Here is a 72,089-nt window from a genome sequence, read left to right on the forward strand (position 1 = left end):
TTTGGGATCCGATCAACGGCAGCGATATTCCAGAGAAACATGGAAAGTTTACTGAAGTCGGTCCTGCACGGTCTAGCAGGACGACATCTTGGTCACAGGTCGGAACACAGTTGAGCACCTGCAGAATCTGGAGGAGGTTCTTAGTCAGCTCAACCGCGTGGGGCACAGGTCAAAACGCTCGAAGTGTGTTTTCCTGGCCCCTGAAGTGGAGTTGCTGGGAAGGAGGATTGCGGCAGACGGCATCAGAACGCACTGAGGCCACAGAACATGACGGAGCTGCGGTTGTTTCTGGGACTCTTGAACTACTTTGGTAACTTCTTACTAGGTCTCAGCACCCTGCTAGAACCACTACATGTCTTACTGTGAAAAGGGGGCGAATGGGTTTGGGGCAAAAGCCAAGAAAATGCCTTTGTAAAAGCGAGAAAATTATTATGCTCAAACAAATTGCTTGTGTTGTATGATCCATGTAAGCGTTTGGTACTAGCATGTGATGCATCGTTATATGGCGTCGGGTGTGTATTGCAACAAGCTAATGATTTTGGGAAACTGCAACTGGTTGCTTATGCATCCAGGAGTCTGTCTAAGGCCAAGAGGGCCAACAGCATAATTGAAAAAGAAGCGTTAGCGTGTGTCTATGGTGTAAAGAAAATGTACCAATACCTGTTTGGGTTAAAATTCGAATTGGAAACTGACCATAAGCCACTTATATCCCTATTTTCCGAGAATAAAGGTATAAATATCAACGCATCGGCCCACATCCAGAGATGGGCGCTCACATTGTCCGCATATAACTACGTCATCCGCCACAGGCCAGGCACAGAAAACTGCGCTGATGCTCTCAGTAGGCTGCCCTTGCCCACCACGGGGGTGGAAATGGCGCAGCCCGCAGATCTACCTATGGTTATGGAAGCATTTGAGAGTGAGCAATCACCTGTCACTGCCCGGCAGATCAAAACCTGGACAAGCCAGGACCCCTTATTATCTCTAGCTGTGTGCTTCACGGGAGCTGGTCCAGTGTCCAAGTGGAAATGCAGGAAGATATAAAGCCATTCCTGCGGTGCAAAGATGAAATGTCTGTACAGGCAGACTGCCTGCCATGGGGCAATCATGTAGTGGTTCCCAAGAAGGGCAGAGACACCTTCATCAATGACCTCCACAGTACCCACCCAGGCATCGTAATGATGAAAGCGATAGCCAGATCCCACGTGTGGTGGCCCGGTATCAATGCGGACTTAGAGTCCTGTGTTCACAGATGTAATACATGCTCGCAGTTAAGCAATGTACCCAGGGAGGCGCCGCTAAGTTTATGGTCTTGGCCCTCCAAACCGTGATCTAGGGTACACGTCAACTATGCAGGCCCGTTCTTGGGTAAAATATTCCTTGTGGTTGTAGATGCGTACTCCAAGTGGATTGAATGTGAGATAATGTTGACTAGCACGTCCGCTGCCGCTACTGAAAGCCTGCGGGCCGCACACGGCTTACCCGATGTCCTGGTGAGCGACAACGGGCCTTGTTTTACCAGTGCTGAGTTCAAAGAATTCATGACCCATAACGGGATCAAACATGTCACATCTGCCCCGTTTAAACCAGCGTCCAATGGTCAGGCAGAGAGAGCAGTGCAAACCATCAAGCAAGGCTTGACGAGGGTAACTGAAGGCTCACTGCAGACTCGCTTAACCCAAGGCCTGCTTAGCTACCGCACGAGACCACGCTCACTCACTGGGATCCCACCTGCTGAATTGCTCACGAACAAAGCACTTAAGTCAAGGCTGTTCGTTCACCCTGATCGACATGAACAGGTAGAGGGCAGGCGGCTTCAACAAAGTGCATACCATGATAGCACAAATGTGTCACGCGAGGTTGAAGTCAATGATCCGGTATTTGTATTAAATTATGGACAAGGTCCCAAGTGGCTTCCCAGCACTGTCATGGCCAAAGAGGGGAGCAGGGTGTTTCCGGTCAAACTTTCAAATGGACTCATTCACCGGAAACACTTGGACCAAATGAAACTCCGATTCATGGACTACCCTGAGCAACCCACCTTGGACCCTACCTTTTTTGCTCCCCCAACACACACACCAGTGGCAACCGACACCACGGTTGACCACGAAGCAGAACCCATCATCCACAGCAGCCCTGCAGGGCCCAACACACCAGGCAGCCCAGCAAGGCCAGCTGCACAGCAGCCCAGTGAGGGCCCAACAAATGATTCAACAACACCAGCTTTCACATCAAGACGATCAACCAGGGCAAGAAGGGCCCCAGATTGACTCACATTGTGAATAGTTCCCCTATTGACTTTGTGGGGGAATGTTGTTATATATGTGGACTTGTATTTAGTCTGTACAGCTACCAGAGGGCTCATTCCCCGGAGTCCCAAGGGATCCCACAATCCCTTCGAAGTACAGGTATTTAAGAAGGCTTCACAGTTTGGAGAGGCACTCTGGAGACCTGCAATAAAAGACTAAGGTCACACTTTACTTTGAGCTCACACTGTTCAGTCTGACTCTTTCTCCATACACAACAGTTACCAGTTTGAATGGTTCGATGATGCAGTGGAGGTTCCACTGCATTCTGGGTGTGATCCGTGTGTGTCCATGGCTACATACATCCATTTCCCCCCCCCCCCCCCCACAGCGAGATCATGCAGCAGGCCTGCTACATTAACATACAGGATCAGACACAGTGCAAATACAAAGAAAGGAAGTTACAGTTTGTTTCGTGACACCTTAGTTCAGTGACTTACATTCGTTACGTTTTGTGGTCGTGTGCCAGGATTGGGTAGATTGCATTCATGGTGCAGTCATGGTAAGTACTGAGGTAGCAGTACATGTATGCGAGGACACAGGTTCCAGAGCAACCAGACGGGGTCCTAGTCATCTGATAGCGGCGCTGCGCCCCCTGCTAGCGGGGTGGGCTTGGTTTGTTCACCTAGCCAGGACTCAGGGCCTTTGCCGTTGCCTAGTGGTGGATAGAGCCACAGATGTGTGTGGCCTCCATGTCCTCCTTTGCGGGCTGCAGAATCTTCTGCCTGCTCTCTAACGGTGTTAGGAACCTGGCTGTTCCAGGTCCCGTTTTGGGAATGCGTTGGTTCTGACCTTTCGTTCCCGGACATGGCCGAGGTAGCGACTGGGTCTGGGGGCCGCACCGTCTCCACCCGGGCGGTGGGCAACGGCGGCCGGCTGCGTGTATTGACACCGCTTTCGTTTCCAGTTCCGTGGTGAATAGTGCCATCGGGTGCCTGCAGCGTGAGATAGACCTGGGGCAGGGTATCAGGATCAGTTCCTTCACCCTCCCGAGGTCGCAGGCCAATAACTTGTGGGGACACTTGGGGCAGGGCATCAGGATCTGCGCTTTTACCCTCCCAAATTCATTCGCTTGCTACTTTTGGGGGCACTCTATTTCCGACATCTCGCTACAACATTTTGTTCACAATCTTAATTGGTTCATTTTATTGATTGCCACGCATACAATGTCTCTTTATGTTCAGTTGGTTGCACGTCTCCTTTAAGAGAACCCTGCTGGTTTTACCCCAATCAAATCCTCTGTTCGACACCACGTGTTGGTCCCTCGGTGTTGCACCTCGTGATATTGCCACAGCCATCCTTTTTTTCAGCCACACTGCACCTCGCTGCAGCAGGGACGCCATCTTGCCTCTGTCCTCGAGGTTGACTGCCTTGATCCTTTTCTCCTGCGATTCTGCCACAAAAGCTGGAAGAGTGCCTCTGAATTCGATCTTCCTCCCCAGGAGTCTTGCCATTGGAGCCGGGAAGGTACTTTTAGGTCGTTCCGGTTGGATCATTGCCGTGCAGTCGTGATGGACGTTCTGTGCCTCAGGTGCTGCGCTGGTCTGTTCTCTGGTGCCTGGCCCAAGCGAAGGTGAGGTTTTGCTCTGCCTCTGAGCACGGGGGACATCGATTGCTGGAGTGAAGAGGTCTTCCTACTTCCACGGGATGTTCCCCATCCACCTTCTTCCAAGTAGCTATGGACCATCACCTGCAACAATCCACAGAGGTAACTTGTGCACCGCGCCATTATGGATTATACTTACATCCGCACTACCAAGGACTGGGATCAGCTCCTTGGTGTAGGGGCACAACTGTTCCTGCTCTGGAACCAGCTCGAGTTGTTTTTTGTTCCATAGCCTCTCAAAGGCATTTTGACTTATCACTGACTGGCTCGCTCCCGTGTACACTTCCATGAAGACTGGAATGCCATTTATCTCAACTTCCATCTTCACTGGAGGATAATCGGTGGTGCAGGTATACACTCCATACACTTCTTCTTGGGGCTGAGCTGCCACTCTGGACAATTCATCATACTCCCCGCTGGATTCAAAGTCATCTACCGACTCCGCTGCTAGACAGTGAGTCGTATTTCTTCTACACATTCGCTAGAGGTGGCCGTTCGTGTTACAGACTTTGCATACGTACTCAGCAAACCAACACTGGTGAGCCCTATGGTTTCCTCTGCAACGCCAGCATGGTGCTACTCGATTAGCATCCCTCGGCGGACTCTGAGTTCTGGAACCCTGAGGTCTGTGTTCTCTGCCCTGGGCAGAGCCACATTCTACAGTCTGGCCTGTGAAAGGCACCATTCTGTGTACAGTACTTGCCGTGTTTGAGTCCACAGGATGAATAATTTGCTTGGTGCTGCAGGTCGAGTTCATGAATGCCTGACTGATGCTAATGGCCTTCTGGTGTCGGCAGATAATAGCTTGTGAAGGAGGCCCTCGTGGCCAATTCCCATAACGAAGATGTCTCGCAATGCTTCATTGAGGTACGTACCGAAAATATGGTGCCGCAAGTCTCCTGAGGTTGGCAGCATATTTCGCAATCTCTTGGCTCTCAGGTCTGCGGTGAGTGTAGAATCTGTGCCTGGCTGTGCGAATGCTCTGTTTGGGTTTTAGTTGGTCGCGAATTAGTTCAATCAGCTCATCGTATATCTTATCCTTGGCCTTCATGGGTGCCAGCGAGTCCCTGATGAGGCGGTAGACCTCGGGCCCACAACTGGTCAGCAGTATAGCCTTGCGCTTCTCCACCAATGTGTCCATTTCCCCTGCCAGGTCGTTTGTCATGAAATATCGCTCGAACCGTTCTGTGAAGACATCCCAATCATCATCCTCTGCATCGTCTTTTAGTGTGCCAAAGGTAGCCATAGTCGTGTGAAAGTCCATATTCTCATCGCCAGTTGTTATGTCTGTAATGTACTTATGAATGGTTGTACTCAAACTATAGTGACCTTGTGTAAGGAGGGGGGGGGGCAGTGTGTGTGGTCTCTATAAGGGGGTCAGGTTCCCTTCTGACCAACTTGAGCAGTTTCGAATCACTCCCCCTCCCTTGGGTTCTGTGCTCTGGATTTATTTGGGGGGTGTGACAAAAGTGCAGAGGACACTGGTTTGATGCAAAGAACTTTGTTTTTATTACAGTCAAGGTAATACAGGCTGATTACTCTTGTAAGAAAATACACGGCCAAACTTACAATCACTCTAATAAAGAACAATACAAGGAAAGGTACAAGGTCAAACTTATAATCACTCTAATAAAGTACCATACACTATACATTCAAAGGGGGTTGCAGTAAAATTATACCTCCCACCTCCCAATACCTAATTTTAGCTAGGTTAGACTCCAGGGCGGTAGGGACTTATGCTTATCAATCCTTTTGATAGTTACTGGTAGATGGTGATGTTCTTCCTTCCTTCAGGACTTCAAGACTTTGAGGCTGGAGAAGTTAGTTTTACAACTGTCACGTTGGTTTCTCTCCTTGTCTTGATGAGGTAGTAGCGACCACCTCTTTCCCCCACTCTAACCTCTGTTGAAAACAAGGGCAATTATATGATTTCAGTGTTCTAATCTTGCCGCCCAATCTGTTCACAATCATTTGTATAATTTTGGCAGGCTTGGTTCTTCTTTGTAATATTTTGTCGGGCTCGTTAAAGTTGATATGTCTTGGGTGGGTTGATGTTCGAAAACTGTTTCCTGATGGAAAAATTAGTTTGGTAATTGCAATGTCCTTTTGTGCTTAAACTTTCGCATAGAGGCTGAATTGGGCCTCTTTGTGATGTACATGCTGAAAAGGTTTTCCCAGACCCATGTTGATGGGGAGCTATCACTGAGTGATACTGTGATGGTCATGTCTCTTATGGAGGAAGATTTTCAAATACTCATTCTTCCAGACACGTTAACTCAGTTCTCACACCCAGGTAGCTTTACTTAATTAGCTTTACTGTCTTTTGCTAGTTCCGTGGGTCCGCCCACAGCCTTGAGTTTGTCTTTTAAAATCCAAAATTCTATTAAAGTTCGTAGTTTCTTCCATAAGCACTTTAGAGTTCCAAACTTTTCGGTAGATAGTCCCAAATTAAATTTCCTTTTGAATGAGCCCAAACACAGGCGGGGGCGGCGGGTGGGGGTGTTTCTTGTGAATTTTGCATTCCTTGACCTTGGTCCTTTACTCGTAACTCCAGAGTGAGGCACAAGCATGGTGGGCAGCCTTTTATACTGGGTCCTGCACACTTATGCAGATGACCCTCATGTGTCCCACCGCAGTGCCCTCTGGTGGACAGCCTCTGCCACAGGGGCAGGAAACCCCGGTCTCCACCAGTTGTATCCTCTAGTGGTGCCAGCATAGTATATACACAGTGTAGATCTTATTTATAGTACATCAGGTAACAAGTCTCCATCTTATGCAACTATACAGTGACTACACAGAGAGTATATCTATAGTCTGTATATATAACAATTGTATTACAGCCTATCCAAATCGCACAAGCATGACCCACCGACGTTTGCTCACATTGAAGAAAAATTGCCCCTTTCTTTCATTGCCTCCTTTTGCTGCTGACACACGCTCTTTCCATAACAATTTACCATGTTTTCCTCTCACCGTTGAAACTGGGCTTGATTGCACATGTGCCATTGGTCCTGACCTTACCGAGATCTGCTCTTGCATGCTCACATACAACAACTACTTGCATTTAGATAGCACCTTTAATATAGCAAGACATCCCGAGATGCTTCACAGGAGCGATTAACAAGCACAAATTGACACCGAGCCACATAAGGAGATATTGGGATAGCTGACGAAAAGCTTGGTCAAAGAGGTAATTTGTAAGGAGAGTCTTAAAGGCAGAGAGAAAGGTAGAGAGGTGGACAGGTTTAGGGAGGGAATTCTAGAGCTTAGGGCCTAGTCAGCTCCAGGCACAGCCGCAAATGGTGGAGCCTTCTTTTAACCCCTGTGCAACAACAGGTATTATCCAAAAATATGTGCAAGATAAGGCAATGCAGATAGAACATCTTTATTCAAACACCGAAAATAAAACTTCTTTTTGAAACTCTGCCATGAGAAATGATTTTCTTAAAGAGTGCGTTTAATCACAGACGCACTATTTTCAGGTTCAAACCACAGCCTAATGTGGATCTTTAATAATTATAGATTTTATTCTGGCTACGATCACACATTTGCAGCCTACTGACATGTGCGTGTGATGTTAAAGGTGAGCAAATAAAATGACGCTCATCGCATGTGATTCCAATCTGACAAAATCTGCAGTTACATTTTGCACTTCAGCCTCCGTCATTAACAGGGGTTGAAGTCTCCCGTCTGCCAGGTTTTCTCGTAACGCAGAGGGAGAGTAATTAATTATGAAAGGCAGGGTGTCCAGAACTGCACAGCATGCCATCGAATTTTGGGTTAATCCTGCTGAAGCTGTCAGTTTTTTTTTTAAACTGTCGCCAGTGGGCACCTGCTCCACAATGAAACAGCACAGTGCCACAGGCATCAACAGCTATGGAAACGGCAACTTTTTAAGACAAAGGGTGATTAGACCTTGGTATTCACCTGTCAATTGACTGATCAGATAAGGTGATCTTTACTTAAGTCTGCATTTTTCAGTGAAGGGTGGCTTTCCTGAAAGTCAGGCAATAAACAACAGTGAGCTTTCCCAACTTTATTCTGGTAATAGTCGGCCTAACGTGGAGCCTCAATGGAGAGGCCTCCACAAGACCGTTCTAAATTCCATTCATCTAGCTTTCATATCCAATGATTGATCAAATAAAGGCGGCAATTGTTGACCCATCCGAATGCCATTTTATTTTGCACAAAACGGGTTTGAAATTCGGTTACGGTCCACTTGGGGACGGTAACCGAGGAGAAGCGAGACTTCCTGCACCTGGCACGGAAGTCCCACCCGGCTGCGAAATTCCGGTTACCGCCCCTCACGGGAAGTGGAGCATAATGTTGCGTGCTCCATTTCCCTTCGGGGTGGGTTCGGGGGCTACACAGGCAGGTTCGGGGGGTGGGGGAGGCTACACAGGTGGGTTCGGGGGGGGGAGCTATACAGGCGGGTTTGGGGGCTACACAGGTGGGTTCGGGGGCCCTACACAGATGGGCTCGGGGGGCTCTACACAGGTGGGTTCAGACGGGTTCGGGGGGCTACACAGGCGGGTTCAGGGGCTACACAGGCGGGTTCGGGGGCCCTACACAGACAGGTTTTGGGGCTACACGGGCGGGTTCAGGGGCTACACAGATGGGTTCGGGGGGGGGGCTACACAGGCGGGTTCGAGGGGGCTACACAGGCGGGTTCGGGGGGGCTACACAGGCAGGTTCAGGGGGGCTACATAGGCAGGTTCGGGGGGGCTACACAGGCAGGTTCGGGGGGGCTACACAGGCAGGTTCTGGGGGCTACACAGGCAGGTTTGGGGGCTACACAGACAGGTCCGGGAGCCCTACACAGGCAGGTTTGGGGGGGCTACACAGGTGAGTTCAGGGGGGCTACATAGGCAGGTTCAGGGGGGGCTACACAGGCAGGTTCGGGGGAGCTACACAGGCAGGTTCGGGGGCTACACAGGCGGGTTCGGGAGCCGCGTAGCGCTGATGCATTTCATCACTGATCTCTTTCCGTTAAAAGGGAGGGATGCTACCAGTTCTGCGTGGCCCTTTGAAGGCCTCCACTGGGCCACTGAGACGGAGTGCCGGTCTGCACAATTGCTGGCCTGGATCCCACAAAAGAGCGGCAAAAGGCCTGACCGGTAAAGGTGGGAGCAAACATCGATGGCGGCACGCAGTGCAGCACACCTCCCCTTTAAGATTCGACCCCGCGATGGTTGACCGACCCGGTTCACGACTCGCGAGGCTGGTGCGGGCATTACCTGCAGTGGCCTTACGGGGTGTGGTCAATTCCCACTGCGGGGCGAATGTGGTCGCCGCGCACTGCGATTATGTCATTGGCAGAGTTCTCAGCGGCTTGAAGCATTACCAGCGAGGCACGGTGCTACCATTTTCGTGTGTCCGCTAACTCCAACGCAATTTCACGGGAGCTAGAAGCGCCCCCACCCCGGACAAAAATAATTTTGTGCCCCGTTAGCATCCCCGGAAGTGCGAATGAGAGGAACAGGACAGAGGAATTTTAGCCCTTACATTTATGAAGGATCACAGTTGGATCAAGATTTTTAATTAATTTCCCCTAATCTTGACAGCCACCAGATGGAGGAAAGTTATTAGTGTATGTTATTTCTTGGCCCTTACAGTAGTTTGCATTTACTTTGCTAATTTATGGACATGAGTACAGTTGATGCTTTCAGAAAGAAAACTCATCTATTCCCAAATGAACAGGAGGTTGAGGATTGTAGGTTTGGCAGCACAGTAGGATGTAGATGAAAGTTGTTTGTAAGGGTCTGAATGAGTAATAAATACGGAAGTGAGCTGAATAGGTCTCTTCTTAACCTATTATTTTCCTGATATTCTTACTTTGGACAAAAATCTCAGACAATCTCAGACAAATTTGATTGTTAACCCAAGAAGTGAAAAGAACATGTTGGAATCTTGCAATGCACCATATCCTCTCACTTTTCGATGATATGGTGCATTGCAAGATTCCAACATGTTCTTTTGGATGAGACGTTAAACCGAAGCCCCAGCTGTTCTCTCAAGTGGGTGTAAAAGATCCCATGGCAATATTTCAAAGAAGAGCTGGGGAGATCTCCCTGGTGTCCTAGCCAATATTTATCATTCAACCAACATCTAAAAACAATGAACTGGTATTTCTTCACTAAAGACTGAAGAAGATGAAGGGTTTATGCTTACTACCTGAATCAAGTTCACAATCCTAAAGGGGAACAGGAATACCTGGCATGAAAGGGTTGGTTCTTGTATTAATCCATGTGAGGGGGTCTAGGCAAGCAAATAATCCTATCCCACATGAAATCCCACTCAATGATCACTGTGTCATCATTGATGTTCACAACCTGTGCCACAACAGATTGATTTCAAAATCCTTGACTTGTTTGTCTGCTCCCTCCATAATCTCATTCAATCCTACCTCTGAATCTGTCTCCAGTGCTATATTGCCTCTTGCACCTTTAGCTCTTCTCTGTCTGGTCCGCTGTACATCCTTCCTTTTTGACCACTTCACCATTGGTGTCGGACCTTTCTGGCCATCACAGCCTGGTTCTGGTAAATTCTCCCCCAAAATTCCACCTGCCTTATTTCCTCTCTCCCTGCCTTCCGAGGGCTCCTTAAAATCTACCTCTTTAACCTTGCCTGCAACTGCTTCCCCCAACTTCTCCCACTTCCTTCTTGCATCTGAACTCCCCCGCTCTTCCTACCTTTGAAATACATGAAGATACTATACAATGTAAGTCGCTGTTCTAGTATTGGGAAATGGGAATCCTGGCTGATTCTTACCCTCAGCAAGACAGCAATCCAATAATAGTGCTGCCCTAGCTTAAGTTATGCTCTTTGAGAAAAATAGTGAGAAAGGGCATGTTCAGGTCATCGTATTATTCCTGGTAAAGATAGTCAAAGCCAATTAAAGCTTCTGGGTTAAATTTGAAGCAACATTACGTTTGACTGATATGCGGAAAGCAAAATATGACTCCTGTCTTTATTAGATGACAACATCCTGAGTTGTTTCATTAAACTACACGAGTTGCTTATTGCCAAGGGCTGTCTCAATAAATCTGTATGTGCCATCTCGATGAGCGCTGATAGCTGGTATTCCAAGGAATGTTAATCCTCGATGCAGTCTTCATAAGACCATTTTGCGGAAGAAAAATTAAGTTGTAATGTTTGTACTTCAACCTGCTCAATCACTCACACTGCACCTCCATCTAAATATTAGTCAACCCCAAAACTTGTTGGCTCCTTCAATGGCTTGGTTGGAAAAGCAACTGCCCGGCATGGAACGGAGTCATACAGATGTAGAAATAAGCCATCAAGGATCATCCCTGGACTGCGCCAAGCTAGATGATCACACCTTGTGTTTGCAGGGGATACTACAATTATTCTGGGCCAGGAATAGGGAAAGAAACATAAACCCACCAGAGCACCCACACCTGGCGGGATGGGTGCAGCGGGGAAGGGGGGGGATTTTAACCTTAAAAAATGTGGGTTTGAAGCATGGATTTAATTAAATTGTTAAAAATGAGATTCGCAACCTGATTCTGTCTCCAACCAACCCACTTCCAGTATCAATGGAGGTGGGACGGACCAGGCGACCAATCCACTTCCAGGAGGCGGAATGTCAATTTAAATATTATAATGAGGCTGGACACATTATCAACTTCCCCTGTTCGTGCCGCTTACATTTTTATATTTTATTCTTCAAATATTTACCAATTCCTTTAAAAAAAAAACTCCACCACTGGTTCTGCATTCCATGTGGCAACAACCATTTATGAAAAAAAATTATTTCTCTGACTTCTCTCTTTGTTCCTTTGGTGATGGCCTTAAATTTATAGTCTCTAGTTACCGATTCATTAACCAGTGGGAATAGATTTTCCTGATTTACCTCATCAAAACTTCAGCATTTTGAACAGATCAGTTAGCTCTCCTTTAATCCTTTCTGTGCTAAAGAAAAGAGCTCCATTTTCTTGAAAGAAAGAATGACTTGGATTTATATTGCGTCTTTCACAACCACCGGATGTCTCAAAGCGCTTTACAGCCAATGAAGTACTTTTGGCGTGTAGTCACTATTGTAATGTGCGAAACGCGGCAGCTAATTTGCACACAGCAAACTCCTACAAACAGCAATGTGATAATGACCAGATAATCTGTTTTTTGTTATGTTGCTTGAAGGATAAATATTGGCCAGGACACTGAGGATACCTTCCCTGCTCTTCTTCGAAAGAGTACCATGGGATCTTTTACGTCCACCTGAGAGAGCAGACGGGGCCTTGGTTGAACATCACATCCAAAAGACAGTGCAGCGCTTCCTCAGCACTACACTGGAATGTCAGCCTAGATTTATGTGCTCAAGTACCATCTTGGTTGTCTCCACGTTATTAAATTCTCTCATCCATGTTATCATCATTGCAATTTTATTCTGCACCCTCTCTATAGCCTTGATTGGATTGCTTTTTTCTCTGCTTTGTTCCCAGGGTGCTCCACAAAGAAAGGAAAGATAGATTACGAAAGTAAACTTGTGCAAAACATAAAAACAGATAGTAAAAGCTTTTACCGATATATAAAATGGAAAAGAGTGACTAAAATAAATGTTGGTCCCTTAGAAGACGAGAAGGGGGATTTAATAATGGGAAATGTGGAAATGGCTGAAACCTTAAACAATTATTTTGCTTCGGTCTTCACAGTGGAAGACACAAAATTCATGCCAAAAATTGCTGGTCACAGAAATATGGGAAGGGAGGACCTTGAGATAATCACTATCACTAGGTGGGTGGTGCTGGACAGGCTAATGGGACTCAAGGTAGACAAGTCCCCTTGTCCTGATGAAATGCATCCCAGGGTATTAAAAGAGATGGCGGAAGTTATAGCAGATGCATTCGTTATTATCTACCAAAATTCTCTGGACGCTGGGGAGGTACCAGCGGATTGGAAAGCAGCTAATGTAACACCTCTGTTTAAAAAAGAAGGTAACTATAGGCCGGTTAGTTTAACATCTGTAGTGGGAAAAATGCTTGAAGCTATCATTAAGGAAGAAATAGCGGGATATCTAGATAGGAATAATGCAATCAAGCAGATGCAACATGGATTCATGAAGGGGAAATCATGTTTAACTAATTTACTGGAATTCTTTGAGGATATAACGAGCATGATGGATAGAGGTGCACTGATGGATGTGGTGTATTTAAATTTCCAAAAGGCATTCGATAAAGTGCCACACAAAAGGTTACTGCAGAAGATAAAGGTACGCGGAGTCAGAGGAAATGTATTAGCATGGATAGAGAATTGGCTGGCTAACAGAAAGCAGAGAATCGGGATAAATGGGTCCTTTTTGGGTTGGAAATCGGTGGTTAGTGGTGTGCCACAGGGATCGGTGCTGGGACCACAACTGTTTACAATATACATAGATGACCTGGAAGAGGGGACAGAGTGTAGTGCAACAAAACTTGCAGATGACACAAATATTAGTGGGAAAGCGGGTTGTGTAGAGGACACAGAGAGGCTGCAAAGAGATTTAGATAGGTTAAGCGAATGGGCTAAGGTTTGGCAGATGGAATACAATGTCGGAAAATGTGAGGTCATGCACCTTGGAAAAAAAAACAGTCAAAGGGAATATTATTTGAATGGGGAGAAATTACACCATGCTGCAGTGCAGAGGGACCTGGGGGTCCTTGTGCATGAATCCCAAAAAGTTAGTTTGCAGGTGCAGCGGGTAATCAGGAAGGCGAATGGAATGTTGGCCTTCATTGCGAGAGGGATGGAGTACAAAAGCAGGGAGGTCCTGCTGCAACTGTACAGGGTATTGGTGAGGCCATACCTGGAGTACTGTGTGCAGTTTTGGTCACCTTAATTAAGGAAGGATATACTAGCTTTGGAGGGGGTACAGAGACGATTCACTAGGCTGATTCCGGAGTTGAGAGGGTTACCTTATGATGATAGATTGAGTAGACTGGGTTTTTACTCGTTGGAGTTCAGAAGGATGAGGGGTGATTTTATAGAAACATTTGAAATAATGAAAGGGATAGACAAGATAGAGGCAGAGAGGTTGTTCCCACTGGTCGGGGAGATTAGAACTAGGGAGCACAGCCTCAAAATACGGGGGAGCCAATTTAAAACCGAGTTGAGAAGGAATTTCTTCTCCCAGAGGTTGTGAATCTGTGGAATTCTCTGCCCAAGGAAGCAGTTGAGGCTAGCTCATTGAATGTGTTCAAGTCACAGATAGATAGATTTTTAACCAATAAGGGAATTAAGGGTTATGGGGAGCAGGCGGGTAAGTGGAGCTGAGTCCACGGCCAGATCAGCCATAATCTTGTTGAATGGTGAAGCAGGCTCGAGGGGCTAGATGGCCTACTCCTGTTCCTAATTCTTATGTTCTTATAAAGTGGCGGAGACCCATTATGCTGGGTTTGCATCAACGTGGCATTTTGGGCATGCTTTTGGGCAATCCTCAGAGGATCAGTGGACTTGATCCTGTGACATTTCCCTCTGTCTCCATGTCATGGCACTATTTGAAGAGAAGCAGGAGAGTTTTAACTGTCCCCACATTGGCTCCTACGTTTCCCTACATTATAACATTACTACGCCTCAAAAGTACTTCATTAAATGTGAAATGTTTTTGGGCATTCAGAAGTCGTGAAAGGCGTTCTATCAATGCAAGTTTGTTATTTCTTTATTCTGCATCATCCAAACTGAGGGTAAGTTTTGAAGTGAATTCAATTTTTAAAATGGACGAGATTATTGCCGATTTGGTAACACATAGATAGATGGATTGGAGCAACTCAATGGTGATTGTTTGGAGCCTCCTTGGATGGTATTATACATCTTGACTGGGATGACCAACGTTTGCTGCTCATTGATCTCAGAGCACTGTTGGAATGAGGTCATGAAGATTCCACAGTCGAGATTCTGCTGCCTACAGAAAGTGGTCAGTCAAGAGAAAGAAAGGGAGGAAACAGCAGTAAACATTTCAAGCCCATTGGCCCTTCCTCAAGATGAGAGTGTTCCACAACTTGAATCATTGACTGGTGTTTTTCCATGGACCCTGTCTAACCTGCTGAGTGTTGCCAGCTATTTAGTTAATTTTGATTTTCAGCATCTGCCAGATATTTGTTGTTTTCCTTTCTGGTGAGTTTGGTTCTAATCACAGTTTGCTTGAAATCCTGATTAAGGAGCTCTCAGTCTGCTCAGCAATATACAGCTCTGCCCCCTTTCCTCTCTTGAAGGGGACATGTATAAAAGGTAGAGTAGATACCAACAACAAGAATGACTCATATTTATATAGCGCCTTTAACGTAGTAAAACATCACAGGATGCTTCACAGGTGTGTAATCAGACAAAAGTTGACACCAAGCCAAAGAAGGAGATATTAGGACAAGTGACCAAATAATTGGTCAAAGAGGTCAGTTTTAAGGAGCGTCTTAAAAGAGGAGAGAGAGGTGGAGAGGCTTTGCGAAGGAATTCCAGAGCTTAGGGCTTAGACAGCTAAAAGCACGGCCGCCAATAGTGAGGTGAAGGAAATCAGGGATGCACAAGGGGCCAGAGTTGGAGGAACACTGAGATCTCAGAGGTTTGTTGGGCTAGAGGAGGTTACAGAGATGGGGAGGGGCGAGGCCATGTAGGGAGTTGACCAAAGAGAGGAGCCTCCTTTTGTTTAATCTCCAAACAGTTCAGTGGCAAAGCTATAAAGAACATGACAAATTTTTCCAAGTGACTTCAAAATCAACGGTCTCTATAAATCTACAATTGTGCAAAGTTCTGCCAGCATTTTCGCAATGTTAAACCTGGTAGATTGTTACATTACTTTTTGCCGGCTGAAATCAGAGGAAAGTGGTCCAACTGTTGTGAAAGTCATCACAGCGAAAAGCATGCTGATAAAGGGAAGCTGCAAGAAGGCAATTGGGTGACATGTGGCAAATTATAAAACCTCAGTTTTCAACTTAAATTTAATTCCACCCATGCCCCTGCACACAATGAGCGGCTTTGTTTTGCTGACAAGCACTGATGCTCTTTTTGAATTTAGTGAAGTAAATAACAGATTCTGCTTCATAGATTTTACAGGATAAACAAGCCTTCACTATATTGGAATCAAAATGATTCAATTCTTGCAAACTGTTTTGCTACAGGTCTCACTTACAAAGCTTTTTACAATCGACTTTATTTTGTATTACTGCTGCCATTAACTCCTTCAATGCTCAATTGCTTGAGTTGTTTGGCTTTGGTCGCTGTTGCATCTTATCCAATTGTTTTGCTACATATTAAAATGTGGCAGCAATAAAGTGGTATAGTGTTAAAGTCAAACTTCGCGCATTTATCACTACATTTTGCTCTCTATTGCTAAGCCAGTTGTCAATCATGCCAGTGTACTAGCCATTAATTCCATTAGTGTTTATCTTTAAATGCAACAGATGTGGAAGTTTATTAAATGCATCTAAAAATACAAGTCAGTTAGTAATTTCCACTGGGTGTACAAAATAGCCAGTCACCAATGGCGTTGTACATTGCAGCCAACACATTGCAACAAAATCCTTCCTGCCATCATCCTGGAGTATCAGCTGTTGTGAAACAGATAATTAGAGTACATGGAAAGCCACAATAATCTTAAACTACAACCAGTAGGGGCTGTTACCAGTAACAATACCCATCCCAAGATATACCCATTCCCTTAAAGAGATGTCTCGCTTCAAAGTTTCTGCTCCTGATGGGACTCTGGCTTGTGTATAAATTCAGTCTTATGCAGACCTCAGAATCTAGTGCGGGGAATTAAAGCAGATTTGCTGTTTAAATCACTGAATTTGAAATAGCTTCTTGCTCCAGAGGCAGGTTTAGTTTTTAAAATAGCATGGATGTAGAAAAGCAAAGTTGTTTTGGGCTTTGTTCTACGAGCTCTCTTGTTCCAGACTCGCCCTCATCTGAAGCCGTGTCATTGCACTATACAGTCCAGAGGTCCCTCAAACAATTTGACATCCATTCCAATTTTACACCATTATCTTTGGGGGTAAATGTGATACACGCACTTGCAATCTTACGCGCACACTCATGCACTCAATCTCATACACACACATATACCTATATATTAATGCATTTCAAGTGCAAGACATTGAAGAAACAGAATTTGATTTAATAACAAGAGAAATATAATTATGTTTTTTTTTTTGACTTGCCGTTCCTGGCAGGGAGTTTCTCCCAAAATCAGCATGTAATGATCATTCTGGTTCACACTATGATTTGCTGTTGATTAATTTTAATGGATGAATAACTGTCCACACCCATGCACAGATTTCAAACATGCACAGGTGAAGCTCCCTGCTGGGAATGTAATCTCATGAAATTATTCCCATAACATCCACGATTGAAAGACAGAGTGAATCATCACTCCCTAGAGCACATTTGGTCACACAACAAACTCTCCTAAGTCATTCTGTGGTTCCCAGGATAGGATTCATGACAGATCTATTCCTGTGACATTTTGCTTCGTTGCCGCCAGACTCCGAAATGAGACTCTGTCTTTATATCCGCGCCATCACTAAGACCACCTATTTCCATCTCCAGAACATCGCCTGACACCACCCTTGCCTCAGCACATCTGCTGCTGCAACCCTCCTCCATGCCTTTGTTATTTCTATTCCAATGCTCCTCGGGCTACCTTCCACCCTCTTTAAACTTCAGATCATTCAAAAATCTGCTGCCCGTCTCTTAACTCGCAACAAGTCCCGTTCTTACTTCACTCCTGTGCTTGCTGACCTACATTGGCTCCCGGTCCAGCAACGCCTCAAATTTAAAATTTTCATCCTTGTGTTCCAATCCCTTCACTGTCTCGCCTCTCCCTATCTGTGTAACATTCTTGAGCCATACAATCCTCCGAGAACTCTGAAATCTTCCAATTCTGGCTGCATGGGCATTTCCCACTTCCTTCGCCCCACCATTGGAGGCCATGCTTTCAACTGTCGAGGCCCTAAACTGTGAAATTCCCTTCCTTAACCTCTGTGGCTTCTTACCTCTCCTTCAAGATGCTCTTAAAGCCTACCTCTTTGACCGAGGTTTCGGTCACATGTCCCAATGTCTACTTCTTTGGCACGGTGTTAATTTTTGTCTGAATACGCTCGTGTGAAGTGCCTGGGAACATTTTCCATATTAAGGGCACTATATAAGTGCAAGTTGTTGCTGTTGTTGTTTTCTCCAGCCCCAATGTCTCTGGTTGTTAACACACACACAAACACACATAGAGCACACTCCCACTTTGCATTTCTGGGCATTTTAACTTGAGATCAACATTATCTACTGCAGCTGGAAAGGAATGGGAAGGCCGAGTAATTATATTCCAGGGAGCTGACCTCAAATAAAAGAGCCATTTCTGTTTATGTGTAGTTTTAGTTAAACAGCTCCTCACATGTTATTATCCATAAAGACTTTTCTTATACTCCTGGGGAGAAGAATTTCATACAAGCCATTGACTGCAAGGTTTCTTATTAATTTCCTATGGAATAAATTTAGTTGTCAAAAATGACTCCACATAACGCCAAGGATTTGATTTTGGGAATGTAATAGTCATGGGCTTTATTTCTGAATGGTGCAATTCTACTTTTGTTGATGTGTTTATTCGAAAGTCATATTTTTATGGTCTTGAAGACAGCAGATATTAATGTGGGCGAAATTAACGCTCTTTCACTTCTGGTGCCCAGTATCAGCACTGTGAAGTCCCATTTGAGATTTGATGTCACGCTCTCTGTTCTCCTTCAAAAATGTACTTTGACCTCACTTTCAGAAGTGCCTTCTAAGCATTTTGTGCCAACTGAGTGAGAACCTGATCATTTTCTGACATCTGCTGTGAAGCATGGTCAGTTTTGTGCTGTGAATCTCTGCACTCCAGCTTGGATCAAGTCCTTCTCAACTCACATTACTTTTGACCCTTACTGACAACAGTGAGGGTGGACGTTTGGGCTTTATTAAATTGCAGGAAGATTCTTCAGTTTAGAATAAAGAGATTACCCATCGAAGAACAGCCACAACTAAAAGAAACTGATACTTTCCATCCAGAGTTCCAATGGTTTCCATAGCGTGTGTGTTTTTTCAAATGTATATTTATATATACAAGTGCTTGTTGTACACACTCAACAACAAGTACAACTTGCACTTATATACAGTCTTTAACATAGTAAAGCATCCCAAGGCGTTTCACAGGAGTGTCATAAAACAAAAATCTGACACCGAGCCACATAAGGAGAAATTATGGCAGGTATCTTTTAAGGAGTGTCTTACAGGAGGAAAGGGAGGTAGAGAGGCAGAGAGGTTTAGGGAGGGAATTCCAGAGCTTATGTCCGAGGCAGCTGAAGGCACAGCCACCAATGGTTGAGCAATTAAAATCAGGGATGCCCAAGATTTTTTTTAATATTCACTCCTGGGATATGGCAAGGCCTGCATTTATTTCCCATCCCTAACTGCCCTTGAGAAGGTGGTGGTGAGCCATCTTCTTGAACCATTGCAGTCTTTGTAGCGATTTGTTATAACTGAGTTATAAGCCATTTCAGAGGGCAGTTAAGAATCAACCACATTGCTGTGGCTCAAGTCATATACAGGCCAGACGAGGTAGAATGGCAGATTTCCTTCCCAAAATGTCATTAAGTGAATCAGATTGTTTTTTATGACAATCTGGTAGTCACATGGTCACCATTACTGATACTAGCTTTATATTTTAGATTTATTCAATTAATGTTGGAAGATGTTGGTATGGTTCTTAATGAATATTTTGCACCTGTTTTCACAAAGAAAAGGGGGAATGCAGATACTGCTATCGAGGAGGAGTGTGAAATTCTGGATGAAATAAACATAGTGAGAGAGGAGGTATTAGGAGGTTTAGCAGCTTTGAAAGTAGATAAGTCCCCAGGCCTGGATGAAATGTATCCCAAGTTGTTGAGCGAAGCAAAAAAGGAAATAGAAGAGGCCTTGACCGTCATTTTCCAGTCCTCTTTGGATTTTGGCATGGTGCTGGAGGACTGGAAGACTGCAAATGTGGTATCCTTGTTTAAGAAGGGAGAGAGGGATAGGCCGAGTAATTACAACCCTGTCAGACTAAACTCCGTGGTGGAAAAATTATTGGAATAAATCGTGAAAGACAGGATAAGTCTACATTTAGAAAGGCAAAGATTAATTAGGGACCATCAGCATGGATTTGTTAAGGGAAGATCGTGTTTGACTAATCTGATTGAATTTTTCGAGGAGGTAACCAGGAGGGTCGATGAAGGCAGTGCGTATGATGTAGTGTATATGGACTTTAGCAAAGCTTTTGATAAGGTCCCACATGATAGACTGGTCATGAAGGTTAAAGCCCATGGGATCCAGGGCAAAGTGGCAAGTTGGATCCAAAATTAGCTTCGAGGTAGGAAGCAAAAGGTAATGGTTGATGGATGTTTCTGTGACTGGAAGGATGTTTCCAGTGGGGGTCCACAGGGCTCAGTCCTGGGTCCCTTGCTTTTTGTGATATTCGTCAATGATCGAGATTTGAATATAGGAAGTATGATTAAGAATTTTGCAGATTACATTCAAATTGGCTGTGCGGTTGATAATGAAGAGGAAAGTCATGGACTGCAGGAGGATATCAATCTACTGGTCAGCCGGGCAGAACAGTGGCAAATGGAATTTAATTCGGAGAAGTTTGAGGTAATGCACTTGGGGAGGGCTAATAAGGAAAGGGTATACACATTAAACGGTAAGCCACTTAGAAGTGTGATTGGCTTGGAGTGCTTGTCCACAGGTCCCTGAAGGTAGCAGGCCAAGTGCATAAGGTCGTTAAGAAGGCATACAGAATGCTTGCCTTTATTGGTCAAGGCATAGAATACAAGAGCAAGGAGGTTATGCTTAAATTATATCATACTCCGGTTAGGCCAAGCTGGAATACTGTGTGCAGTTCTGGTCACCATATTATAGGAAGGACGTGATTGCACTTGAGAGGGTGCAGAGGAGATTTACTAGGATGCTGCCTGGAATGGAGCATCTTAGCTATGAGGACAGATTGGATAGACTGGGTTTGGAACAGAGGAGACTGAGAGGAGACCTCTTTGAGGTGTATAAAATTCTGAGGGATCTGGAGAAAGTAGATAGCAAGGGCCCAGTTCCCTTGTTGGAGGGGTCAATTACGAGGGGGCATAGTTTTAAGGTGGTTGGTGGAAGGTTCAGAGGGGATTTGAGGGGAAGCTGCTTCATGCAGAGGGTTGTGGGGGTCTGGAACGCATTGCCTGGAAGGGTGGTGGATTCAGAAATGCTCACCACATTTAAAATGTGCTTGGTTGCACACTTGAAGTGCCGTAACCTGCAAGGTTACGGACCTAGAGCTGGTAAGTGGGATTAGACTGGATAACCTCTTGTTAGCAGAGGAGGATGCTGGTGAATTTATAATGGAGAACAAAGAAATGGCGGACCAGTTGAACAAATACTTTGGTTCTGTCTTCACGAAGGAAGACACAAATAACCTTCCGGAAATATTAGGGGGCCGAGGGTCTAGTGAAAAGGATGAACTGAAGGAAATCCTTATTAGGTGAGAAATTGTGTAAGGGTAATTGATGGGATTGAAGGCCGATAAATCCCCGGGTCCCGATAGTCTGCATCCCAGAGTACTTAAGGAAGTGGCCTAGAAATAGTGGATGCATTGATGATCATTTTCCAACAGTCTATCGACTCTGGATTAGCTCCTATGGACTGGAGGGTAGCTAATGTAACACCACTTTTTAAGAAAGGAGGGAGAGAGAAAACGGATAATTATAGACTAGTTAGCCTGACATCGGTAATGGGGAAAGTGTTGGAATCAATTATTAAAGATGAAATAGCAGCGCATTTGGAAAGCAGTGACAGTTTCGGTCCAAGTCAGCATGGATTTATGAAAGGGAAATCATGCTTGACAAATCTTCTAGAATTTTTTGAGGATGTAACTAGTAGAGCGGACAAGGGAGAACCAGTGGATGTGGTGTATTTTGTCAAAAAGGCTTTTGACAAGGTTCCACACAAGAAATTGTTGTGCAAAATTAAAGCTCATGGTATTGGGGGTAATGTACTGACCGTGGATAGAGAGCTGGTTGGCAGATAGGAAGCAGAGAGTCGGGATAAACGCGTGCTCTTCAGAATGGCAGGCAGTGACTAGTGGGGTGCCGCAGGGCTCAGTGCTGGGACCCCAGCTATTTACAATATACATTAATGATTTAGATGAAGGAATTGACTGTAATATCTCCAAGTTTGCAGATGACACTAAGCTGGGTGGCGGTGTGAGCTGTGAGGAGGAAGCTAAGAGGCTGCAGGGTGACTTGGACAGGTTAGGTGAGTGGGCAATTGGATGGCAGATGCGGTATAATGTGGATAAATGTGAGGTTATCCACTTTGGGGGCAAAAACACAAAGGCAGAATATTATCTGAATGGTGGCAAATTAGGAAAAGGGGAGGTGCAATGAGACCTGGGTGTCATGGTACATCAGTCAATGAAAGTTGGCATGCAGGTACAGCAGGTGGTGAAGAAGGCAAATTGTATGTTGGCCTTCATAGCTAGGGGATTTGAGTATAGGAGCAGGGAGGTCTTATTGCTGTTGTACAGGGCCTTGGTGAGGCCTCACCTGGAATATTGTGTTCAGTTTTGGTCTCCTAATCTGTGGAAAGACGTTCTTGCTATTGAGGGAGTGCAGCGAAGTTTCACCAGATTGATTCCCGGGATCGCAGGACTCACATATGAGGAGAGACTGGATCAACTGAGCCTGTATTCACTGGAGTTTAGAAGGATGAGATGGGATCTCATAGAAACATATCAAATTCTGATGGGACTGGACAGGTTAGATGCAGGAAGAATGTTCCCGATGTTGGGGAAGTCCAGAACCAGGGGACATACTCTAAGGATAAGAGGTAAGCCATTTAGAACTGAGATGAGGAGAAACTTCTTCGCTCAGAGAGTTGTTAGCCTGTGGAATTCCCTACCGCAGAGAGTTGTTGATGCCAGTTCATTGGATATATTCAAGAGAGAGTTAGATATGGCTCTTATGGGTAAACGGATCAAGGGATATAGAGAGAAAGCAGGAAAGGGGTACTGAGGTGAACAATCAGCCATGATCTTATTGAATGGTGGTGCAGGCTCGAAGGGTCGAATGGCCTACTCCTGCACCTATATTCTATGTTTCTATATTTCTATGTTGTTGGCTGGTGCATATATGATGGTAAGTATTGCAGGGAATCGACTATGGACAGGGTGATCTCCTGGACTGGTTTTGATCGCCCGGATGGGTCGGAGAGGAATTTTCCAAGATTTTTTTCCCTAATTGGCCTGGGTTTTTATCTTTTTTTGGCCTGTCCCAGGAGATCACATGGCTCCAGATGGGGTTGGGTGTAGAATGTTGCGTGCAAGGGGTGTCGCAGTTACGTGGGGTGGACTAGTTGGGCCGGATACTCTTTACCTTTTCGCCATTGTTCATAGGTTTATACGTAACCTTCAGGGGTGCTGACCGAGGGCCGTGTGGCTCTTTGTCGGCCGGCACGGACACAATCAGCCGAAATGGCCTCCTTCTGCACTGTAGATTTCTATGTTTCTATGTTTCTGACTGAATTTAAATTTCCCAGCTGCCTTGTGGGATTTGAACTCGCGTCTCTGGATCTTTAGTCCAGGCCTCTGTCTAGTCTAGTAACATAACCATTATGTTACCGTACCCCATGTGATGCCAGAATTAGAGGTGCCCAGGTATTTCAGTGGGTTGTGGGGCTGGAGGAAATTACAGAGAAAGAGAGAGGCGAGGCCATGGAGGGATTTGAAAACTAGGATAATAATTTTTAAAACGAGATATTTCTTAACCGGGAGCCAATGTAGATCAGCGAGCACAGGGTGATGGGTGAATGGGACTTGGTGCGAATTAGAACACGGGCAGCGAGTTTTGGATGACCTCAAGTTTACACGGGGTAGAACGTGGGAGGCCAGCCAGGAGTGCATTGGAGTAGTCAAGTTTAGAGGTAACAAAGGCATTGATGAGGGCTTCAGCAGCAGATGAGCTGAGGCAGAGGCAGAGACGGGCGATGTTACAGAGGTAGAAATAGGCCATCTTTAGTTATGGTGCAGATATGTGGTAGGATGCTCATTTCAGGGTCAATTATGACACCCAGGTTGCGAAAAGTCTGGTTCAGCCTCAGACAATTGCTAGGGAGAGGGTTGGAGTCGCTGGCTAGGGAACAGAGTTTGTGGCAGGGACTGAAGACAATGGCTTAGGTCTTCCCAAAATTGAATTGGATAAATATACACATATGCATTGATGTGTATGTGTATATGTATGCATGAGTGTGAGTGTGTATACTTGCAGTTTTTGCAGGCACCACGTGTACATTAGCTCTCATTCCATTAACTTAAGGTGAATTCAAACTCACAAATCTGAGGTAGGAGGATAGTCTTCTCCACAGTGCCATGTACTCCTCCTCAAGTCCTCATTCAGTAGAAAATCAGATAACAGTACAGCTCCATCTGTGCTGCTACTGCTGGGAAGCCATCATCAGATTACCATAACTGAACATTAAGTAAATTCTTACTGAAAATGAACATCGCAGAAAATAAATGTTAAATGCTACAGAAAATATAGAAAATAGAGATAAAATGCTCTTGTCTGCTTGATCGGTTATTGTATTATTTTATGACCAGGCATTGTACGGTGTGTTTAATCATCTTCAGAATGTTGGCATCTCAATGAATATTACACAATTTTTATTCAATTTAGTGTCTGGACAGTTACAATTAAATGATGAATAAAACAAAAGTTTCTTTCCAGCACATCATGAAATGATAACAACGATAGAGCTAGAATGAGTTTGGCACTTGTACCTGATGATTGACAGAGATAATCCCGGTTCATTATTATGACTCCAAGGCAATTCTGCTCAAAAGCCCAGTGAAAGAACGTGCACAGCATCTTTTCAACAGGTCCCTCCGTTGCAGCACCTCAATAGAATCAAGCTTTCAAAACCGAGTGCTGGAAGTGCAAACGATCCATGGCGACATCATTCTCAGAGATCTATGCCAAAACACCCAGCTCTACCTTGCATCCTCCTCTCTCCAACTCCTCTGCTGTCTCTGTATCAGACTGTTTCTCCAATGTTCAGTATTCAACGACCTGTCATATCTTCTCGCTAAATGTTTGAAAGATTGGTGCCATTGTCTCTGCCCCCACCACCTACACAAACCCCATTTCCTCATCACCAACTCCATCCCCAATCCTGGCCATTTTATCAGGCTGAGCCAGACTGTTTTCACCCTCAGGGTTCAGTTAGACCCAGAGCTGAGCTTCTGGTCCTTCATCCATTTCATCACAAAGACCATTTACCTCCATCACAAAGACCACCTACCTCTATCTCCATTACATCACCCACCTCTGCCCTGCCCCTTACTGCTGATAACCTCATATATGCCTTTGTCACCTCCAGACATAATTCCTTCAAAGCACTCCTCACGAGTCTCCAAATCTCTAGCTCATCCAAAGCACTGCTGCCTGTATCCCATCCTGCTCTCCCATCACCCCGTCCTCGCTACACAAGTGCCTGATTCTCCTCAAAGCCTCAAATTTAAAATTCTCATTCTTGTATTTAAATCCCTCTGTGATCTCGCCCCTCCCTATCTCTGTAACCTCCTTCAGCACTAATATCCTACGACCCACTCCTCCCCCATCACCTTCACCTTACAACTGTCCATTCCTCTGACTCTCACATTTCCCAATCCTCCCTGAGCGACATCCTTGTCTTTTGGGAAGTGCAGCAGTGTGTACACTGAGCAGCCATGTCATGCGAGGTGTTTTAAAAACAGAGTTATATCAAGGAGTATCAAGATCTCCTGAAAATGTCCCCTCAAAATATACTAAAAATCTTGATAGAAAATGGAAAAATATCTAATAAAATGCAGCACTAAAGCAGAATTGTAAATACTGCAAATAAGTACAGAACTTGTGGCACTGAGCACTATTTCCATTGCAAATGAGTGCATACAAAAAGTAAATCAGGGCAAATCCTGCAGAATTGTACAAGGTGTTTCATTTAAGAATTGTTTTCATCAAAACTGGGGCCTCAATGTGGTCAATGGGTTTAAGCACTCCAAGATACAAAATGCAACAGAAACAGAATTACAGCTCAACAAAAAGAACTTGTATTTATATAGCTCCTATAACGCAGAAAGATGTCCCAAAGCACTTCCCAAGACTGTAAATCGGACAAAACTTGACACAGAGCTACATAAGGAGATATTAGGATAGGTGACCAAAAGCTTGGTCAAAAAGGTAGGCATTAAGTAGCGTCTTTGTAATATAGTTCCAGCTAGGGGGCTACTGCTCCACCTAATGGACTAGTGTGGTAATGCAATGGATGTTGTGTACAATAAAGAAGTCAGGTCACCTGACAAGTTCCTGTGTAATGGAGTCACCTTGGAGTCTGTGTGTTTGTGAGGTCATAATGAATATATCACATTGGTGATGAAAGATGAGATAATTGCATTCCCGAGCTGAAATTTCTGATGGTGGATGATTCCAGCCAAACAACAGAGACTAGAGAGGTCCTTTGTTTTCAGAACAGCTAAAAATCCAAGGTAAATTACAATCACACTTGGCTGAACTGCCAGAGTCCAGATGGCCACGCCTATGGGAATAATAGGGCGCTTGGGTGAGTTTCACCGTGAACAAGCAGCTAGAAATGTTTTCATTGCAAATAGTATCATCGAAGTCCCTGATGATGAAAACCATAACCGGGTGGTGTTGGAAAGGAAACGGCTATTTTCCTGACTGAAGCAGGCCCTGAGGTGTATGAAACCCAGAAAAATGTGCTTGTTCCCGTCAAGACAAAGCATTACCTCACCCGCCTCTGCCCCATCCCTAAGGAAGTTAGAACAGCACTACAGTCTTGAGCCCCTGGAAATTGCTGGAAGTTATCATTTTGGAACACGAGATCAGTTAATTGACGAAAGTATCAGTGAGTACATTGCAGCATTAAAGAAGCTATCTATTCACTGTCATTTCAGAAACTTTCAGGACCGAGCATTGCATGACCGCTTTGTTTGTGGGATAAAAAATGAAGTGGTCAGAAGAAAGTTGTTGACAACTCCTAACTTGACTTTTTATTTAGCTTGTCAGGCAGCTATTCAATGGATATGGCCGACCAATATTCCCGGGAATTTCGTACCATTTCCAGTCGTCAGACAACCGAGGTGAATCGCCTGCAGGTTAAAAATAAAAAGCAATTTGGCACCAACGCCTCAGCAACTTGCAATGGCAACAGTACATTGAAGTTGTGCTATCGGTGTCCGTGACAACACATTGCACAAAGTTGTCCATATATGAAGGCAGAGTGTTTCTTCTGCATGAACACTGGGCATCTTGCGAAGGCATGCAGACTGAAGAGGAAACCAACTTTCAAGGCTATAAGTAGAAATTCCCAGAGAGTACATAGCATGGAAGAAAAGCAACAGGATGAAGAGATACACGTCACCAGGAGCATGATGGTATCTAACAGCGATTCAAAAAATATCATCATCCAAGTCGGTGTTGCAGGAACCATGATAGCCATGGAAATCGACTCTGGTGCATCTGTGAGTCTGGTACCAGAATCGCTAATCTTGACAAATCGTGTGATTTCCCATCAGAGAAATCCAAGATAGAGCTGTGAGGCTACTCAGGAGTGAACATTCGTATCACCGTAACGGTGAAATACAAGGATCAGTTTCAGAGCTTGCCTCTCTTAGTGGTGGCAAGAAACAAGCCTGCCTTCCTAGGTAGAAATTGGTTGGGATCACTGAAGTTGGATTGGAATGAGATTTTTCCTGTTGAAATTAGATTTTGTATCGAAGGATGATGTCATCAAAGTGTATCTGAAGGTATTCTATGAAACAGTCAGTCCGATCCAAGGCTTCAAGGCGAATGTCAGAGTACAGAAGGACGCTCGACCAGTTTACTGCAAGCCACCTCCCATACCATATGCACTCAAGGAGAAAGTTGAGCAAGAACACAAAAGACTAGAGTCTGAGAACATTATCTCTAAGATAGATCTAAATAATTGGGCTACACCCATTGTTGTTGTACCTAAATCAGATGGAAAGGTAAGGGTGAGTGGAGATTATAATGTAACCGTGAACCAGGTTCTAGAAAGTAATCTCCCCAATACATTGCCAAATGTAGAAGACTTGTTCACAACACTGACAGGTGGTCAGATCTTCTCAAAGTTGGATTTGACAAATGCCTTCTTACAACTTGAACTCGATGAGGAGTCCAAGTCATGCTTACTATAAATACTCATCTAGGCCTATATCGATTTAACAAGCTACCAATTGGAGTGTCTGCCGCCCTCGCCATATTTCATGGGATGATGAACCAGATTTTGAAAGGCATTGAAGAGATTGTATGTTATTTAGATGACATACTAATTTCAGCAAGAAACAGGCAAATCCATAATAACATATTGAATGAAGTGCTCAAACAGCTGGAGAAGCACAGAGTACGAGTGACTGCTCACACGTGTGAGTTATTTCAAAACTCAGTGGAGTGCTTACATAAGAACATAAGAAGTAGGAGCAGGAGTAAGTCACCTGGCCCCTCAAGCCTGCTCCACCATTTAATAAGATCATGACTGATCTGATCATGGATTCAGTTCCACTTCTCTGCACACTCCCCATAACCCTTTATTTCCTTATCGCTCAAAAATCTGTCTATCTCCACCTTAAATATATTAAATGACCCAGCCTCTACAGCTCTCTGGGGCAAAGAATTCCATAGATTTACAAAATGCAGCGGAAGAAATTACTCCTCATCTCAGTTTTATATGGGCGGCCCCTTATTCTGAGACTATGTACGTTAGTTTTAGTTTCCACTATGAGTGGAAATATCCTCTCCCTAATCCACCTTGTCGAGCCCCCTTATTATCTTATATGTTTCGATAAAATCACCTCTCATTCTTCTGAACTCCAATGAGTATAGGCTCAACCTATCTTCGTAAGTCAATCCCCTCATCTCCGGAATCAACCTAGTGAACCTTCTCTGAACAGCCTTCAATGCAAGTATATCCTTCCTTGGAGGGAGCAACGTGCGGTGGCATGCCACTGCAGGGAGCAGTGGGTGCTGCTGCAGAAGGGTGATGGCTTCGAAGCGAGCGACTGGATTGGACGTCACCCAAATCCAGGTCGCTGATTGCAGTGCGGGTAGGTACAGCAGCAGCGGCGATGTCAGGGCTGAGAAGTGGCAACAGTTCATAGAGGGATGTGATCGGGGCCTAGGAGAGGTGTGAGTTTGGAGCCCAGAAGAGGCGAGGGCCCAGGGGCAGCACGGGCCAGCCCACACTGCGACATGTGTGCACACTAGGTCCTTGCAGCAGAGCTGGTCTCCAGTCGTCCTGGTTAATCCTTGCCACTGGATAAAGGCCTAGCTCTGTCAAGCCCATGTGGTGTCTGGTGTGCAATGGCCACCACACGCAAAAAAAAATCCATGCACAGGCATGTTCCACCCTTCAAGATGTAGTTCGGGATCTGGAATATTAGGTCCTTCATTAAAACACCTGTGAACTCATTGCTTTTTCACATGCAAGCAAATCATCCTCGATTTGAGGGACTGCCTATGATGATAATCCTTCCTTAAATACGGAGACCAAAATTGTACGCAGTACCCAAGGTGTGGCCTCACCAATATCCTGTACAGTTGTAGCAGGACTTCTCTGCTTTTGTACTCTATCCCCCGTGTAATAAAGGCCAACATTCCATTTGCCTTCCTGATCACTTGCTGTACCTGCATATTTAATTTTTGTGTTTCATGCACAAAGACCCCCAGGTCCCTCTGTATCGCAGCACTTCGCAATTTTTCTCCATTTAAATTATAATTTGCATTTCTATTTTTTCTGCCAAAGTGGATAACATCACATTTTCCCACATTATACTCCATCTGTCAAATATTAGCTCATTCACTCAGCCTGTCTATATCCCTTTGCAGATTTTTTGTGTCCTCCTCATCATTTGCTTTCCCACCCATCTTTGTATCATCAGCAAACTTGGCTACATTGCACTTCATCCAAGTCATTAATATAGATTGTAAATAGTTGAAGCCCCAGCATCGATCTCTGCGGCACCCCACTATTTACTATTGGCTAACCGGAAAATGACCCATTTATTCCAACTCTCTGTTTTCTGTTAGTTAGCCAATCCTCTATCCATGCTAATATATTACCACGTGAATATTTATCTTGTGCAGTAATCTTTTATGTAGCACCTTGTCGAATGCCTTCTGGAAATCCAAATACATCACATCCACTGTTCCCCCCTTACCCACCCTGCTCGTCACATCATCAAAGAACTCCAGAAAATTTGTCAAACATGATTTCTATTTCATAAAACCATGCTGACTCTGCTTGATTGAATTATGCTTTTCCAAATGTCTCACTATTGCTTCCTTAATAATGGACTCTCGTATTTTCCCAACGACAGATGTTAGGCTAACTGGTCTATAGTTTCCTGATTTTTGTCTGCCTCCTTTTTTAAATAGGGGCGTTACATTTGCGGTTTTCCAATCTGCTGGGGCCGCCCCAGAATCCAGGGAATTTTGGTAGATTACAACCAATGCATCCAATATCTCTGCAGGCACTTCTTTTAAGACCCGAGGATGTAAACCATCAGGTTCAGGGGACTTGTCTGCCTTTAGTCCTATTATTTTACTGAGTACTAATTAATTAGTGATCGTGATTGTATTAAGTTCCTCCCTCCCTATGGCCTCTTGATTATCCACTATTGGGATGTTTTTAGTGTCTTATACTGTGAAATCCAATACAAAATATTTGTTCAACGTCTCTGCCATTTCTCTGCACTCCATTATTAATTCCCCGGTCTCATCCTCTAGTGGACCAACATTTACTGTAGCCACTCTTTTCCTTTTTATGTACCTGTAGAAACTCTTACTATCTGTTTTTATATGTCGTGCTAGTTTACGTTCATAATCTATCTTCCCTCTATCTTTTTTTTAGTCATTCTTTGTGGCTTTTAAAAGTTTCTCAATCCTCTGGTCTCCCACTAGTCTTGGCCACATTGTATGCCCTTGTTTTCAATTTGATACCATCCCTTATTTCCTTAGTTAGCCACGGATGGTTATCCCTTCTCTTACAGTCTTTCCTTCTCATTGAGATATATTTTTCTTGTGAGTTATGAAGTATCTCCTTAAATGTCTGCCACTGCTCATCAACTGTCCTATACGTTAATCTATTTTCCTAGTCCAATTTAGCCAAATCTTCCCTCATACCTTTGTAGTCTCCTTTATGTAAGCTTAGGACACTGGTTTGAGATCCAACTTTCTCACCCTCGAACTGAATTTGAAATTCAACTATGTTATGGTAACTTATCCCAAGAGGATCCTTTGCTATGAGATCATTTATTAATCCTGTCTCATTACACAGTACCAGATCTAAGATAGCCTGCTCCCTGGTTGGTTCCGCAACATACTGTTCAAGGAAACTATCCTGGATACACTCTATGAAATCTTCCTCAAGGCTCCCTGGTGCAAGGGTCAAGGATATCTCGGAGTGGGTGCAGGCCATTCAGAAAAGGGAGGGTGAACAGCCAGTTGTCGTGTTGCACATAGGTACCAACGATATGGGTAAAAAACGGGATGAGGTCCTACGAGACAAATTTAGGGAGCTAGGAGTTAAATTAAAAAGTAGGACCTCAAAAGTAGTAATCTCAGGATTGCTACCAGTACCATGTGCTAGTCAGAGTAGGAATCGCAGGATAGCACAGATGAATATGTGGCTTGAGGAGTGGTGCAAAAGGAAGGGATTCAAATTCGTGGGACATTGGAACCTGTTCTGGGGGAGGTGGGACTAGTACAAACCGAAAGGTCTGCACTTGGGCAGGACCAGAACCAATGTTCTGGGGGGAGTGTTTGCTAGTGCTGTTGAGGAGGAGTTAAACTAATATGGCAGGGGGATGGGAACCTATGCAGGGAGACAGAGGGAACTAAAATGGAGGCAGAAGCAAAAGATAGAAAGGAGAAGAATAGTAAAAGTGGAGGGCAGAGAAACCCAAGGCAAAAAACAAAAAGGGCCACATTACAGCAAAATTCTAAAGGGGCAAAGTGTGTTAAAAAGACAAGCCTGAAGGCTCTGTGCCTAAATGCATAGAGTATTCAGAATAAGGTGAACGAATTAACTGCGCAGATAGCAGTTAACGGATATGATGTAATTGGCAGCATGGAGACATGGCTCCAGGTTGACCAAGGCTGGGAACTCAACATCCAGGGGTATTCAACATTTAGGGAGGATAGGCAGAGAGGAAAAGGAGGTGGGGTGGCGTTGCTGGTTAAAGAGGAAATTAATGTAATAATAAGGAGGGACATTAGCCTGGATGATGTGGAATCGGTATGGGCGACTTTAATCTACATATTGATTGGGCTAACCAAACTGGTAGTAATGCGGTGGAGGAGGATTTCCTGGAGTGTATTAGGGATGGTTTTCTCGACCAATATGTATGCGGAATACCAAAGGGCAGAAAACGCTAGTGGGAGTTGTGTACAGACCAGCAAACAGTAGTAGTGAGGTTGGGGACAGCATCAAACAAGAAATAAGGGATGTGTGCAATAAAGGTGCAGCAGTTATCATGGGCGACTTTAATCTACATATTGATTGGGCTAACCAAACTGGTAGTAATGCGGTGGAGGAGGATTTCCTGGAGTGTATTAGGGATGGTTTTCTCGACCAATATGTCGAGGAACCAACAAGGGAGCTGGCCATCCTAGACTGGGTGATGTGTAATGAGAAGGGACTAATTACCAATCTTGTTGTGTGAGGCCCCTTGGGGAAGAGTAACCATAATATGGTAGAATTCTTTATTAAGATGGAGAGTGACACAGTTAATTCTGAAACTAGGGTCCTGAACATAAGGAATGGTAACTTCGACGGTATGAGGCGTGAATTGGCTAGATTGACTGGCAAAGGATACTAAAAGGGTTGACGGTGGATAAGCAATGGCAAACATTTAAAGATCACATGGATGAACTTCAGCAATTGTACATCCCTGTCTGGAGTAAAAATAAAACGGGGAAGGTGGCTCAACTGTGGCTAACAAGGGAAATTAAGGATAGTGTTAAAACCAAGGAAGAGGGATATAAATTGGCTCAAAAAAGTAACAAACCTGAGGACTGGGAGAAATTTAGAATTCAACAGAGGAGGATTAAGGGTTTAATTAAGAGGAAGAAAATAGAGTACGAGAGGAAGCTTGCAGGGAACATAAAAACTGACTGCAAAAGCTTCTATAAGTATGTGAAGAGAAAAAGATTAGTGAAGACAAATGTAGGTCCCTTGCAGTCGGATTCAGGTGAATTTATAATGGGGAACAAAGAAATGGCAGACCAATTGAACAAATACTTCAGTTCTGTCTTCACAAAGGAAGACACGAATAACTTTTCGAATGTACTAGGGGACAGTGAGTCTAGTTAGAAGGAGGAACTGAAGGATATCCTTATTAGGTGGTAAATTGTGTTCGGGAAATTGATGGGATTGAAGGCCGGCAAATCCCCGGGGCCTGATATCTGCATCCCAGAGTACTTAAGGATGTGGCACTAGAAATAGTGGATGCATTGGTGATCATTTTCCAACAGTCTATCGACTCTGGATCAGTTCCTATGGACTGGAGTCTAGCTAATGTAACACCACTTTTTAAAAAAGGAGGGAGAGAGAAAATGGGAAATTATAGACTGGTTAGCCTGACATCAGCAGTGGGGAAAATGTTGGAATCAATCATTAAGGATGAAATAGCAGCGCATTTGGAAAGCAGTGACAGGATCGGTCCAAGTCAGCATGGATTTATGAAAGGGAAATCATGCTTGCCGAATCTTCAGGAATTTTTTGAGGATGTAACTAGCAGAGTGGACAAGGGAGAATCGGTGGATGTGGTGTACTTGGACTTTCAAAAGGCTTTTGATAAGGTCCCGCACAAGAGATTGGTGTGCAAAGTCAAAGCACATGGTATTGGGGGTAATGTACTGACATGGATAGAGAACTGGTTGGCAGACAGGAAGCAGAGAGTCGGGATAAACGGGTCCTTTTCAGAATAGCAAGCAGTGACTAGTGGAGTGCCACAGGGCTCAGTGCTGGGACCCCAGCTCTTTACAATATACATTAACGATTTGGATGAAGGAATTGAGTGCAATATCTCCAAGTTTGCAGATGACACTAAACTGGGTGGCGGTGTGAGCTGTGAGGGGGATGCTAAGAGGCTGCAGGGTGACTTGGACAGGTTAGGTGAGTGGGCAAATGCATGGCAGATGCAGTATAATGTGGATAAATGTGAGGTTATCAATTTTTGGGGAAAAACCACGAAGGCAGAATATTATCTGAATAGGGGCAAATTAGGAAAAGGGGAGGTGCAACGAGACCTGAGTGTCATGGTTCATCAGTCATTGAAGGTTGGCATGCAGGTACAGCAGGCGGTGAAGAAGGCAAATGGTATGTTGGCGTTCATAGCTAGGGGATTTGAGTATAGGAGCAGGGAGGTCTTACTGCAGTTGCACAGGGCCTTGGTGAGGCCACACCTTGAATATTGAATTCAGTTTTGGTCTCCTAATCTGAGGAAGGACATTCTTGATATTGAGGGAGTGCAGCGAAGGTTCACCAGACTAATTCCAGGGATGGCTGGACTGTCATATAAGGAGAGACTGGAGCAACTGGCTTTTATTCACTGGAATTTAGAAGGATGAGAGGGGATTTCATAGAAACATATAAGATTCTGACGGGACTGGACAGGTTAGATGCGGGAAGAATGTTCCCAATGTTGGGGAAGTCCAGAACCAGGGGCATAGTTTTAGAATAAGGAGTAGGCCATTTAGGATGGAGATGAGGAGAAACTTCTTCACTCAGAGATTTGTTAACCTTTGGAATTCCCGGCCACAGAGAGTTGTTGATGCTAGTTCATTGGATATATTCAAGAGGGAGTTAGATATGGCCCTTACGGCTAAGGGGATCAAGGAGTATAGAAAGAAAGCAGGAAAGGGGTACTGAGGGAATGATCAGCCATGATCTTAAGTGCCGAATGGCCTACTCCTGCGCCTATTTTCTATGTTTCTTTGTTTCTATTCTACCCTGGCCAATTTGCTTTGTCCAATCAATATTAAGGTTAAAATTGCCAATGATTATTGCCGTTCTTTTATAACAAATCTCCATTATTTCTTGATTAATACTCCATTAATAGCCACTGTTAGGGGGCCTATAGACTATGCCCACCAGTGACTTTCTCCCCTTATTATTCCTTATCTCTTCCCAAACTGATTCAACATCATGCCCTTCTGAGTCAATATCGTTTTTCACTAACGCACTGATCTCAGGGCACAAAGTAGACAAAGATGGTTTACATTCAACCAAGGGAAAGCTAGATGCAATTAGAAATGCAGCCATTCCCAAGAATGTCACTAAACTTAGATCATTTTTTGGTCTTTTGGACTATTATAAATTTGGCTACAGTTTTACATCCACTGAATGAGCTGTTGAAAAAACAGGTCCAGTGGAAGTGGTCAGAAGAATGAGACACAGCATTCAAGGAGTATAAAAGCCAGTAGAGAGCACCATGTTAGTTCACTATGAAGTATCTAGGAGATCAAGCTCGCATGTGACACCACTCCGTATGGAGTTGGGGCAGTAATCTCTCATGTACTATATAGTGGGAAAGAGAGACCAAGTGCTTTTGCTTCACGCACTCTCAGTGCCAGTGAGCATAAAGAGAATCATGATAGAGGTTGAGTAAGAGAAAGAAGTGTGAAATTAAATCAAAAGGTGAGAGTGAAGAACCATCACCATAAATGGTTAAAGTGGTGAAAATGAAGAGTGGTGAAGATATGTGGTCCTCACACATGTTTGGTCAAGATGTTTGATCATGGACAGGTTAGGTTTGTTCACATTGATCATATTTTATCTGCAGATGTGGAAGGAGTTGAAAGCTGGAATGATTTGAATATTGCTGATTCATCAGATAGTCTTATTACTAGTAGAGTACCAGTAGCATATCCAATATCAAATACTAGACACAAGTCCAAGAGAAAGTCAGAGTTTAAGTCTTAGTCCGAGTCAAGCAGACAAACAGTCTGAAGTTGAAGAGAGTTCAAATGTCGATCAAGGGCATTCTTTGAAGACAAATTCTCCTCAGGATCAGCCTAGAATGAGTCTAATTTCAGCACCATGTTTGGAAAGTTCTGTTCGAGAGCGAAGGTATCCTCTTCAAAACAGAAAACCAATGGTTAAGTTTGATTTAAAATATGGCAAAATAATCCATTTCTTTTGTTATGTATAACCATGCAAGTTATGTATGATGATTATTTGTTATAATTACTTCTTCATTAAGAAGGGAGAAGTGTAATATAGTTCCAGCTCGGGGACTACTGCTCCACCTAATGGACTATTGTGGTAGTGCAACTAATGCTGCATATAATAAAGAAGTCAGGTCACCTGATAAGTTCCTGTGCAATGGAGTCATCTTGGAGCTTGTGTGTTTGTGAGGTCATGTGGAATATATCACCGTCTTATAGGAGGAGAGAGAGGTTTTAAAATTGGGGTGTTATCATTAAGAAATAGGTAATGCTCTTGCAATTCTGCCATCCTCTATACCAATGCCACAACTGGCACATAGCACTGAAGAATAGCGCCTGAAGATTAGTGAATACCTCGCTTATTCAGTAAACTCAGCCATTTATCTCCTGAAGAAATATGAGATAGCATGTTATCACTCTTGCTTCTGAGTCAGAAGGTCATGTATTCAAGTCTCTCTCCAACGACTTGAGCACATAATGTCAACTAACACGCCCAGTGCAGTACAGCAGGGGTGCTGCAATGTCGGAGGTGCTGTACAACAAACAAGAAGTTAAACTGAGGCACTGCCTGAATGTAAAAGTTCCTGTGGCATTATTGTAGAAGGGGAGCTTTCCCAGTGTCCTAGCCAATAGATATCCCTCAAGCAACAACACTAAAAACAAATTATCTCATTGCTGTTTGTGGGATCTTGCTGTGTGCAAATTGGTTGCCGCGTTTCCCACCATAACAGCAGTGACTATTGTATTGCATTAGTTGTAAAGTGCTTTGGGACATCCTGAGGTCGAGAAAGACGCTATATAAATGTAGGCCTTTCTTTTTTTTTCTTCATTGAACTTGTAATGTTTGCAGCACACAGTCAGCTTCATGCTCCTTGCACCAAGTTCTGACTTATTAATTGCCATGGTGCCTGCTAGAAATTCTATGAATGTCTGCAGCACAGAAGCAAGAGATAAAATTAAAACCAAAGCAAGAGTTTATTAGCTTTGCAAGTGTTGGAAATGCCCATTTCGCCTGCACTGGTTACCCAACACCGCCACCTCTTGTTCTGCGGTTTCATCATTAAGTCTGTCCACTACAGTTGTAAGAACTACATGTGCGTTAAGACTCTAAAGACTTAATTAACCACATCTGTGCAAGAAATAGCACATGCCCCAGTGCTCTCCTGCCTTCAGTTCAGTGAAAGATACTTGCGTATTTCGACCAGTGTCTCTTAATGTGATGCAATTAAAACCATTTGTAGTTGAAAGGCTACTGGACATCTCAGAGACTTTATAGAGCAAGGTCTAGCCATGCAGCCATCTGTATGCAGCTATGCTGGTGGTACGTTACTGAAGAGCACTGAAGCTCTGGAGCCCGTTCTGACTTTGACTAATTTACACTGGCTGCAGGGATCAAATCAAAGAATGATAAATTGGCTTTAAGTCTCTATTTTCGAATTTCTGCAGACGAGTTTCTCTTCAGTCTGCAAGCAACGTTGCTCAGCAGACTCACGGAAAATCCCCAGTATGGCAATGCTAACAACTAATAAGATATAGCATTAGGTCTGCAATCACGTTTTCATCCCTCAGCCCTGCACTGAAAGGACATGCCACCCACAGAATGGTGCTTTGAAACCGAAGGCTTAAAGTGATTGGCTTAAAGATTCCCCATTGTGTCAGCTCGAGTCTGGCCAGAGCTTGGCATACTGACAGCTGATTAAGGAAAGACAAACTAAGGCTGCACACAGACTTCAGACCATATATAAAGACCACTGCAACAAAAGGAATATACTTTCTCAACTGTTATTAATGATTTAGCAAATCCTTATAGCCAGAAATCCCTGCCTGTAATTGGGCCATATTTGGAGGAACTAATACTTATATTCTTCAAAAGCAGGGTGGTGTGCATTTGATTTCCCACATCAGCTACTTTGCACACAACAGTGGTCCTGCAATACAGCAGCTATGTTCTGCCCACCTCCCCTTTATGTGTGGAGGCTGGCAGCTGTTCGGTGCCTCCTCTAAGACTCACTTCGCAGACAGCCTGCTGTCAGATGTTCACCAAGCCGAGATTCAGTCCTGTTTCCTTTTCTCCTCCTGCTCACCAACAAACGAATGCTATTACGTTCTGAGGTTGTCCCAGTTTCCCCACAGCAAGGGCCCTATTGAAGTACAGAAATTGCTATTATGTTTTTTTTCTTCCTGTGGGAAGATAGCCTCCACTTGGCAATTGCCCTCCATGACATGATTAAAATAAGAAGCTATTGTTATAACTTGGACTCTCTGTAAGTGGTTTTGCCCTTGGTGGTTTCAAATCACCCCCCTTACAACAGTTCTAGACCTGAGAATTATAGTGGTGAACAAAATACACAGTTATAGACAGATCTTTCGGTCTCAACTGTCACAATGTTTTTATTCGTTAAAGCACGCACCTGCTTCCAGTAAAAACACACCCTGGTAGTGTGAAACAAAAATCACAGTAAAACACAAAACACTGGCCCGACTGTCAGACCCCTATCGTGAAGTACCCATGACTAAAACGCCCCTGCTTGGCTCAATAGGGCACCACCGAATCTGTCCAACAGACTGAGCATACACCTATGATCTGCACAGAAACCTCCCCATTAAACCCCAAAGGCTTGGTTGGGACACACGACACACCCCTTCACACTATGCGGTGGTCTTTAAGGATGTGTGGGCTGGGATAATGCTCACCAGTTATTCCTCTGGCTTACTCGCTGCTTCTCCCGATGAGCGAGGCTCTCTTTGCTCGTAGATAGTGGGTTCTTCTCTCCGTCCCAGGCAGAGTGCTCGGTCCTTGAGTGCGTTGAACGAAGCAAGCAAGTGTAGAAGAGGAGAGAGAGAGAGATGGCTGCAAACTGCCGTCTCTTATACCTGAAAAATGCTTTTGAATTCTCGGGCCAAAAACCAGTCCTTTGCCTGAGGCAGTCGAACTAAATGCAATGAATCACATCTTCGACCTGTGCCTTTGTTACTGGGCTGTTCCTGGGGATAAAGGCTCCAATGAGTCTGGGTGGCCAAATAGCCTCCTTTGTCCTGAGGTTCCCGCACTCCGGGGCTCTCCGTCATTTTGATGGCTTGAGCACTGACCAGTTTACCTGATCTCTCGCTGATGGGTTCCTATTACATGACAAATGGTCCTCCATCAGCCATCTTCCTGCGATTTCACCCTTTGACCCATCGGCGCCCACCTGATGTGTATTCCTGTGGAACATGTCTGGACCTATCCCAGTCCACTATCTGCTCTTCTGCAGTAACAGAAAATATGGAAAAGCAATGTCTAAAACTTAAAGCCCAAAATGTTTATGCTGATGCTGTCAATGTTTCCGCCGATTCTTATATCTCTCTGTACTCATGTTCACGGTAAAAGGCAGTTTTCAGAGACAACCTTGCACAGCCTATAACCAAAAACATATAACTTAAAATGAGCCAGGAATGCAAGTCGCATGCCATAGGATTAACAATTAACCTTTTACAGTGGCATTTCACATGGAGGATTGCACAGGTTTCCCACCTGGGAGTGGCTGTCCACTCTGAAAGGTGGAAAACTCCATGCTGCTCAAAGTAAAACTAGTAATAGAATTTATTCATAAGGATTATAATTTCATAAAAGGATCCAGAAAATAATCAGCAACACAATGCCAGACTTACGCAATGCTCAAAACGGTTTCCAAAAACAAACTACTAGTGTTTATGATCTTAAGCACCAATTGTAACCGGTCGTCCAGTGGGAACTTCAATGGAACATAAAATCAAGCGGGGTGTACAACAGACCCCCAACCCTAACCCTTCCCATTCTTGCCCGGGAAGTTAAGTTAAAATCAGGTTACAGTCTCCTTTTCAGAATATTTTAACTGAAACTTTAGTGAATATAATAGATTGTTTCTTGCTTACATGGAATCACATCTCACTCCTGCGATGAGAAAGTTCAAACAGCTGAAGTAGGGAAACAAACAACTGAGGTTGAATAGGGAGAGCCAGAAGTACTTACACCAATTCCAAATGGTAAGTTGTCATCCCAGATCAAATTAGTGCTTTGACTTGGAAACATGCTATTCCTAAGTATTGGACCTGAAATTGCGGTCAGAGGCTTGCCTCAAATGCCTTCGAACCGCAAGTAAAATCCGTACTTACCTGATGGCCCCGGACCTACTCGCATGTCCTGTGATGCACTATATGTAACTGTGGTCTCTTGGAGCATGCTTGATTGCTTTAGGGAGTCGATGATGAATTTTCTGAATTTTTTGCCATTCCAAGAGTTAGAATTACTGGCGAGTAGGGAGTATGGTGTACAAGGTTGCATTGTTTAACAGAAAGTTGAGCATTGATGAGCTTTATTAGCTGAATTTTCCACCTTTCAGACTGGACAGCCACTCCCAGGTGGGAAACCTGTGCAACCCTCCGTGCGAAATGCCGCTGCAAAATGTTAATTGTTAATCCTATGGCATGCTTCTCAGAAGATTCGCGTTCATGGGCCTGCAGGCATACACCTGTGTAAAGGCCCACTTATCCTGGGGCACATACAGTTCACAAGCATCCCTGGGATCATGTGGGCCAGCCCACCCAATCCAAAAGGGGATTCCCATTATGCTTATGTGGATTCCATTTACGTACGAAATCCCCATAAGCATAATAGGCTTCACGTAAAAAGTACATTTTCACACAACCTAAATAAAAATAAATCATCAAGTTTAAAATTAATTGCAATACAATTTAATTAAACATTTGAAACAAAAACATATTTTTTGAAAAATAAATGTAAACATTTTTAAGGGGGCCAACAATATTCTAAACTAATTTTAACATTTTTTTAATGTTTACTTGATTTTGAAAATGTTATTTTAATATTTAATTAAAACCTTACACTGGTAAAAGAAGGACTTACATCTGCTTTTACCAGGCGTAAGAGTTTCATGGGCATTCGCTGGGCAGTAGTTGGGCAAACCCTGCGCCAGCAAATGGCCATTTCTTTCAGATTCGTACGATCAGTCAAGCTGAAACTTGACAGATTGCAAGTGCCGGATTTTCGTGCATGTGCATCGTATGCGGAAGTTGCAGGGCACTTACGATCATATTACCTGAAAAATCCAGGCCTTTATCTTTCAGGCAGACAGTGTAACCCACAAACTTCTGACATTCAAAGAAGTTCATTTGCTTTAAACACGCAACTTAAATATAAAATGGCAAGCCTCTTTAAAACAGACAGCTTGACAGCAATCTGAAACAGCAGGCTCACATGCAATAACATCTCTAAAAGATATGGGAATTGTTGATGCAATTAAAGACAATCAACAGAACTATGGGAACTGGCTAATCCCTTCTCCATGACACTAATAGTGATCTCTGGACATACTTCTGTCCTGTATCATTTCCCACAAAGACAAAATAATCATTTCCAGGATGCAGCTAAAAAAGTTCCATTTTCAATTCACAATATACACACCTACAAAATAAAGCTCAGTATGCCCATCAATGCTTACATTTCTGTTAAACAATGCAACCAACCTTGGACACCATCCTCCCTATGCGCCAGTAATTCTAACTCTTGGAGTGGCAAAACATTCAGAAAATTCATCATCGACTCCCTAAAGCAATCAAGCATGCTCCAAGAGACCACAGTTACATATAATGCATCACAGGACATGATCTACCTGATTCTTCACCCCAAATATGCCCCAACACCCAGAATCTGATGGAAAAGAGCACTTCTGCTCATCAGGTAACTTGCAAAAGTCAGAGGCTTCAGTCTCCACTTTATCTTTCATACTCTTCAATAGCCCTGTGTACCCAAAATTTAAAATCATTTACTGAAAATTTATGATCGCCTCCTTCCACTGTGTCCCAGAGTGAGCTATTCCACATCTTCAGTATCATCCACATGAAGAGGTAATATTCAATTTATATATAGATCTTTTCCCATCTAACATTAAACAATTTCCCCTTGCTCTGAAGTTTTGGTTGATATTGAACAACTCTGAGATCTAATTTATTGATTCATTTTAAGATCTCAATTGGCGTAATAATACATCCTCAATTCCACTTTTTCTCAATTTAAGCACTCTTCGTGCCCATAGTATAGATGCCCGTATCCGACTTAACAACCTAGTTATCCTTAGTACTCTCTCCAAGGCCAGGATGTCTCTCCTATGGTACAATGCCTATAACCGTACCCAATGCTCCAGGTTACATTGAATTTACAGCGCAGAAACGGTCAGTTAGCCCAACTATACCAATGTTTATATTCCACACAAGTCTACTCCCACTCTAATACTTTTTCATAACCCACCAATGTATCCCTCTATTCTTTTCTCCCTCACGTGTGTATCAAGCCTTCCCTTAAATGCATCAGTGCTATCTGCTTCAACCACTCCATGTGACAGTGAGTTCCAGATTCTCACCATCCTCTGTATAAAGAATTTAATCCTAAATTCTTTATTTGATCTGTTAGTGGGAATCTTATATTTATGCCCCCTTGTTCTGGATTCACCTACAAATGGAAACAGTTTCCCCACATTCACCCTTTGAAACCTCGGTATAATCTTAAAGACATTTATCAGGTCTCCTCTCAGTATTTATTTTTCCAGCAAAAAATAGTCCCAGCCTGCTCAATCTTTCCTGATAGTTGCATCTACTCAATGCTGGTAAATCGTTGTAAATCTTTCCTGCACTCTTACTAATGCTTCCATATAATGTGATCTCTACTCCCCTCTTGAAGTTATACAGAGAGTCAGAACCCACCACACCAGCTGACAACATATTCCAGACACTCGATACTCTCCTGGGAGGGGGGAAGAAGAACCGCCGAATATCCAGTCTATTCCTACTCTTACATTGTTTAAACTCATTTCCCCTGGTCCTCTCCAATTTGTTAAACTGGAATAATCTATCAATAGGGACACTATCCAGCCCCTCAATCTATTGCAACTATTCTTCTTAGAACCTCGGGAGTCACCACCATGCCATAGAAATTATAGCCCCCGCAGTAGGATGGCTGTTTGAGGTTTCCTTCATGAAATTAGACACAAGATAGATGTAACACCCAAAAACGGGTGGGTTGGGGTCGGGTGAAATGTTAAAATCTCAAAACCAGCCCCAACCTGCCCACTTCGGGTTTAACACACGGGCGGTGTAGAGGGCAGGCAGCCAACCCACTCCAAGGAGGCGAATCGGCCATTTACAAAGTTATAATGAGACTGGGAGCCTCACAATAGAGGCTGCTTTGCAGGTTTAAACCTGGCCGGCTCGGTTTCCCAGGTTTCAGGAAGCCCGGCAGCTGAAGGGTGGCGAGGATAGCTTTGGTGAAAAGGTAAGTGCCCTTGCAGCATGGCTTGTGGGCCAGGAGGAGCAGGAGTGCTTCCTCTCCTCACCCCCCAGCCCCCCAAGCTTACCTATTTCCCTGGGAGCCCAGGGATCGTGACTGCAACTGCTGCCATGCTTACCAAACCCTTCCCTCTCAATATCGGGGCCAAGGCATTCATCTAGTGTATTTCCTTGATCCCTTGATATAGTTTCCCCTTTGGAGTCCGTTATGAATCCCAATGTTTTCCCGATTGCCTGCTAGCTGTGAGTAGATTGATAAGAGCCTTTCACAATGTGGGTTATATTCCCAACAATCTAGATTACATTATCGGTGTCAGCTGTGGCTCAGTGGGTAGCACTCTCATCTTTGCGTCAGAAGATTGTGGGTTCAAATCCTACTCCAGGGACTTGAGCATTAAAAAATCTAGGCTGATACTCCAATGCAGTGTTGCATTGTAAGAGGTGCCCTGTTTCAGATAGGACATTAAACTGAGGCCCTGTCTGCTCTCGCAAGTGGATGTAAAAGATCCTGCGGCACTGTTTTGAAAAAGAGCAGGGGAGTTATCCATGGTGTTTTGGCCAATATTTATCCCTCAATCAACATAACAAAAAGAGATTATCTGGTCATTATCATATTGCTGTGTGTGGGAGCTTGCTTGTGCGCAAATTGGCTGCTGTGTTTCCCACATTACAACAGTGACGACACTCCAAAAGTACTTCGTTGGCTGTAAAGCGCTTTTAAACGTCCGGTGATTGTGCAAGACGCTTTTTTATATTCAAATCTTTCTTTCTTTCATAGCCTTTTTTTGTTTTATGGAGAGCAGAACTGTGCACAGTACTCCAAAGTGAAGTAACAAATGTGGAGAGTTCCTCAGATCAATAGAGAAATTAAAATTAAAAAGAGGCAGGTGATAAATCTGGGACTAAAAGACAAAAGGAAAACATGCCCAATATAGAAAATGTGGTTCAGATTTTGAATGCACTGCCTGATCGCGTGGTGGATACAGATTCAATAGCAGCCTTCAAAAAGTAGTTGGATAAATGTTTGAAGAATAAAAAATTGCAGGGATATGGGGAAAGAGCGGGGGAGTGGGACTAATTGGACTGCTCTTCGAAAGAGCAGGCACAGGCTCGATGGGCCAAATGGTCTCCTTCTGTGCTGTGCTATTCTATGATTCTATTCTATGTAGACAAGTAAAAAAAAATTGAAAGAAAACTGGTCGATAACATAACATAACAGGAAATTGTCAAGGATTTTAGAAACATAAAAAACAAAATAATAGCTAATTGGATAAGTCAATTATAGATTATCAAAGCAGTATTCAAATGGAGAATGGAACAAAGTCAGACATACCAAGTGTTCACTTGGCTTTGTTTTTTATCGAGGACAATGCTAGTGGAATTAAATCATATAAGAGGAGGAGCAGGAGCAATTAGTTAATGAAGTAGTGCTGAAAAATGTTAGTGGAACGGAAGAAGAAAAGGCACTTGGCTCTGCCGGTCTGCATCCCAGAATGCTGAAGGAGGCCAGAGATTAAGTAGTCAACCTCTAACCACCTTTAAAGCTGTGTCAGAGAATTGGAGGGTTGCCAATTTCACACTTCTGTTCAAAAAGGGAAAAAGCGATAAACAAGGTAACTATGGACCAGTGAACCTAACATTGGGAGTGATCTCAATGGGATGAAATTAGGTGGTTCTACAATGATCTGTTCCACCAGGTTACTGCTTGGGTTGCAAAGTTGAACATTTCTTCCAATATCTTTTGGCAAACATATCATGACTTTTTCAGATATAACTCTTCAATGTCCAATGCCACAATAATTATTGTCAAAAATAGAAATACTATTTCATTATCAAATTAGTATTGTAACACCACACTCCCCTGATGTTACAGTGGTGTGGCAGGAAACCAGGTGCAGACTCCCATGACTTCTTCATCTGTATTGAGTAAGCTGCCTTCAGTCAAGGTGGTGATAGGAGGGCTAAATTGACCTAAATGTCCCTGGGTGAGGAAAGAGTGGCAAGAAAACAGCAGTAAGCTTTCCCACTCCTGAGCATTTTTTACTTTCCTTCCAAAAGGTGGGTGCACATGGTGTTGGTTAGGAAGGACAGGGCTGATTTTGGCATAATGGAGCTATAATCCAGCAGGAGAAGGGAGAAACATTGGATAAGAAATTGCTGAAAATATAATAAAGGAGGGTTATACAATAATGACAACACTGAGTCATTACAAAGAATAAGACAAATATGTTTGTTGTGCAACTCATAGCAACTAACAACACACAAGGGTAGGCATGGGTGCTTTATGCAATATTTGTGTAAAGTTTCTGTTAATGTGGTGTCAAACACTGAAACCTTTATTTTCAACACTTTGCATTCTTGAACAGATTAGTGTGCACCTTTGGAAATGGCTTAGTGAGTTGCAGGGAATGGTGAGACAAAACGGTATTCCCCCGCAATGGTGATGTGTATGAAAGGAATGGCTTGGACATTGTAGGGATGCTTTATGGTGTTGGTGTGGGGTGGTGCCAACCTGGCGCATCATGTGGCAACTCGGATGTACAGCTTCAAGTGAAGTAAATCTGGCCATGGTGAGGCCATCCCTGGCCTCCCAGGCAGCAATATGGTTGGGTGCTGATGCCCTTCTTCCTGTGCAACATCAGTTGATTGCGGAGATGGTTGGTATAGTTGTTGGTGCTGCTGGTGTGCCTGGTATTGCTGGTGTTGGAGCTGATCGTGGTGAGATTCTGAGGACTAAGGTGAGATAGTTTCAAGGGCATCAATGGTGATGTAATGGATGGCAGGTGAACTTTAGATAACAGAAGCAACCTGTCAGTGGTAAGAGAAGTTGTTCCAATGAGGTAACACTGGATAGAATGTTAACTCCAAACACTTGCAACCTGCATAAAGCTTAATCCATCATCCAAATGCAGTAAGCAACAGTTTATAAGCTAGGAACGTGAACAACTGTGAGATGGGAGCTTTTATAACACATTTTCAGCTGTCAAGTAATGAGATGATTCCTTGGTGATACAATTCCCGACGTCCTTACCTGACGTGATCCCCGAGCAGTGTGCACCCCATGGGCGATGTTGTAAAATGTAAAGGTGAGCTCAGAATACTTCTTAATGGGCTGTTAGCAAGGTCATAATGACCTGAGTTGCCTCCCCCACCGCTACATGTCACGTCTGTTCAGCGCTGACAGACCCGACATTTGGGAAAGGCATGTGGTGGCAGGTTGACAGCGGGGTCCCGACCCGCTGTCAAAAAAAAATTCCCACCCAACCCACCACCAAACATGCTGACTGACCCCCTGAAAAAGACCCCTTTAGTCTCCTTCAGACCTCACCAATCTACTTTGGCATGTCCCATTTGAAGGTGCACGATAAACAAAACACAGCAAAGGTGGCCGTCTGCACAGAACTATGGAAGGTCTTTCCCAACAGAGTTGGTATGAGTAATTGCAAAGTACTATAAGGGATATAGAATTGTAGCAGGCAAACAGCAGACAGATAGGTGGTCATAACACAATGCTGAAGGTAGTGAACTAATCAGTATAAGGAGAGTCTGAGGAATAATTGCCTATGTATGCAACATTTGCTTATGTAGGTATAGCACATTTATAATGCATAAAACTGTATGGTTAACCTTAGTAACACTTAACAAAACAGCCAAAGTCAGCAGTTACAATTTTGATTAGACGTTTCTGAGGAACAGATAATAAAGCCAGTATTTTGGAACAGTTACTTCAGGCGACATATAGACTATGGCTAAGTGCAAATCATGGAACAACACAATTAACATAGGATGGGAGATGGACAATTGCATGTACCGCACAGAGCCAGTCTGATAAGAGTCAACAAATAAATGTAACTCCGCTGATGGCTATAGACCTATTGATGATTTTGTAGGAGGGTAGCTCTTTTCCAAAACATGTATAAATTATACTCGAAACCTCTTGTATTTCTAAGGTTCCATGATTGAACACTCCCTTGCATTTGCTTGAAATAAAGCCGGTTGGACCTAAGGTTTTGTTTGTTTGATTCCGTCGTTGTTATATGGAGGGCGAAAGGTGAGGTGTCGATTACTTATATCAGGTAGTCTGCCCCGAGGGAGAGAAGTCTTCCTTTTACCCCAACAGTACTTTGCTTTCAGATTTGATCAACTATGAGAAAACAATAAGGCAAATGGCTGGAAAAGGCCCATGACAACATCACGCGTATTCCTTCCACAGACTGTATACAGTCTTGCCCAACATGGACTCCACCTCATTTATTTCCTTTTGGAAAGTTTTCCAAACATTTCTTCTCAACCTGCAAGGATATACAAAACTTAAGGTTATCTATCTTGACCCATTTCCAAATAATCAATCGGGACTTTTTCCTTTACATAAGTGATTTTTCCTTGATTACATCAGCATTAGAACCATCGAATTCCAAGATGCATTTTATTACCCTTGGCTACTTTCTCTATGTGACCTTCGATCAGTTATAATCTGTCAGGTGTCATCCAATCTAGCAGTTTAATTCGTAACATTACTGTTCTTGCAGTTGAGATCTGGGTTTTGATTTATGTCAGACTTGACATTCCTTGATAACAGCAAAGATTCGATGTGAATTCAGTTAGTCATATGAACCAAATTGTGAAATGGGAATATAACTCCCCACAATTCATTCATAACAAATTTAAAATCTTACTGAAAGAGGCCATAAAAGTGGCTGAGGTGATAAATAATGTCAGATTGGCAGAGCCAGAGGTGGCCTGAGGTGAGACAATAGGTGAATTGTTAAGACACAGTAAATGAAGCTTCACTGTGCACCTGATCTGAAACAGGGCTTCTAAACATGTCAGCCATGGCTCAGTGACAGCACTCTCACCTCTGAGTCTGAAGGTTGTGGGTTCAAGTCCCACTCTTGTGACTTGAGCCTATCTATATTGATACTTCAGTGCAGGACTGAGGGAGGTGCTCGTTTACAAATGAACTGTTAAACTGAGACCCCATCTGCTCTCTCAAATGGAAGTAAAAAAATCCAATGGCACTATTTCGAAGAATAAGTAAGGAGTTCTCCATGGTGTCCTGGCCAATATTTATCCTTCAAGCAACATCACTAAAACAGATTATCTGGTCAATATTGCTGTTTGTGGAACCTTGCTGTGCGCAAATTGGCTGACACGTTTCTTACAACAGTGACTACACTTCAAAAAAAGTCCTTCATTGGCTGCACAATACTTTGGGACATCCTGAGAGTGTGAAAGGCCTTATATAAGTACAAGTCTCATTTTCGCAACATTAAGCCTACAGTCTGCCATTCCCTAGCACGGGCGCAACAGATGAATGTGAAATCTACGAGTTAAATTCTGTTTTATGGCAGAAACACTGTGAGGAGTTCAAAAGCAAATGAATTCATTAGCGAGGCTTGGGAGTGATATTTTCGTTGAATGATATATGGAAATGATTTGCAAGAAAGCGAAAGAAAAGGATGGCGGTATTATTTGAGACACAAAGTTTTTAGATCTAAAAAAAAAATCATATAACACTTATCCCAATAATTAAAAATCACTTAACAACTATTCTTTAGCATTTGGGTCCCAACAGTTTCATATCCCTTTTGTAATTGGTGGTTTGATCAAACTAAGGAGAATGAGAAAGTCCCTAAAATGATTATTATGAAAAGCAAAAATGATTTGGGAATTTAAAGACACTACAGCAAGTGGCTGAGAGATCACTGCTGAGCATTTTCACGTGCTTTTTTTTAAAGAATTGTGCATCTAGTGAATTCATTTGCCAAAACAGTTCATTTTTTGAAAAGGATTGAATATAAAATGAAAAGTGGCTTGCTTTGCCAAGATGAGTTTTTAAGAGGCAGTTTGAGAATGGTATTGGATTAGTATAATGGATTTATTTACAATTATATTCCAGTAATTGATATTTTTTGATACATGATGTTAAAAATAAAATGAGGTATCCTCAATTTCTGCCATTTCCTAGAGAGTGTGCTTGTTTTCAATCATTCAGCAGCAACTGTATAGATCAGTAAAGTCTGCAGAAACCCCCACAGTGATTTCACTGACAGGAAAGTATGTAAAAAAAATATAAAACCAAAATGTGCTTCGAGAACATTTAGGTTTATCGCCTTACTGATGATTTCCAGGCAAGCACAAATGCTGTATTCACAAATATAATTTCAACAAAATACTATGGCCTGGATTTTCGGCTTTTTGCAATTTTGCCCGTTTTCAGGCGCAGAACGCGGTGAAATCAAAAATTTAACTCTAGGTTGCCAGAGCGCGCAACTTTCGGCAAATGAAAGTTGATAAGAGGCGTTAGCGCTAACTCCGGCGTTGCACCACACAATTTGTGCACCAGAGCCGAGAGTTCCTGCGCTAAAAATATCGGCGTTTTTATTTCTGCGCGTCTGGTCTGCTGTCTGATCGCAAATGTTGATGCAGGATGTGGCCGTGCCCATGCGCAGTACATCTGGAGCTGAATCAGCCACTTTAAAATTCAAATTTGACATAAAGGAGGAGGATTTTAGACAGCGTGCCAGGCCATTTAGCCAAGAAGTTAACAAAGCTCTCGTGGGGGCTGTGGAAAGAAGATGGCCGGAGTTACATCTGAGAGATGGATCTAGACATCTTCCATCCATTTTAATTGCATATGGAGGGAAATCGCTGAGGAAGTCTCTGCCTCAGACACAGTGGCAAACAATGCTAAAAAAAAGTTAATGATCTTTCGAGGGTCGTTAGAGTGAGTACAATTTTTATTCTCCTTCATTACTTCAATGATAAATCTGACAGTATTTGTTCTCATGCTGCTGCTGCCTCTCAGCACTCTGTGGGCTGTCTCCTAAAATGCATGACACATAAGCAGTTTGGCATGATCTTTACACATTATTAAGATTGATTTCTGAGATCGCATAAGATGTTTCCACACTTCAATGTCCTCCTGATGAACCATGTGCAACTTCCAAGGCCATTAAACAGAGGACACTATTACATTCAGACAGTATGGTATAAATGCTTTGGTGGCTATCTGTGTGTGCCACAAGAGCAGATGGACCCTCTTGTAACCATTCCCATTCATGCAGTGTCTGTGGACTAAGGTTGGGGCAATGTGATGCAGTGTCTGTGGACTAGGGCTGGGGCAATGTGATGCAGTGTCTGTGGACTAGGGCTGGGGCAATGTGATGCAGTGTCTGTGGACTAGGGCTGGGGCAATGTGATGTAGTGTCTGTGGACTAGGGCTGGGGCAATGTGATGCAGTGTCTGTGGACTAGGGCTGGGGCAATGTGATGCAGTGTCTGTGGACTAGGGTTGGGGCAATGTAATGCAGTGTCTGTGGACTTGGGTTGGGGCAATGTGATGCAGTGTCTGTGAACTAGGATTGAGGCAATGTGATGCGGTGTCTGTGGACGAGGGTTCGGGCAATGTGATGCAGTGTCTCTGGACTAGGGTTGGAGCAATACGATGTGAAAATTTAGTTGGAACATAAAATAAAGAATTCTATCCATAAAGAATAAAATGAAGCAAAGAAGGGGGACACAAAATAGGGGGAAAACAAATAGGGAAGAAGAAATGGAGGCATTGGAATACTCGGTGAGTGCATCTGATAAACTGGCCACTTGAAGCCCATAGATGAGTCAGCAGCCTCTGTACGCTCAATACACCGAGGCGAACAAGATAGATGGAAGGTCCCACTCTGTCCATGCACTAACTGAGAACACAGGAAGGGAACAGAGCATCCCACTTGTCCATTCCGCAAATAGACCCCAGACTTCGCACTTTAGCCACAAGTGTGACTATCAAGAAGCAATGAATGTTTTCATTTGTTATGTAAACAGTGCTAACATTTTTCTTCAGTCAAGGTACTTCAAGATTGATTATTTGCTTGAGGGGGAAATTGGTTATGGCTTGTTTGTGGGCCCATAACTGACGGTACACAAAGAGCTCCCACCGGAAGACAAGATTATTAATTTTAATCATTTAGGTGAGCTATTAGCACCTGTTGAGCCTCCACAGGCAACTCGCCCATTTCAACAGGATGAATTTCGGGTAGCTTAACTCACCGGCAGTGGCGATCTGTGGGGAGGGTGAGGGGAAAGAAAGGATAATGGAAGGGGGGCTGATTGAGGATCGGCAGCAGTTTTAAGGAATGCTGTGTACCCAAGAAGAGCACTCCCATTCCTTAACAATACAAACTATTTTTTCGGTGGTGGTCATTTGCTAGTCCACATCTATGCTCAGAAAACCTGAGTGGCCTCAGGGATGCCCAATTTCTCAGATGGGACCGAAGTCAGACACAAGACCCTTCATTAACATAAGCAAGGGGCCAAAAGATCTAAGAAACATCTTGCATTTATATAGCGACTGGATTTTTTTGTTCACGTCTCCGAAGTGGGACTTCAACACACAACTTTCTGCCTCAGTGGTGAGAGTGATATCAACTGAGCCTCTTCTTCTCTTCTTCGGCAGTCCCTCGGAGTCAAGGATGACTTGCTTCCACACTAATATGAGTTCTCAGGTGACTGATGAGTCCAATGCGGGAGCTACAGTCTCTGCCACAGGTGGGGCAGACGGTGGTTGAAGGGACGGGTGGGTGGGGTGCTTGGGTTGTTATGTGCTCCTTCCGCTGTTTGCGCTTGGCTTCCGCTTGCTCCCAGCGAAGAGACTCGAATTGTTCGGTGCCTTCCCAGATGCTCTTCCTCCACTAAGAGCGGTCTTGGACCAGGGATTCCCAGCTGTCGATGGGGATGTTGCATTTTTTCAAGGAGGCTTTGAGGATGTCCTTGAAGCGTTTCCTCTGCTCACCTGGGACTTGCTTGCCGTGTCTGAGTTCCGAGCAGAGCGCTTGTTTTTGGAGTCTAATATCGAGCGTGTTGACGATGCGGCTCGTCTATTGGAGCTGATCGAGCATGGTCAATGCTTCGATGCTAAGGATGTTGGCCTGAGCGAGAACACTGACGTTGGTGCGCCTACCCTGCCAATGGATTTGCCGGATCTTTCGGAGGCAACGTTGGTTGCACTTCTCCAATACTTTGAGGTGCCTGTCTCTGTCCATGTCTCTGAAACATATAGGAGGTCAGCTATCACTACTGCTCTATAGACCATAAGCTTGGTGCCGGGTTTGAGGTCCTGGTCTCCAAACACTCTCTTCCTCAGGCGACCAAAGGCTGCAACTGAGCCATGGCTGATGTCTATTACTTGTTTTAGGAGGCCACCCCATCCAATATGCTGTTGGACATTTCTCAGACATCCTTGGGATGCAGGGTATAGCCCTGTAAATATGTTTATTTTGCCCATTGTTTTCCATTTGAAAAATCGGCTCAAAGATGATCAATATCTACCCTCGCGTCCTTATAATCGTTTGGCCTGTGCTGTAGAAAATGTAAATGCCTCTGTTAGTATTCAACACAAAACCTTCCCCAAAGTTCAGGATGGATTGCAAGAGAGTGCAGTGCAATCAGACGGTTTATTACAATATTTATTGGGAATTCCGCAGGTGTTTCTCTCTGAACACAACACAACACTTAAAAAAGCTGTTTACACATTCTCATTTCTGGGCTGGCAGCTGGGTTAAACCTCCACATGGCTTTGGCCTGAGCTTCTGTCTGCATTCTGTTAGCTCAATTCTTTGCTCAGATTCAGCCAGACTCTTAATGAACTCCAATTACAGCTTAAATCAGCTTAAAGACCCCTTTATCTCCAGACAGACATTGCATCAGATCACAGACTGTAACACCTCTGAAATAATAACCAATGGGGCATAAATATTGACAGGACTTAGCTGGTGGCAAAGTCACATCAACTCATTTGGTCTGAACTTATGTTCGCATGGTAACAAAGTAGCAGGTGGGGCAGAAATGACAGTGAAATATTTATGCTGCTCATCTTTTCCCACCGAATTCAACACGTCTGCATCCAGATCAGTTCCACAGTCCACTGCAAACTGCAAACTTCCTTCTGGAAATGGTCAGAAGAGCAGCTTCCACTACTCTCGAATGAAATCGTTGATAAAGAACGCCACTCATTCAAGGCAACAGCCGCAGATTTTGATACGGTACAAACGTGTTGGAGAAATACATAGTAAAAACTCATACCTTGCAATTCAGGAGCCAATAGCACTGTTAATAATACAGTAGGTAAATTTGGCAAGACATTTCCCTTACTGCTTCCACGTTTCAGTCTGAAGGAGATACATCTGAGTACGCCACCCACACTGTGTCATCGTTAGTCGAGAGATTGACTTATCAGGAGAGAAAGTGGTTATCAAGGAAGTTTCATAAAACTCGTTTAAATCAAACTGTGCTCACAGCGGGCATTTTATGTTCATACGCATCTAATTGTCAGAGTCATTTAACTGACGGTTAAGTTTGCATTTTAAAAGCTGCAACCTATAACACAACACTGCCCAATATTCAAAAGACAAATAAGTTATTAAAGGTTTGTAACTTTACGCAAGAACAATGTTCAAAACAGAGACTGATGGCTTTATTTCATGAGCTTTGAACATTCAATTAAGCTCGAGTGAATTTCTGTGCCTCACCTGCTGTATATTATTCCTCTTCAGTACTGCAACCAATCTGGGTGGAAAAGAGGTCACTTGTTTTGACAGAATCCTCCTCTGAAGAGACCACGATTGCTTGCAGACTGCCCTGTAAGCAGAACGTCAATGGAGAATATTGCAATTTTTTTGTAAATGTTCTTAAAATATTATGACACAAAGTTTTTGGTAAGTTGTGGGCGAATAAAATCTCATATTAATATCCATCATTGGCTCCGTTGTGCAAGCGTGCTAGTAATTGTGCTGAGGGCATTTTGGCCCTTGCCAGTATTCAGAATATGATACCATCTTGAAGTGAATCATCTACATACATGGACCTGTTAAGATCAGGGGTGATTCATTACTTTTGCGACACGCCAGCTGGTTCCCACCTTTTCAGGACCCTTACCAGCTGAAAGCAAACTACTCCCAGGAAAACTGTGGGAAACATTAAATGCTGCCATGATGCAGATCTGGAAGCTGCGTGTCAAGGTGGCAAGGTGGGGTGGAGGGGTAGGATATTTGGCGTACTGTCCATTCTTTCCATTGACCAACACTTCAAAAAAGTCGTTGCAACAATCATTTTATTCATATCAATATCTTCATTCAAGTTAAGAAGTTGGAATTGGCATGTCTCTACCCACAAAACATTTGCATTCTGCCTGCACAGTAATAAGTACAAATACTAATAAAAATAAAATCACACAGCAAATAGTACCTTGTCATCTGCAGCCTATCCTTACTTTCAGATGAGCTGATACATGGAAGTAGGCCTTGAGATTGACAGAGTGCTCTTTTATTTCTTAAAAAATGTATTTCTTTGGTAAATGTCCATGAGCTGAGCATTGAAAAGCCTTTGTTGCATTCAAAACATGCATTCCTTTGGCTAACTTTTACGACAATATGTCTTCAGACGTTTCCGTTATGCAGTGTACTTCGACATTCCTTTCCCTCTCCACCATTCATCCACAATGTTCAATATTTTGCATACCTCTGTGTATAAGAATGAAGATTTTCTTCATTCTAATTGAGATTGTCCTCACAACAATCAAAATGCACAAAGACATTTAGTTTGCTTGATTTAGAACTTAAAAGGAATCTTAAGAATCCTCATTACACATACTCAAAGACAGATGATACCCATATATACGTTTGTCAAGTATGTTCCAAACATCAGTTTAATTAAGCATGGTGCATTATCCCTCCTTGACCTCTGCAATGCTTGGCAAAATTCACCGCTCCATGCTCCTCTACTGCCTCTCCTGTGTGATCCACCTATGTGGGACTATTCTTGTTTGATTCCATTTATACTTGTGCCAAATTAGCCAACCAATCTCCTTCAAGATCTATTCCTCCAAACCTCACAAAGTCACTTCACCAACATTTCATCCTTGGCCCCCGCCTTTTTCCTTGGTAACATTAATCATATGCTGGCAGCCAGTTTCCACATGAATGCCGATGATGCTCAGTTCAACCTCGCCAGTACCACACTGGCTGTTTCTGTGTTGTCAGACTGTTATTTTGGCATCAAGTGTGGATGAGCCAGAATCTTCTCCAGTTGAACATTGGGAAGTCAGAAGTCATCTTATTCAACTGTTGCCAAAACTCCCCATAGTCTTGGATCCAACTAAATTCCCATTCCTTCCTGAACCAGATGTTGTGCTCTGCCCCGTATCCCACCCAACGCTAAGATCACTCGCTTCAACATCTGCTAGTCATAAATGTTTCATTCAATGACGCAAACCGCCATAACTATTTTCTCTCCCAATTTTCTCCACTTTCCTCTGCAGAATTTTGACTTGCTTACTGGGATACATTTTAATGGGTGTTGCCCCCTTGTCTAACTCAACCAAATGATTTATGCGTGTCTCTTGACAATTAAGGTCTAAATGGCCATGAAATTCTTCTGCTTTGCTAAAACCAGAGCACTGTTCTAAGCCTTCCCATCTTCCTCTTATTTTTGGAAGAAATAATGACTTACGTGGATGATGTCACTAAGGGGGAACTTGTAGTTGAGGAAGAGGAGGGCGGCCTTGGATAGACCCTTGGGGCAATCCAGAGGCAACGTTGTTGGGTGGGCAGAGATGCTGTTGCTGGAGATGCTCTGGCTACGATTGGATAGGTAAGGGTGAAACCATGTGAGGGTAGTCCCACTGAGCTGGGCAATGGAGAAGAAGGGTTGGAGGAGGATGGTGTGGTTGACCGTAAGATTGAATCGCAATTTGTTCGTTACTATCAATTAATTGATGTCGTGTAATGCCCACTTGTCATGGATGGCTTCAGGCAAACTGGTGGACACATGCCTAGGTCATGCTTACTGGTAATCTTCGCATGTAGTAGAAATCAGAGTATTGGCAAACCAGGTGATACAGATGACCAACCGCCAAAGAAAACGCTTCATCTTTCTTTTTAAACCCCCCCCCCCCCTCATAATTAGCATCGTTTATTTATGGTGCATGAAAGTCAAATTCCATTTGTTTTTTGCTCGAGAGGTGTTCTCCAGAACTTTATGATGAGTGCTCTGAAGATCGCACACTGCAATTCCATCAGTTTTCCACGATTAACTGGGCTTGTCTCAGATATAAGAAAGGCCCGCTCTGATCGGGACCAGTGAGTTATCATGACTGAATCGGCCAAACGTGCCTTTGTTATGAGGGATTTTGAGAAGCACGTTCCGCAATTCTTTTTGTGCTTTTCATATGATCCAAAAATCTGCGCTTTATGTTTTGAAGCTACTAGTTAGAGGTGTGCTGAGAACCGCCAGTTTTACTGACAATATAAAGTAGCTTTAAAAGTGTAGAGTTAACAATGGATTTGTTCCCTTTATTTGCTCTGGTTCTATAGTTGCGTTTGCATCTATCTTTTTGTACAATAGATCTCTCGAAGTACTTGCTGATTGCTGACCTAGGAGCTCGGTATAAGCCCATTAATATCATGAGTGCAGCATTCTCCCACTGAAACACCTCATTGTCAGGGGTAATTTCACTCAACAAAGGAGGAACAGCAGCAAACTCTCTCAGCCAATATAACCTATCATTTTATAGACAGGCTGTCTGCACAGACACCAGAGAGTATGCCAAAGTGACTGGAATGTGAAAGTGCAATTCTCTTGTACTAGTTCTGTCAATTGGATAGGTGTTGGGTTGGATGTAGTTATTTTCACAGCAGGAATTTAACAAGGTAGTACTAATCGTTTCAAAGAACGAGTATTCCCAAAGCTACATGTGGCTGAAAGCAATGTCAAGCTGAGCTGACATCAATCCACCAAAGAATGCAACACCATTCCAGTCTCCTTTCATCTCCCGTTTTCATCAAATAAACATTTTTGGGAGTTGGTAAACTATTTATTATAAAGTCACCGTCTTATACAATAAACGCAAACTTCAGCTTTATACCCAGGAACAACCAAACACGGTTAACATTTCACAAGCAGCATTCAGCACAGAACTGCACCAGCACCTCTTTAAAGGAGAACTCGATTCAGCTGTCTTTGGTGCAGAATGTGAAGTGTGTCAGAAAGGGAGATGTCCGTTAGGTTTTTTTCTTTCTATGGGATCGCTGCTGCAGTGACTTCATGACTAGAGACTGTAGTCCTCATGCCTCACTGTTTGCATTCACGGTGTCACTAAAGCAGAAATGTTACAATGTTACAATGTCACAACAGGGCAGAAGTCTGCACAAGATGTCTACGTGCAGCCTTATTGTGGGTTCAAATCCCACTCCAGGGACTTGAGCACGTAAAAATTCTAGGCTGACATTCCAGTGCAGTGCAGTGCTGCACTGTTGGAAGTGCTGCCTTTTCGATGAGATGTTAAACTGAGGCCCCGGTCTGCCCTCTCAAGTAGACATAAAATATCCCATGACACTATTTCGAAGAAGAGGAGGGCCAATATTTATCCCTCAACCAACATAACAAAGACAGTTCATCTGGTCATTATCACATTGCTATTTGTGGGAGTTGCGTGTCCACAAATTGGCTGCCGCATTTCCCACATTACAACAGTGACTACATTGTACATTCATTGGTTGTAAACCGCTTTGAGATGTCCGGTGGTCATGAAAGGTGCTACATAAATGCAAGTTTTTCTTTCAGGACAATACAAATGTGGAGTGGTATAGTTTTCCACTTCTTCCTCCTCCAACTTTACTTCCTTCATCGCTTGAAGACATTGACTCATTCTGTAATAGAAATAAGAAAGAAAGACTTACAAAGGCAAAATACTGCGGATTCTGGAATCCGAAATAAAACAGAAAATGCTGGAAGTCTCAGCAGGTCAGGCAGCATCTGTGGAGAGGAAGCAGGGTTAATGTTTTGGGTCGATGACCCTTCGTCAGAACTGGCGAATGTTCGAAAAGAGCAGATTCTTAACAAGCATTGAAAGGGGGAGGGGAAGAAAGAACAAAAGGGACGGTCTGTGATAGGGTGGAAGGCAGGAGAGATTAGAGAGACAAAAGGGATGATGGGCCGCATTGGAATGGTAATTATTATCATAGGCAGCCCCTCGAAATCGAGGAAGATTTGCTTCCACTCCAAAAATGAGTTCTCAGGTGACAGCCATGAAGTGCGAGGATTCTTCACTGCAGTTAAGTCCACCTACAGCCCAAGCACCCAAGGCCCCACCCCACTGCTGGCCAAGAATGGGGAGACACTCATTAAGGACACTGAGGTAATCAGGGCCCGCTGGAAGGAGCACTTCAAAGATCTCCCTAATTGAAACTCTGCCTTTAACACGAGTGTCCTTGACTCCATCTCACAGCTTGCTACCCGCCACCACCTCAGCAAAACCCCAGCCCTGCAATTGGTAATGCCAGGAGTTAGAAAAACATGAGTCAAGATTGGGTGTGAATAGCAGAATGATGACCAGCTGCTATTAGAGACAAGGAGAACAAAAGAAACAGGCTCGGGGGGGGGGGGGCGGTGGGTGGTGGGGGCGTGTTGGAAAAGGAGCAAAAGATTGGCAGCGGTTCCGCTCGAAAATTGTTGAACTCGATGTTGAGTCCAGAAGGCTGTAAAGTGCCTAAACGAAAGATCAGATGTTGTTCCTCGAGCTTGCATTGAGTTTCATTGGAACAGTGTAGGAGACCGAGGACGGAGAGGTCCGAGTGGGAGTGGAGTGGAGAATTAAAGTGACAGGCGACCTGAAGCTCAGGGTCAAACTTGCGGACTGAATGGAGGTGCTCCATTCATCGGTCACACAATCTATGCTTGGTCTCCCCAGTATAGAGGAGACCATATCGTGAGCAGCAAATACAGTATACTAAATTGAAAGAAATACAGGTAAATCGCTGTTTCACCTGGAAGGAAGATTTGGGGCTCTAGATAGTGGGAAGGGAGAAGGTAAAAGGGCACATGTTGCATCTCCTGCGCTTGCACAGAAAGGTGCCGTGGGACAGGGAGGGGATATTGGGGGTGACTGCGGAATGGACCAGGGTGTCGTGGAGAGAGCGGTCCCTTCGGAATGCTGAGAGGGGAGAGGAGAGGAAGATGTGATTGGTGGTGGGAGCACGCTGGAGGTGGCGGAAGTGGCGGAGGATGATCTGTTGAATGTAGAGGCTGGTGGGGAAAAAGGTGAGGACAAGGGGAACCCTGTCATGGTTCTGAGAGGGAGAACATAAGAACATAAGAACATAAGAACATAAGAACATAAGAACATAAGAACATAAGAACATAAGAACATAAGAACATAAGAACATAAGAACATAAGAATTAGGAACAGGAGTAGGCCATCGAGCCCCTCGAGCCTGCTAGATCATGGCTGATCTGGCCGTGGACTCAGCTCCACTTACCCGCCCGCTCCCCGTAACCCTTAATTCCCTTATTGGTTAAAAATCTATCCATCTGTGACTTGAATACATTCAATGAGCTAGCCTCAACTGCTTCCTTGGGCAGAGAATTCCACAGATTCACAACCCTCTGGGAGAAGAAATTCCTGTCAACTCGGTTTTAAATTGGCTCCCCCGTATTTTGAGGCTGTGCCCCCTAGTTCTAGTCTCCCCGACCAGTGGAAACAACCTCTCTGCCTCTATCTTGTCTATCTCTTTCATGATTTTAAATGTTTCTATAAGATCACCCCTCATCCTTCTGAACTCCAACGAGTAAAGACCCATCTACTCAATCTATCATCATAAGGTAACCCCCTCATCTCCGGAATCAGCCTAATGAATCGTCCCTGTATCCCCTCCAAAGCAGGTGACCAAAACTGCACGCAGTATTCCAGGTGCGGCCTTACCAATACCCTATACAGTTGCAGCAGGACCTCCCTGCTTTTGTACTCCATCCCTCTCGCAATGAAGGCCAACATTCCATTCGCCTTCCTGATTACCTGCTGCACCTGCAAACTAACTTTTTGGGATTCATGCACAAGGACGAGAGGTGGGCACCGGAGGGACTGGAGTGCATCATCACGCCCGGCAACCAAATCTTAATTTGATTTTACATTTTAAAGTTTAATTTGTTTTAATTGCCGGTGCTTTTAGTGTCCCCCTCCCCTTTTATAGGGGCACCGAAAAAAAAATGTGATTTTAGCGCCCAAAACAAAACCAAAAAAAAAGAAAAACACAAAAAAAAAACACAAAAAAGGAAAAAAAAAGGGCCTTGTAAATGTCTGCTGTGTCATCCAGGGCGGGTGGCACGGTTTAATGTTTTTTGTTTTACAGGTAGACTCTAAAAGAGTGTCATGCACAAGGACCCCCAGGTCCCTCTGTACCTCAGCATGTTGTAATTTCTCCCCATTCAAATAATATTCCCTTTTATTGTTTTTTTTCCCAAGGTGGATGACCTTACACTTTCTGACATTGTATTCCATCTGCCAAACCTTAGCCCATTCGCTTAACCTATCCAAATCTCTTTGCAGCCTCTCTGTGTCCACTACACAACCCGCTTTCCCACTAATCTTTATGTCATCTTGTTACACTACACTCTGTCCCCTCTTCCAGGAGGGGAAGGGGTGAGAGCAGAGGTGCGGGAAATAGAACGGACACAGTCAAGGGCCATGTTAACCACAGCGAAGGGGAATCCTCTGTTGAGGAAAAAGGAAGACATGTCAGAGGCACTAGTGTAAAAGGCGGTGTCGTCAGAGCCGATGCGACGGAGACGGAGAAACTGGGAGAATTAAATGGAGTCCTTACAGGATGCGGGGTGGGAGGAAGTGGGCTTATAGTGGATTCTAGTCAAAAGCCTAGCCCCAGAGATGGAGACAAAGAAGTCGAAGAAGGGAAAGGAAGGTTAGAAGTGGACGATGTGAAGGTGAGGGAAGGCTGGAAATTGGATGCAAAGTGAATGACATTTTCAAGTTCAGGATGAGAGCAGGAAATGGCACCAATACAGTCATCAATGTACTCGAAAAAGAGGTGAGGGAGGGAACTCGAGTAGGACTGGAATAAAGAATGTTCCACATATCCCACGACAAGGCACTGGAAGGGGGAGGGGGAAGAAGGAACAAAAGAGAAGGTCTGTGATAGGGTGGAAAGCAGGAGAGATCAGAGAGACTTCCATTCATATGGCGCCTTTTACGACCTCAGCTTGTCCCAGACCACTTTACAACCAATGAAGTACTTTTGAACTGCTGTCACTGTTGTAATGTAGGAAACACAGCAGCCAATTTGCACACAGCAATGTCCCATGAACAGCAATGTGGTAATGACCAGATCATCTGTTTTAGTGATGTTGGTTGGGGGTGAAATAATGGCAGGATACCAGGGAGAACTCCATGGGCTCTTCTTCAAAATAGTGCCAGGGGATCTTTTCCATCCATCTGAGAGGGCAGATGGCGTCTCGGATTAATGTCTCATCAGACAGCGCAGCACTGCCACACTACTGCACTGGAGTGTCAGTGTGTATTACTTGCTCAAGTCTCTGAATAAGAGTGCATTGCACCACCGTGTCTATCCAGTGAGTGAGTACCAACAGATAATTTGACTTTTCCCTGTAGTATAGGCTGACACTCCAGTGCAACACTCAGGAAGTGCTGCACTGTCAGAGGTGCTGTCCTTAAAATATTAAACAGAGGCACCTCAGGTACTTCAGGTCAATGTTAAAAATTTGATGGCATTTATCAAAGAGTAGTATGGTTGCTATCCTGGCTGAAATGGTCCCCTCAATCAATGCCAGAAAGATTAAATGATCATTCAGCACACTGTTATTTGTGAGATCTTGGTAGTTTCAGGACAATAATCGTATTGGCCTATGTAACAAGTCACTCCATTTCAAAATAATTCACTGTATGTGAAGTGCTTCGAGATGTCGCTGAGAAATGTGACCAATTGCTTTGTAAATGAATCCTTTCCCTTGTTTTAAAGCATCAGCTGTCAATTGTTGTGGTATTTTGCGATTGTAGTTGGTATGGTTGGGCATCTGTCTGTATTCGTTGCCGTAAATCTCTCTGTGATTACAGTGCAATAAGTAATCAAGCATGCAGGTGGTTGGGTGCTACAGGTACTTATAATCTACAGGAACCAATTCCCTTGGAATTCAAAAGTTAAGAGGAGACAGATTTCTCCTTATCAGTGGAAAACAGATTGTATAGCTCAGGCTAAAACAGAAAGTCAAGTTTCTTCAAAGTAAAATCATACAGAAGAATGAGTCAGCAGATAAGCATAAATAAAAACACAATACCTAATTTCCCACTATGTGTTCCAAAATAGTAAAAGCTAGAACATTCATTCAGTTGCCTTCAGTAACTTTTGAAGGACAGTCCTTGGGAAATGAACCTCATGGAATATCTTTTTGCCTTGAAATATGTTCAGCCATGAACTTATTGAATGGTGGTGCAGGTTCGAAGGGCTGAATGGCCTACTCCTGCACCTATTTTCTATGTTTCTATGTTTCTAAGAAACTGAAGAATGTGGGGTACCGGTCGGATTTTCATTCCCTCTTCTTTGATGTCCAAGCTGGAACAATGAAAGATAAAAATATATTCTAGACAAATAAACAAAATTCTAATTGCTTCTCGCAGTGGCAGATCAGGGACAAAATAAATACAGGTGTAATTAACCTCAACAAACACAGGTAGGCCAAACAGGATTGGAGTTAATTAGATTTGGATCCCCTGTTGAGACATCTATTACTAATAATGATTCGGACTCTCACAGTCGCCAACTCGCATACATTTTCGAAGGAAAAAATCCAACTTGTTTACCCCAAAAGATGACTGTTTGTACAATCAACATCAACAGATGAGTCATCTTCTCTGAAGCAGGCAAATGTACTCTGAATAGGAGCTATGTGCTTCGTACCTTCCTTTATAATCACATGCTGCAAACAGAAGCCTACTTATGAATCTGTTACATAACTTAACAAATGCACATGAAAAGATAAAATATGGGATTTCTTCTGAATTGATACTTGACAGGTGCTCAAATCCATCAGTTCTTGGACTGATGTCAAGGCACTAATCCAGTCTCGGGTCAGAGATCACAAAACCTTGATTGCTATAGCTTCCCAGATGATTGTTTGGGTAAACATACTAATCCATGTTGCTCTAAGCCTGCAGACTGCAAAGTCAGCAGCTCAATTCACATTCAATTCTGAGCTGAACTGACCGAGGGCATGTCAATCAACCCAAGTAACTCTGGACTAGAAATGAGGGAATTAGCCAGAACTTCCCATCCAGATCATTAGTTAGTGACTCCTGCTGGGAACTAAGCTTTTGTCCATCTTGAGTGAGGCCGGAATGTAGCTTGGCTGTGATGCACTCCAAAGTCAAATACCTTGCCAACACTCACTGCCTGGGCTGAAAATTAACAACCTGAGAGATGTTGTCAGTCATGGGGAATTTGAAAAGTTTGATATCTGAAGTGTGACTGACGTCCTCAAAACTTCATTGTGCATAGATGCAACTTGCATACTTAAGGGTTCTGGCAGAGATGCAGGGAGGGAGCACAAGGTGAATCATAGACATTTACAGGACAGAAGGAGTCATTCGGACAATTGGCTCTTTGCCAGATCAATCCAAATTTAATCCCACTTCTCCACTTACTCACTGTAACCTTAAATCTTCCTCTGCTTCAACGATTTGTCCAATTTCCCTTAAAAGATACAACAGTCTCTGCATCAAACACCTGTCATGATGCTCTAGCCCAGATCCTTCCCCCGAAGCTCCAGCCCCGATTCTTCCCATCCCCGACCCGATCCTCCTCTGGCCCCTAATCAGCCCCCGGCCCCCACCCAATTCCTCCCTCCGTTCCCTCTACGGCCAGGTGATGCCGGCCTACCCACCTGCACTCAGCCTCTCCATCTGGCTGGCTGCAGCTGGTAAACAGAGGTTTGAAATGCAAATCAGGCCCTGCCGTCAACTTTGGCAGGACCTGCAGGAAACCCGTTCTCCTGCTTTTGCTGACCAACACCACCCCTCCTACCCCACACCGCCACCGTGCCCCTACCGCTCCCAACCCGCCTCCATCTTAAAATTCTGGCAAATATCTCAAGGCTCTCTTCATAAGAATAGTTCTCCATCCCTGTCATCAGCCTCGTGTATCGATACTGTATGTTCTCTATAGCTTTAATATCATTTCCAAACTGGGCAAAACTGTACATTTGTTATTGGACGGATGTCATTTCCCAGAATTAAGACAGCCATTGAGTTGGCCTATTATGAGATTTGAGAGACAAGAATAAGGACATTTACAAGAAGGTTGGGGGTGAAATGAAAGAAACCATGGGGCCGATTTTGATGAACATAGCGCCCACTATCGCCGACTGCTGCCCACTGCCGCCAACATTCCTCTGCTTGAACCACCCAATGACACTTTCGATGTGGCCTGGAGCGGGCAGGAGGAGAGCCGCTGGGAAGCGCCTGCCGACATCAGCGGACAGCTGATGCGCGGAAGTGACCTCCGCCCGCCGAGATGTCAAATTGGTGTGGGCGGGAGTCGGCTGGAATCAGTGGCAGGACGGCGGTGGACCTCTGAGTGCAGGCTGCTCTGTCCTCAACGGTGAGTGTCAAGACCCTGTAAAAAAGGTAAGTGGAATGTTTTTAAGTTATTTCTTTACAGGTACTTACCTGGATGGGATCCCCTGAAGGTCCTCAGATGTCCTTTTTTTTGGTGATCATTTTTATTTTTACCTCTTCGACCCTCCATGGGCCCGACTCCATCCTCTGCGACACTTGGGCTGCTGCTGCCCAGATTGGTGGCGTATGTTGTTGATTTGCCGCTCGTCGACCTTCGAAGGACCTCGGCAATGAATATCCCGCCCAAAGTACCGTCCGGTACCTCGGCGGCCATCAGCGGCACTTCGGGCGACACTTGGGCGGGCGGAGATCTTGACCAAATTTGGCCCCCATGACTTGCAATATTAAGGTTTAGTGAAGTGATAAGAGGCAGAGGGTGGACTTCTCATTATATGAGCAAGAATTTAGGGAGAGAAGGGGGCTGAAATTGATGATCCGGATAATGCCCGTTACCACCAAAAAGCGGCGGCCAGGTGACAGTATCAAGCGGTCCAATGACCGCCACGACCCAAATTCAGCTCGGGGATTTTTCTGGCGGTCCCCATGAACGTCCCGCTGCTGGCGACCATCCTAAATGCATCATCAAATGGTGCACCACTGATTTCCCGCACTTCCATCACACTCCACGCAAAATTTATGTCCAAACATCCTAAATCCACCATGCGGTGCCCCCAACAGCTTTGTCTGCCAGTTCATCTTGTTTTCTGTGTGTAAGCCATGGCATTGCAGTGACCCTTCAAGGGGAGGGTGCACTGCAATGGCCGCCATGTTTTTTTTGCTGGCCGACTTCCCGATAGGCCAGAAAATTATGGCCCTGGGTTCGGCCGGGCCGCCAACAGGCAGCCTGGTACCCACTCTTGGGTACAAGGCCGCTGGCCCAGCAAAAACCCTCCCTGGTGGCCGAGTGGCCGATCCTAATTATTCGTTGCTTCTTTCCCTTTTAAATGAGGGGAGAGACGTGGTGACACAGACAGACAATGACGTCACCAACGCTCCGCAGCTGAATGACAACAGCAGAGAATCCGTCCCGCCTCCCCTTCCGCCCATTACCAGCACTTACCGCCGCACTTCCGCCCCCATTATGACCAGCTTTCAGTCTGATCCGAAAGAAACAGCAAAGAGCAGAAAATCAATCGAGAGCCCGCCTCATCGGACCTGATGGTAAAATCTTTTTTAAATGGAATGTGCGCCAGATTTCTGGTGGGCATGAATTTCAGCCCCAATGAGTGTGCAAGAGTATGTAATGATTAATGGTGAAGAATCCTGTGTAGGAATAAAGGTGTATATTAATAATGACATTGATTCAGTGTGTATGTATAAATGTCAAAAGTACAGAAAGGCTGCAGTATGAACTCAAAAACACAAAATGGATCAAGTCTTCTCTGGAACAAAAGAAGCATGGCTTTGAAACCCAATGAAACTCACCAAACTAGAAAAGGTGTTAATGGGAAAGTGATTAACCTAATCAAGAATTGCCCCAATTCCTCCAGACAGTCACATGTGTAAGGAGAATGAAGAATGCCCTGGAACCAAGAACCAACCCTGGGGCTTGCTGAGAGACAATGGACCTGATGATAAAAAATAGTCAAGCCCGTAGCTTGCTCACTCTCTTTTCTCTTTTCGATAATCACACGGGAAAGCAGGAAACCTCCCTCTGCAGAACCAGAAGCAAGGAAGAAGACCGTGTGCTTTGCTTGACTCCGAGGAAAGTATATGTCTCTGTAAATCTGTAACTCATTATCTTGCCTGTTGTAATTAAGTAGAGTCCATAGGATACTAGTCGACTGCTGTTTATCCGATAGGCTCTGTGCATGTGTGTTTAATAAACTTATTCCAAATTGTTTTAAAAGAATTGATCTTGCTGTCAATTTAATGGCAGAGAGATTTAGCAATCTTACACCCGCTAACTGATGCCCCAGGTTTTGCCGCGTTGTTAAGCCAAAACTATAATGTGGCCTGACAACCGCTGATGACCTACCTGGTGAAGGAAGCAGCAGGGTAGTTGCTGTTTTCTGGATATATAAAAGTTACTGTTATATAAAAGAAGACACGGTAGTGGACTGAACCAACATTGAAAAACTACAACTAAATAAATAAATAGAGACTAGAGCGTATAATCTAGACTATATCTCCAGTGCAGTATTGAGGGAGAGCTGCACTGTCAGAGGTGCGATATTAAACCGAGGTTCCGTTTGCTCTCTCAGGTGGATGTAAAAGATCCCATGACACTGGTCAAAGAGCAGGAGAGTTCTCCCAGTGTTCTGGCCAATATTTATCCTTCAAGTAAAATGACTAAGGACAGATGATCTGGTCACTATGTCATTGTTCTTTGTGGGAGCTCGCTGTGTGCAAATTGGCTGTCACATTGTCCTACATTGCAACAGTGACTATAAATGCTAGTTCTTTCTTTCATATTAGCAATTACTATTGTAGACACTAAGGCCCCAAGTTTCCACACGCGGCGAAAAAGGCGCACCTCAGAGCTGGGCGCCTATTTTTCGTGCCGAAAACGGAGGCGGAAAAAAAGTGCGGTATTCTCGAGCTCCTTGGAGCTCGATGTCTGCTTGGCGTGGCGCACAGGGGGCGGAGCCTACCATTCGCGCCGATTTTGTAAGTAGGAGGGGGCGGGTACAATTGAAATGAGGCTTCTTGGTGCCGGCAACCCTGCGCGTGCGCGTTGGAGCGTTCGCGCACGCGCAGTCTGAAGTAAACATTGGCACTCGGCTATTTTTAAAAGTACTGCAGAAAAAGTGAAGATTTGTTTCTTGGACCCTTGCAAAGGCTTGTATTTTAATTTTCTTGATATTTCTGTGTGTGAGGGAGTGCTTTTAGCAGCACTGCTGAATAAATCACCTGCTGAAATCAGTGAGTTCAGCTTTTCACTGCTAAACTTGCAGAACCGGTGCCTGCAAATTAAGGACTGTGTGTTTGGAGAAATAAAAGTGCCAATTCAACTTTGTAATGGATCAGCATCCACCAAGAACAAAGAATTTCTTGCATGAGGAAGCAAACCATTGCATAATATGTGGAGTTGACAATGCAGCATCCATTCTGCAAATTTAAATATAAAGATGTCGATGTGGCTGCCTCTCCCTGTCCAAATGGCCTCAGTCAGTCCCCCTCACAGCTCGAAGGCTGCTGCTGTTCTTTCTTCGGCTCCCGGCCAGCCACTGACGCCGCTGAAATCCCATGGCCGAATGGCCTCACGTCCGCTCCTGATTCTTCGGCTGCCTTCGAGCCACTGACGCCGCCCCATAAGCGTGGCCGAACGGCCTAAAGAATTTTAAATCTGCAGCTGCGTGTGTCCTGTGTTCATTCTTCGGCTCCCGGCCAGCCACTGACGCCGCTGCAATCCCATGGCCGAATGGCCTCAAGTCCGTCCGGGTGCTGCATCTTCGCGGGGAATGTAGGCCTGCCTCAAGCACCGCAGCTCAGCTCGAAGGCTGCTTGCTGCCGCTGCTGTCGAGACGAGACACTGACGCCACACCGCTGCCTGAAAGGCCTGCCTGAAGCACTTTCACACAGGTAGGAACATGGTTTATTTAATCTTTTCTTTGCTTATAAATTTTTATTCAGGTTGGATTTATTTGTAGAATATTTGTATAAGTATAACTAAGGATTGATTGTAGAATTTAATGACTTCCCTTCCCCCCCTCCCCCCCCACCTCGTTCCCTACGCCTAATTTGTAACCTGCACCTGATTTTTTAAAGTATAGACAAGGTTTTTTCAAGCGTACAAAAATCTTCACTTACTCCAGTCTAAGTTAGTTTGGAGTACGTTTTCACTGTGGAAACTTTGAAATCAGGCGTCAGTGGCCGGACATGCTCCCTTTTGAAAAAAAAATTCAGTTCCAAAGTGAAACTGTTCTACCTGACTAGAACTGGAGGAAACTACATGTGGAGAATTCCGATTTCTAAGATACTCCATTCTACACCAGTTGCTCCTAAAAATCAGAAGCAAATCATGTGGAAACTTGGGGCCTAAGGTAGTAATTTTCCGGGGTGTCAGCGGGCGGGATTGGTGGCGGGTCGGGTGGCAAAGTGTTTTTGATTGGTGGCGGATCGGGAACTGCTGCACCGTGCCTTTTCTCATGTCGGGTCTGTCAGTGGTAAGCAGACCCGACAGGCAGCGGTGGGCGACCCAATTAAACTCAATATAATGGACTTAACGACCCCTAACAGGCTTTTTACACTTACTTTTAACTTTAACTTCATAGCCACCGAAACCACGCTGTGCAGGGATCACGTCTGTCAACCTGAGGCAAGAATTTAGTGGCCATTGCTCCAACTGATTATTTGACAGTTTCAAATATGCAGTAAAAGCTCCCACCTGACAGATCTTCACTTTTTTCAGCCACTAGCTGTTTCTGAGTCTATTTCCTGCACAGATTCTGCAGGCTTTCCACTTTCTACTCTCCATCCAGTATCAGCTAATTGAAGAACTCATTCACCATTGACAGATCGATTCTGTCATCTCTACTTCACCTGCCATCTATTCCATCAACATGGGTGCCCTTTATACTGTCTCACCTTGGTCCTCAGAATCCCACCATGATCAGCCCCAACACCAGCAGCACCAACAAGGCCTCCCTTCTCTGTAATCAACTAATGCTGCACAGGACACAGGGCATCAGCACCTGACCACATTGCTGCCCGAGACACTAGAGATGGCCTCACATTGGACCGATTTACTTCACTTGACGCTGTACACCCTGGTTGCCACATGATGCACCCATGTTGGCACCACCCCCACCAACACCATAAAGCATCCCTACAATGCCCAAGCCATTCTCTTCACACTCATCACCATTGCGGGGTTACCGTTATGTCTCACCATTCACTGCAACTCACTAAGCAACTTCCAAAGTGCACACAGATCTGTCCAACAATGCACAAAGTGTTGAAAATAAAGGTTTCAATGTTTGACACCACATTAACAGAAACTTTACATAAACATTGGATAAAACAGCCAAGCGCCTACCCTTGTGTGTTGTTAATTAGTATGATTGGATTAAGATGAGGGTGAGTGTGAGGGGTGGCTAGTGAGAGGGGGATGTGATAATGTATATAGAGAGAGAGAGGGATGGGTGAAGGTTCAAGGTAAGTTGGTGTGAGTAAGGATGTGCAGGAGTAGGGTAGGAAAGGCAGAGTGATGGGGATGTGATGAGAGGCACAGCAGGATGAGGTTGAATGTGATTTTGTACTCACATTTCCTGATCTAATAAAATCATTGAAAGGTTTGTGCCACTGTGCTCGCTGATGATATCTCTGCTTGTGTCCTCCTTGGCAATGTGCAACCAGGCTGTGTTTTTCTCCTGGGGAGCTCTTTTTCACCCATGAGAAGAGAAGAGGACCTCCCTGTGTGCTGTGACTTCTGCCAGAATCATATGGAGGCAGTCATAGGAGAGCCTGGGTGCAACCGTGCACCTCTGTGCAGTGATTGTCAGTGTTGGCAGCATGTCAATGCACAAACATCAAAAGATAGTTGGCCATCCCCTTTCAGGAAACCAGCTGATGACATGTTATGAATGACATCATCAGTCCCGCTTCCGCTAATTGGACCAGGGAACTCTCTTGGCAGGCTTAACAAGCCCTATCAACGTCAATTAATTTTAAGCAGCGTGATGGAACCAACAGCGGGACTGCGACCCGCCACTGACATCACCCGCACCGGACATGCCGAGGTCAGCAAAATCCCGTTCCAAGAATGTGTATGCATGGAGAAAGAGTCAGACTGAACACTGTGAGCTCAAAATAAAGTGTGACCTTAGTCTTTTATTGCAGGTCTCCAAATTGCCTCCCCAACCTCTGAGGCCTCCTTAAATACCTTTGCTCCCAAGGGATTATGGGATTCCTTGGGACGCCAGGGGATGAGCCGTCTGGTGGCTGTACAGACTAAATACAACTTTACATATATATTCATTCAAATATATGTGTATTTGAACCATTCATCCAAACGTACCTGCTTTTACACTAGACAATCCCGTTTTTTCACTGGGTAGTCATCAGAAAACTCTTCATAAAAGATAGGTTTTCTATTTACTTTGTGTCTCAAGATATGGAGAGGGTAGTTACATTTTCAGTTGAATTTTCGTGAACAACAAAGAAACCACAAAAACTCAAATCATGATTCACGCAGCCCAGATTTGGTTCCTATTCAGTCGGACTTGGTAAAAGGTGGTATCCTTAACAACATGGGCTATCTGCTGCTTGGTTTCGATCAAAAGCCTAAAACTGAGATTCCCCCGCTAGTCTGTATAAACTTTACCAAGCGGTGATGTATCTGCAAATGGTTCACAGGGAATGATGCTTTTTAAAAAATTGTTGCCAAAAACAACTTTAAAGTTAAATAGTGCCTTTTCTGTAACACAACGTCATAAATGCTTTATAGGAATAGTGGGCAGATGGATAGAAGCTTGGGTAAGTAGCCAACATACAACTGAAAAGATAAGTTTTGCTGAGTGTTTTTGCAGGAAAGGAACCAGTTTGACAAGGTCAGTTCCAGGGTCTAAGGATATTGTAATTCTGGGTTCCACCACTGATGATGGAGTGGAAGAAGGGGATGAGAAGATGCAGAACAGACTCGAGTCATAAGAGCAGAAAGTACATCTTGTAATGTAGGGCTGGAAAGGATTCCAGAGCAAGGTGGAGGAAGAAATAGGAGCAGGAATAGACCATTTGGCCCCTCGAGCCTGCTCTGCCTTTCAATAAGATCATGGCTGATTTAATCTTGGCCTCAACTCCACTTCCCTGCACACTCCCCATAACCCTTGACTCCCTTATCATTCAAAAGACCATGAGAGGAGTAGCTACCAAATGATGATTAGACCTTTTCTTACAAGGGCTTTGATATGCACATTATAAACAGCAGGTAGTAATGGTATGATCAAGTTGTGTCTTCAATAGTGTCTCCTTCTATGTCTGCATTTATTCTAGTTAATAAGTTATTCTGTACACTTCAGAACAATTGCCGATGGAAACTTTGCAACAACTAATTAAAGTGGTCAGTTAGAATATAAATTGGCATCGTTAAAAAGGATACTCCAGAACAAAGAATACATGGCAATCTGATTAATTTTTTGCTAAATTATTTATCAGCCTCCAGTTTTC

Source organism: Pristiophorus japonicus, chromosome 20 (assembly GCF_044704955.1).
Source record: "Pristiophorus japonicus isolate sPriJap1 chromosome 20, sPriJap1.hap1, whole genome shotgun sequence".
In the NCBI taxonomy this organism is placed as follows: Eukaryota; Metazoa; Chordata; class Chondrichthyes; family Pristiophoridae; genus Pristiophorus; species Pristiophorus japonicus.